The sequence below is a fragment of the Equus przewalskii genome, chromosome 23, assembly GCF_037783145.1.
Source record: "Equus przewalskii isolate Varuska chromosome 23, EquPr2, whole genome shotgun sequence".
NCBI lineage: Eukaryota > Metazoa > Chordata > Mammalia > Perissodactyla > Equidae > Equus > Equus przewalskii.
Window position 1 is genome coordinate 22,263,907 of NC_091853.1, and position 71,386 is coordinate 22,335,292.

At 45.6% G+C, this 71,386-nt stretch overlaps 2 protein-coding genes and 1 long non-coding RNA gene across 7 annotated transcripts; 1 reads left to right on the forward strand and 2 right to left on the reverse strand.

Moving 5' to 3' along the window:
• Positions 1–18,791: 18,791 nt before the first annotated feature.
• Positions 18,792–21,071, reverse strand: GARIN4 (golgi associated RAB2 interactor family member 4). The gene has a single exon (XM_070591374.1). It carries the CDS (start codon positions 20,663–20,665, stop codon positions 18,905–18,907), a length of 1,761 nt encoding a protein of 586 aa, XP_070447475.1. The 5' UTR covers positions 20,666–21,071; the 3' UTR covers positions 18,792–18,904.
• Positions 21,072–21,103: 32 nt separating this feature from the next.
• LOC139078951 (uncharacterized) lies at positions 21,104–21,904 on the forward strand. Its single transcript, XR_011532167.1, has 2 exons — positions 21,104–21,189; positions 21,462–21,904. It is a non-coding gene; the product is annotated as an uncharacterized lncRNA (long non-coding RNA).
• Positions 21,905–24,719: 2,815 nt separating this feature from the next.
• On the reverse strand, positions 24,720–39,842 carry ATF3 (activating transcription factor 3). Of its 5 annotated transcripts, none has more exons than XM_008525310.2 (4): positions 39,620–39,842; positions 31,624–31,867; positions 27,344–27,451; positions 24,720–26,153 (listed from the first exon to the last, which is right to left on the reverse strand). In XM_008525310.2, the coding sequence occupies exons 2-4, from the start codon at positions 31,861–31,863 to the stop codon at positions 25,956–25,958; spliced, it is 546 nt and encodes a 181-aa protein (XP_008523532.1). In that variant the 5' UTR covers positions 31,864–31,867; positions 39,620–39,842; the 3' UTR covers positions 24,720–25,955. The 5 variants fall into 5 exon arrangements, with proteins under 5 accessions (XP_008523532.1, XP_070447477.1, XP_070447478.1 ...); XM_070591376.1 differs by lacking the exon at positions 39,620–39,842 and adding an exon at positions 37,702–38,588; XM_070591377.1 differs by lacking the exon at positions 39,620–39,842 and adding an exon at positions 37,684–37,966.
• Between the last annotated feature and the right edge of the window lie 31,544 nt (positions 39,843–71,386).

Sequence of the window (71,386 nt, forward strand, 5' to 3'; positions counted from 1 at the left end):
GGTTAACTGTTCACAACTTCAAGGAGGAAGGATATGGTTAAAAACAAACAAACAGCAAACATTAGAAGGAACGTTGAAGGAGGAAGCCGGGCTGGGGGAGGAGTGTGATGTTAGGGCCATAACTGCAGCTGCTTCTCTCTGGAGTCTTCTCTGACAGCCCCCCAGGGAAGACAATGATGGGAGCAGAGTCTCCTCGAGGCACAGGTTACATCTCCAGCCATTTGGGGATGGGCTGAACTGGTTAGGCAGAGAGAAGCATGTGGTCCTGGATTTTGCAACTTCTGTTGTTTCGAACAAAACTTCTGGTCATCCGCACGACCTCCAATTAAAATGAGTTGAACATATATTCACAGAGCATCAGTTTTACCAACCCCGAGTCGAGATACCCAGGTCCGGGTTGGAGGGAAAGATGAGGAAAAAGAGCGAACGGCCAGCGACGCTCCCGCGCACACTTGCACATGCGCAGACGGCACAAACACCTGCGCATGCTCAATGTACCCTGTCAGGGGTAATGTCCTGACACGTGAGGTGAAACCCGAGCCTGGTGCCGGGTCAGTGAGCCTTGAGAGACCTGGGAAGCCTGCTCCCGGCTCTGGAGAGGGCAAAGTCAGGGGGTCTGTTGAGGTAATGGCCTGGATTTTACTGGTGCTAAGTGACCTCTTAGATGGAAGCTTCAGGGTAGAATTCATCCTTACACCTGGTGACAGAGGAGGCTCTCCTGCAGGGCCCACGGAGGCGATCATCATCCTAAGGCATGTCAAACGTCCTCTCCTACATCCACTACAGTTTACACATGTCAAATATTTAAATGCTGACTCCACATTGGCGAGGAAACTCAACAATGAGGGTTATTTCATCGTCTAAAAAGAAACATTCCCTTATCAATTAAACTCCTGGGTGGAAGATTCAAATCCAATCCCTATACAATTTTAATCATCTTCATTAAAACACTCCTCCCCACCTCCACCCCCTTTTCCCCCACCGATGATCAGACCCACTAAATAGCCTCCTGAAGGACCATCACAAAGTCTCTTGCCAGGACCTCCAGGGGAGGGATTGACCACTGGTGCTCAGATCACGAGGCTTGGCAGCTCTGGACGCTCTGGGCACAGCAAGGAGGAATGAGAGAAGAGGGAGAAGGGGAGCCCACCGTCCTTCTGCCATGTGGATTCCCCTGTGACTCATTCTCCTGTAGCTGAAGTTCTCCCACTGCCCTCACACACCTCATGCTCAGATTTCCCACTCAGAGCCTCTTTCCGCTCCCTGGCCAGGCTACAGGCTCTTCCTGCCCAGATGGAGCCACAGATGGGTGACAGCTCAGTTTCCATCTGCCCACCAAACCCAGCCTTCTCAATGACTCCTCAAAGGCCTTTTCTCCTCAAGACTCCTCTCCTGACTGTCCTGCCCCCATGAGACCTCGCACCCCAAACTCACTGTCTCACCCACCATCATTAAGACAAGGCTTTTGCTTCCCTCCAATCAAACACCAAGCTTCTTCCATTGGCAACTTCTTTTTACTAGCTTAAAGGCCACCCCTGGTGTTTGTTCAACATGATTTCGCTGGACTACAGATGTGATGTGTGTGGCAAATGGAGGGGGTAGGAGAATAAAGGTGGCTTACCCCATCCACGCGTGACATGCCTGCCAGTTTTCTTCCTTCCCAGTTCATTCATTCATTTATTTGTCAAATGTAGATTGCTCATTTCTCATGTGTCAGGTCTGTGAAGGATATTGGGCATAAAAGAATATGGAGAAGATGCCGTCCTTGCCCTCAAGAAATCTAGTAAGACGGGAGTTCGAGGTTCACAGGCAGATAGTTACAACGAGACATGGTGAGTGCAATGATAAACTATTATAGGAGCATTGAACCTGACCAAGGACGAAGCTTTGGCTGAGTGTTAAGGGATGAGTACTCATTAGCCAGGGAAGGTGGGGTGGGGGAAGGGAGACCAAGGGACAGTGGTATCCCAAGGAGAGGGGACTGCATGAGGAGACCAAAAGTCACCAAGTATATGCTGGGAACACATGGTTGTTTGGAGTTGCTGGAATTTAAGGCAAGGAGTGATGAGAGATGAGGCCAGAGCCACTACAGCTCCAGGGGGTGTCATCATACTGTCATCAGTGGGAATGGAGCTCCTGCTGTGCACAATTTTTGTGGCCTTAGACCATGGCCCTGAATGGAGCCCAGAGGCAGTTAAGGATGGAACTTGGTGGGCTTTACAATTTGATAAGGGCCGAAGAACTTGAACTTTAGCCTCATGCTACCACCAGCTCACTGGGCCACCACCAAGCCGTGTCCTTCCAAGCATCTACACTTTGGTCCTTCCCTCCCACTTAGGTCACAGGCTGTCAGAACTGGAAGACACCTCAAATGCCATCAAGGAAGATCCCCTCCTTTAACAAATAACCACATGGAAGCCCAGAAAAGGCATTGGTTTGGCAGAGGTTACACAGTGAGTCAGGCAAAATCTGTCACGTCTGTTCTTCCCTCAGACTCAGCTCCCTGTTGGCTAAGAATGGGCAGTATCCCCAACATCCACTCACTCCCCAACTTCTCTTGGTATTTCCTTCCAGGCTTTGTGGTGTGGCCAAGGCAAATTTACCTAATCCTCTGCCCAAAGCTCGGTTTGTGTTTGGTGGGGGTGGGTCCTGGCGGTTGAACAATGAGGCCCGAGGAGAGATTTGTCAGGGAGCTGCAGGAAATGCACTTCTTCACTCTCCTGAGGACACTTCTAGAAGTGCCCTCACTCTCCCTGGAAGTGGGGTTGGGGCTGCACACAGCGACAGGGTAGAAACTCTCAAAGGAAGTTTGGGAGAAGGCGGCCCTTGGGAGACAGACGCGAGTATAAGGGAGGAGAGGCCCCAGCTTAACATCCTGCCTCACCCCTCTGGGAAAGAATGTCAGATACACTTGTACAGCCTGGTGTGTGGTCTTGGGGAGACCACAGAGAAGGGACAGTAAACAGAAGGGAGTCGTGTCCTGTTGCCGTCCTCCTGGTCATGCCCACAGCGGGCAGGGGGCAGGGAGGGCAGCATATGTGGACTTTCAGGCAATGATCAGGTGCAGCGGCTCCCCGTGATGCTAGGAGCGAGGCCTGGAAGCCCTTGAGGAATGTGCTGCAGGAGGACTGGGTCACACACATATCACTTCTGTGTGCAACCACTGGCAGGTGTTCACTCTACCCCTTCCCCTCCCTTGATGTCGGGCTGTCCTGTGACTTGTTTGGGCCACTGGGAGACGAGTGTAACACTAGCAGAAGCTTTAAATGTGCTGGTGTGGTAGGGCTTCACCTGGGTGTCGACTAGTCCAGAATGCAGAGAAGTGTGGAGCAGAGGTGAACAGGACCCACAGTCTGAAGCAGAGCCGCCCCAGCTGACCTGCAGGCCTTTGAATAAGAAACAAATGGGATTGCCATCTGAGACTTTTGGGTTGTTTGTTATGAAGCAAGGTCAAGAGCAAATCCGAGAATACGAGTTCATTTGTGAATGATAGAAATTACATACAAATAGTGACTTAAATCAAAAAGGTTTTATTCTCTCACATAAAAAGTCCAGAGGTAGGCCAGTCAGGGAGTCACCCAGACCCAAGATCCTTCCGACTTTCTGATCGATCCTTTCCAAAGTGTGGTCCTCATCTTCGTGGTCCAGAGTGGGGTAGATGCTCAAGATCCAGCTATCATGTCCACATTCCAGCCAGCAGGAAGGAGGAAGGAGGGAGAGAGAAGAGCACACCCCATCCCTTTAAGGAGACTTCTTAGAAGTTTCACACCAGAAGTAATTTGCAAAATATTTAACAGCATGGATTTCAGTTAATCAGAATGGATGCCAGATGTAAACAACAGGTACATTTGTGCCTGTGCATATGGGTTAAATATCAACCCTGATCATACCTTTTTACTTACAAATCTCATTGGCCAGATCTTAGTCGCATGACCCCAACTAGCTGCAAGGAAGGCTGGGAAATAGAATCTTTATTCCAAACAGCTCTGGGCCCAAATACAAATTAGAGACTCCACTGCCCACTGAAGAGAGGACATGGACAGTGGGACAGCTAACATCTCTGCCACTCTGTGGAAAGCACTTAGCAGAGCTCTTGGTACAGGTCCACAAGCCCTTTCCGCAATTTGAAAAAGAATCTTCCAAATTTTTTCTAAAAACAAGTCTTTTTCATAAATCGTTAGTTGGCAAAATTTGACCTGAAGTGTCTATTTATCCCACCTATTAGGAATATTCATACATTTGCTGATCCCTCTAGGATATTTACGTGTGTGTGACACACACACATACACACACACTGTACAGTATTACCTATAAAATCTAAAAAAGTTTGAATTTGAAACACCTTTGGCCTCGGGATTTTGGGTAAATAGAGTGATCTTACATCCATCCCAGTTTGCTTGGAACACTGGTTTAAACTTGCGGTCCTGGTGAAATTATTAATAGCTCTCCCACCTTTTGCTTTCAGAATTGCCCAGTTTGGGTGATAAATTACGTGATCAACCTGTGGATAAGAGATTGTGAACCTATACAATCTAACCTCTAAATAAATGGCGGCAGTTCCTACTGCTCGCAGGGAGAGCCCCCGCAGTGCCTATTTATGAATAGAAATATGCTAAAATGTTTTTTCAAGTTCCTCATAGCCAAGCAGTACCCTCCTATCCATTTGGCTCCATTCTTCATGAATTGGGTTCTAGGATAGTGTGGCAGCTGGGTTCCCAACCAGCTGCCTTTCAGTGAGCACTAAATCAAGGCGGTTTTACTGAGTCAGAAAAATGACTAGCACATTCTGAACCCTGACAGTCCTTTCTTTCTTCATTTCTGGTGAATTTAAAAATAGGTCTGGAGGGGGCTGGCCCCGTGGCCGAGCGGTTAAGTTCGCGCGCTCCGCTGCAGGCGGCCCAGTGTTTCGTTGGTTCGAATCCTGGGCGCGGACATGACACTGCTCGTCAAACCACGCTGAGGCAGCATCCCACATGCCACAACTAGAAGGACCCACATCGAAGAATATACAACTATGTACCGGGGGGCTTTGGGGAGAAAAAGGAAAAAATAAAATCTTTAAAAAAAAAATAAAAAAAAAAAATAAAAATAGGTCTGGAGATGGCCCTTTGCAGCAGAATTCCACAGGCATGATATCTCCTTCCACAGTAGAGATGTAAGGAAAACAGCTGACTGCAGAGGCCTTTTCTTGATTTTATTAATTATCTTCCAAGATCTCAACTCCTACGTGACAGGTGCCGGAGTTTGTCTGAGCAGGGCCAGCCCTGGGCAATACTGTTGTCCTCTTCCTGCTTCGTTCCCTCAGCATCCCTGCTCCACTTACCCTCTCGGCTTTCCCGCTGCGAGGCACAGCCTTAGTGCATCCCAAACCTGGCTCATCTTCACTCGAATCTGGAGTGTGTGTGAAAACACAGATTGCTGAGTCCCGCCCTGGGATGGTGATTAGGAGTCTGGGTTCAGGCCCAGGAATCTGTATTTTTAACTCTTCCCTTGGCGATTCTGAAGAGCAGCCCAGTTTAACAAACACTAGCATAGCGCCATGAGCAAAGACTTTGGAAGCAGACAAAGCTGAGATCAAATTTAACTTCTGCCACTGTGGCCAGGGGCCGTTACTAAGCTTCTCTGAGTCTCAATTTGCCCATCTGTACGATGTGAAACAAATAAAATAATGTATTTTAAATTAAAATTTTTTCTCAGATCAAAATTCTTTATTCTTCTTCTCAAATCTAAAATCAGATAGTCTCCAGGCAGTTCATTAACCCAGGGGGAGAATCAAGGATAAGAACCACGTTGCTAAAAAGAACAAGCCCATACAAGCCTCCACCCTATCCTATCCTCCACTCTACTTGCTCCACCCCCATCACATCTGGGAGAGCAAAGGGCAGAGGTCATGACCTCAAGGCTCTCCAGCAGCTAGCTGAGGCCTGATACTGGGGCCCCGTATGAGTTGAGGGAATTCAGGGTGGATGAAGCCCTGACTGGCAGGCAGAAGATCCTGAGGTCTGTCAGTGGGCCATAGGTTCAGGGACACGAGGTGTCCCAGGGGTCTGAGTGAGGGTTGGTGGCCAGCTGCTGCTGTACCAGGAATGACTGGGCATGGGTGGGCACTTGTTGTACCCCAGCTCACTGCTACAGGGCTATGCTTATATTGAACCAGGCACTAATGATCTTTAAGATCCTAGAACTGTAATGGGCACATGATAAAAAACTCAATAAATTTTATCAGTTCCACCAAGACCTGCATTACAATAAGGTAGAATTGACTAATAGGACAGTTGTGGGTTACTTTTCCAAAGAGATCATCATTTTAACGGGGAAAGACAGAGTGTTAAGACTAAGAATACTTCTCTAGCATAGACCATCAGTGGAAACATTTGGAGGGAACAGGAGAGGTCTTCCAGCCCCTACAAACTATGCTTGCAAGAATTTCTTATCTCAATAGAAAATTTAAAAACCCTTCACTCCTCCCTTATCCCTCCTTGCAATAATCCTTTGCCCCCCCCATCTTTTAAAACTCAGATTGGACTGAGTCTGTCGTGCCAAAACTATGGGTTAATCATAGTTTACATGTGGTAGACTGACAGCCTGTGGAGGAGAGGCTGATTGGTTCGGTCTGTTTCTTTTTGCTGTGATCATAATGTGGTCCTTATATGATATTGACTCAACTGTCATTGGCTTGGGGCAGGGAGGATAGCATGCAGTGGTGAGCTGCAAATCATTGATACTGGCTTTGGGAGGCTTTCTCAATGGCTACAGCTGTACTCCGCATCCTCCAAAGTCCTTACCCCACACCCATGCCATGAAGCCTCAGGTGGAGGAGATGCTCGGGTGAAGGCGGTAGAAAGAGCACTTCTTGGCATGAATACTGAAAGGATTTCTCCAGACGTGTGGTAACAACAGAAGTAGTTTTGTCTATGCTCAGCAGGCAGTATGCAGTCAACAAGTATTTGTTGATTACTTGCTTGATTTTGTGTTTTCGTTTTCCCAATTTCCTCGAAAATCTTTAGGAATCTAGTTCTTGGTCGTGGAAGAGGTATGGCAGGGAAGAGGTGAGCTGCGGAATTAGATAATATTTTATAGTTTGACTTTTATATTTCTGCTATATTGTGTGGCAATATGGCTTCATGAGAGAGGATGGTCTTTAGAGTTTGATGGACTTGGCTTCAGACCTTCATGGTGCTGTTAGTCAGGATAAGCTAAACTCTCACCGGATTAACACAGGGAAGGTTTATTTCATCCAAGTCATAGTTCAGTGTAGGTGGCAGCGGGCAGGGTGAAGGGTGCTCTGCTCCATGTAATCATTCAGGGACCAAGCTCTCCCCATCTTCATCACATGGCTTCGTGGTGCCCTGGGTCATCCAGATAGGGATGATGGAAAAGGGGATGACGGATCGAGGTTTTTATGGATCAGGCCTGAAAGTGACAAAAATCACTTCTGTGCCCGTTTCATTGCCAGAACTCAGTGACATGGCCAGCCTCAAAGCAAGAGGGCTGGAAAATGTAGTTTAACATGTGCCTAGAAAGAAAATGAGAAAATGGACACTAATGAGTAATAGAAGGCTCTGTCACAACATTTATCAGCTGTGTAACCTTGGGCAAATGACTTAAACTCTCTCAACCTTAGTTTCCTCATCTGTACCATGGGAATGATACACATGTAGTGGGACTGTTGTAAGACTTAAAGGATGCAATATACATAACATGCTTGATTATGTTAGGACACAGTATGTCCTTCCGTTTTAGATATACAAATGAGCACTTTTTTCCTTCCTCTGGGAAACCCCAAATACTGACTAGCTGAAAGTTGGCCCTCTACAAACTTTCTGTCTAGTTAGGGGAACATGGATTAATATATATTGCTCCTTGTCACCTGGAGATGGAGGGTTCAGTTTGGGTGTTCTCCTCTCGGGCAAGTGGTGAGGTGGTCCCGGAATCCCTGGGAAGTTGGTCTTAAGGTCTTTTTTGGGGCACGTGTTAAGGGTTTGCTGGACTATGACCTTAATAGCCAGGAGCAGCTGTTCTCAAGTTACCTGGAGGAAAGAACCACAAGAACATGGCTTCCATAGGAGCTCCAAGTATTTGTGATGATATAGGTAAAAGTGTTCTGATCAAAGAGTAGACTGTTGAAAAGATTTTGGAAAAATCTTTTCTGCTCTTGAAATCTTTAAGGAAAGGTCAGTTTTTACCTTTTGCAGTTACTCAGCATATCTCAGTTTAGGGTCAGAAGAATAGGCTCTTGCTTCTGGGGCCGCCTTCCTCTCTCCTGTCCTCTCTCAGAGTGGTCCTTTTCTCCTTCCTCCTGGAAACAAGGTGTCTAAGGCTTTGTGCCTGAGTTGACCCACCCCAGAGCTATCCTTGGAGGCCTTCTTTAGAGGAACACCCACACCACCTAGTCTCCTGGCTAGGTTCCAGAACATTCTTGACCAGTCATACCCTCTTGACCAGACATACTCAATGAGGGACAAGAGGGTCAATGTACAAGGTGCAATGGAGGAGGAGAACAGCAGAGTGTAGTCATGGGAAGTGGGTTATAGATAAAATGCCCTTGTTTCTAAAGATGGAGTAAGGCCCCGGGTGCTCTGCCCTCCAGTGCTTCCACTGTAGGTGGTTTTGGCAGGGCATGGAGCTGTACCAGAGCTCGGAGCCAAGAGACGAGAAAGGGAGAAGGCTTGGCGGCCAGATGCTTTCTCTTCCTCTGACTTCTGTTGGCTCACTTAGAAGCAACATGGAACTTAGACTATGCTCCTTCCTCTGAATGGTTTCCAGTCACATCCCTCCCCAACCCCAACTGGAGGCCACTCTATTTTTAAATTTCTCTTGGGAAGTAGATTCCAAAGATTCCCTAAGTATTCCCATCAGGGCAGCCTCTGATTTCCAGTAAATCCAGGGTCACATAGTTTTCTATATTCTTTAGCATTCAGTTTGCATAAATTAGCATGCCACCAAATCCTGGACTCTGAGTCAAAGCAACCCAGGGACTTAATGCAAATGGGCTCCAGCTTTTGTGTCCCTGGGAGATGGCTGAGGAAGGCAGTCTCAGCCTTGGAGAGAGGCAGCCGTGACATGTGAGCAAGAGGTCCCATCATCTGCTTGGCTGGCAGATCCCCACCCTGGGCACAATGAGAACTCTATCGGGAGTCCTCTGTTTTCTGGAGCCTGAAGCTTCACCCTTGATGTGTTGGCACCTATGAGAGGGGATTTGAGTCATGTGGTGGGTGTGGGGGGTTGGGTTCAGTGGCACAGGAGCTGGATGAGGAGGGATCCTCAGACCTGAATAAAGGTCAGAAAGGAGCGAAGCTGGGAGCAGGGGTGGAAGGAGGGAGGACAAAGAGTTTCCCTGAAGACTGAGACAGCCCATGGAGAGGGCAGCCCTGGGGTAGGGAAAGGACAGAGGGGAGAGGTAAGAAGGAGCAAGAGTGGGCAGGAAGTACAGGCGAGTTGGTGGGCAAGCACTGAATGGCCAGTTAGAATGGAGAGTGGGCACGTGTTATCTAGGGAGCTAGTGACCAAAGTTAGAGAGTGTGTCACCAGGTGAGTCCCCGGGGGCCACTCCTTTCCTCTCTTGCCAGGTGTTAGGCTGGGGTTTCTTGCTGGGGCCTAGAAAGTCATCTCTTGGGCTGGCCCCGTGGCTGAGTGGTTAAGGTTGCGCGCTCCGCTGCAGGCGGCCCAGTGTTTCGTTGGTTCGGATCCTGGGCTCGGACATGGCACTGCTCGTCAAACCACGCTGAGGCGGCGTCCCACATACCACAACTAGAAGGACCCACAACGAAGAATACGCAACTATGTACCGGGGGAGCTTTGGGGAGAAAAAAGGAAAAGAATAAAATCTTTAAAAAAAAAAAAAAAAAGAAAGTCATCTCTTGGGTGTGTCCAGGGACTATCTGAGGTGTCACAGCCTGAAAGTGCAGATAGATTTTAAAGTGGGATGGGGCTTTGGGTTGTTTCTCCGAGAAGAAGGAACAGGCCACTCCGCCCACGCATGCAGCTCCTTCCTCCAATGGCCAGGCTCTCCTGAGCCTGAGTGAAAGGCGCTGCCTGTGGCAGAGGAGTAGAAGGAAATGGAGTGGTCCCCATAGCCGGGGGAGAGACGGTGCCCAGCATTCTAAGCCACAGTTTATTGACTGCTGGCTATAGGCTGGCTACTGGCCACAGTGGAGGGTCAGATAACTTCTAAGGCCATGCTCTCTGTGAAGTCAGCCCACGGTCAGGAATGTCGGCTCCAGCGTCAGAACCCTTGGGTTTTAATCCTGGCTCCATCACTGAGGGCCTTGGGTAAGTTATTTGAAGTCGTCTGTGCCTCAGTTTCTTCATCTGTAAAATGGGAATAATAATGCCTACTTCCTAGAGTTGTGGAGATAGAACTAAACACAATAACCTCTACAGAGTTGTTAGAACAGAGGCTGCCAGAGAGGAAGTACTGAATTGATACTACCATGATTGCATGTGGCAGCCCCAAATACAGTGCAATGGCAAGACTGGAGAACTTGGAGAGAAACACAGCGTGGGCTCCCAGTTTGTTGGCTCTGTGCTCAGTGTGGCAGCTGCTCTTAGAGTTTGAGCTGATGCAGCCACAGGGGCAGGCCGTGTGGACGAGGGCCAGACGTGGGCACTGGCCAACCACAGTCTGGGAAATGACACTGTTGGCTGATAATGTTTCCCTTTTTTTCTCCCCAGGAGGGGCGTACAAAGGAAAAGAAATTGCTCCCTTATTTGTTTGGCAGGAAGAAACACATGGGCTGGGGGGAGGGGCTCCAGCAAGAAGAAAGGCATAGGAGCCTTCATGATTTGTTTCTATCACACCCAATAGGGGGCCCTTGGGGAGGGTCTGTTAGTCTGGCATCTGTGGGCAAGGAGGGACTAAAAATCATTAGTGGTGTCTCTCCATGTCCTGGGCCTCCCCTCTGTTAGAGCTGGCGGAGGCTGCTGGAAGGAGGGGAGCAGGGGACGTTGGGAAGGATGGAGTGTGCCTGGATGCGAGGAATGACAGGTGGACGACTGCAGGTCTTTATAACAAGCATTTATGGAGCCCGTAGTATGTGCCAAGCTCTGCGCTACACCTGGGGACCCAGAAACAATAAGACATGGCTGTTCCGCTAAAGGAGGCTACAAGCTATACCAATTAAAACAATTATTTCAGTCCTCCACAGATGCCATTTCTCCCCCTGCCCCGGGCACACAGACGGCCTTGGGGTCTCTCACTCTTGGCTCAAGGTGACTTCCCTGACAGCAATCCCATGTCACACTCTCAGCTTATCACTGATTTGCAGAGCTGCTATCTTGTGGCTCAAAGCACTGAGCTGGTGGACCACAAAAAGTTCTGAGAGGCTTCTTAGCGGGGTGTTCTGTGCATCGTTAACTATTCAGAGCCCAGAGCCACGTGCCAGGTGCCTGCGTTTCCTCCAGCCCTTGGTCTTCCCTCAAGATCCAGCCCCTGATGCTGTGGGATGTCTGACGGCCCAGCCTGGGATCCGCACTCTGGGCCCTGGCCTCCTCCTGTTTGGAGTTGTTATCAGAGGAAACAGACTTTAACATAACAAAGTCCTTGTCTCTTGGGCCTGCCCATAGAGTTGTATCTTTTTGCCCTTTGTCACCTCAGATTCATCCTCAGCCTAACTTCCATCACCATTAGCCTAATTCACCATCCCAGGATGCCCAGAAAATTTCAAAACTGGCCCGTAGGCTGCTATTTGGCGTTAGAGTTCAGAGACATCTTCGACTTCAGGATCAAAAAGGAGCTACTTATGTCTGGGGCGCAGTAAGATGGTTGGAGGGGGGCTGGTTGCACTGATCCCAACCTGCTCCAGCCACAAGTCCCCTCATCCATCTCTAAGCCTGGGACCCAGGCCAGGGCTGGGCCAGGCCTCTCTGGGCACAGAAGCCTGCCAGCATTGGTTTCACTCCTTGACAGAGAGGCCAAAAGGACATTGCAATGTTGAGGCAATGAACATGAAAGACAAGCAAGTGGCTTTAGTGCCGGGAAGTCAGAAATGGAAGGTCAGTGATGGCATTCTTTGAGACTCACTGTAGACTATGTTCTGTGCTCTGCTAGCCAGAACTCTACTATTTACTTGAAGTAGGACCTTGGGAAAATCCCTCTCTTCTATAGACCTCAACTTCCTCATATGTAAAGTGCATCTGGGATTAGTCAAGAACCTTTGGGCCTGACATGCCATGATTCTGGATGTCCCAGTAATCTGTCGCCCAGAGGACAGAGAGCTTGAAGATATGTGGGGAGAGATGGGGAGGAAGAAAAGCCCAGTGGGAGTCCTGGTGAGTTTAGTTAACTGAAAGGGAGGAGGAAGAAAAGGGAATAAGAAAGTAAAGTGAAAAGAGGGAAGACCCTAAGCGGGGAAGATAAGGAGAGAGAAAGTGTGAAAGAGACGGGTGGCCACCACAATTACTTCAGGGCTCCTCAGATACATCCTAGCCATGTTTACTTTGTTAGGATGGGGGTGGGGGGTGGGGAATTTTCTTTTCCAAAGAGGGCCATGATAATGCTGCCACCCCATGCTCTTTCACAATGTGATCTTGCCATTTCCCTGTCAAGCCGTCGAGTCTAGTTCCTTTCCCTTTAAAGGTGGGCTGGCCTTATGACCTGCTTTTAACCATAGAATGTGGTAGAAGTTATACTGGGTGACTTCTGAGGCTCAGTCAGAAGCAGTTTCCACTCGGTTATGTTGGGATACTTGCTCTGAGAGAAGCCAATCTGACTCTCTGAGGCTCTCATGCTGGAGAGGCCACAAGTAGGCATTCCTGTTGATAATCCCAGCTGAATCCCCATTCTAGCCGTTTCCCTCAAGGCACCAGACATGTGAATCAGACTCCTGATCAACCTCACTTGTTACCACGAGGAGCAGAAGAATTGCCCAGCTGAGCCCTGTCCAAATTCCTGATTTAGAGGAATCTATGAGATATAAGAAAATGACTGCTTTTTTTTTTTTTTTTTTTTTTTTTTTGCTGAGGAAGATTTGCCCTGAGCTAACATCTGTGCCAATCTTCCTTTATTTTGTACGTGGGTCACATGGCTGACGAGTGGTGTAGGTCTGCACCTTGGATCTGAACCTGTGAACTTGGGCCACCAAAGCAGACCGTGTCGAACTTAATGACTATGCCACGGGGCTGCCCCCAAATGACTCTTCTGTTTTAAGTCATAAAGTTTTGGTTTGTTATAAAGCAAAAGGTACTGGAAGAGGGTGACAGGAAAGGTTTAAAAATATAAGCCCCCTTGCATGGAAAAATGCTTACAAATGTATAAACAAGACTTAAGATTTCAGAGATGTATGAGATTTCAAAATTAATTTGGAAGCCAACTTTTAATCTTGCCTATTAAGGACATTACAACAAAACTACCATTTTTCTATAGGGCACCATATTATATGTTTTAAAAGTCTATTTTACCATGAAAAGGAGAGAAAAGACACTACATCCCACCAGAATGGCTAAAATGAAAGAGATAAGCAATATCAAATGTTGACAATGACGTGGAACAGCTAGAACTCGCATACATTCCTGGTGGAAGTATAAAATAGCACAGCCACTCTGGAAAATAGCTTGACAGTATCATCTAAAGCTGAATATGTGCATATATTCAATTCCTTTCCTAAGTATGTGCCCAACAGAAATTTATGTCTATATTTACCAAAAGATCTGTATCTAAGTGTCCATAGCAGCACTATTCTTAATAGCCCCAAACTGGAAATGACCCAAAAGCCCAGCAGCAGCAGAATGAATAAATAAATTGTAGTATACTCACATAATGGAATACCACATAGCAATGAGAATGAATGAATTATTGCAGGAAAAATCATGGACAAGTCTCGTAAATACAATGTTGAGGGAAAGAAACCAGTCAAAGAATACATACTATGTGATTCCATTTACATAAAATTGAAAAGCAAGCAAAATTAATCTTTCGTGTTAGAAGTTAGGATAGCGGTTACCTTTTAGTAACTGAAAGGGGGACTTCTAGGGGTGGGGTGATGTTCTGATTCTTCGCCAGATGCTAGTTACACGGGGTTGCTCATTTTGGGAATGTCGTCGAGTGGTATCCTTACCACTTGTGAGCTTTTCTGTATGTATGTGATACTTCAAAATAAAACATTTAAAAACAGGAGGAAGGATGGGTCTTTAAGAGACAAATTTAGGGCTTCCCTTGCCCTTTTGCTCCTGGAGAACCCAGCTCTGCATACCTCTCATTCCTGGATTCCACGTCCCATTTGCAGTAACGAAGACCATGGGGCTCAGGGAGGTTATGCAGCATTCTGAGTCTCTCCTCTGTGTCGTGGCCTCATCTCTCCTTCCAGCCTCATTTCCCACCATACTCTCATCCCTCTCCCCACTTGCCACACCCCCTCTATCCCCTAGGCACATTATACCTGGGCACGCTGCACTTGTCCTCCAACTCATTCTCTTTCTCCATCATGCCACTCCCTCTGCCAGGAGTGCTCAACCTGTCATCTCTCTGCTCAGACCTCCCCTTCTCTAGGATGCCTCTTTCTATGTACAGCCAAGGCCACCACTACACTATGATTTGTCTTACTGGGGTGTGTGTGCCCGCGCATGTGGACGTCTTCATGGTCCTTGATCTCCTATCTTGCCCCTAGTAGGTGCTCAACAATTGTTTCTCAAGTGACTTTCAGGCTGCAGAGGGACCCTGACACTAACTCCACCCCACTCCTGTTCTCGGTGGTTACTCATTGTCCCCTTGAGTTAGAATCTCCAGCCTCCCAGGGGACCTTTCTTGCAGCCGCTCCCCATTCTGCGACTCCAGTGCAGGGGCATGGATCCATGCAGCTTGGATGAGGCACATTCTCGTTACCAAGACCCCCTCACCTCCTTCATCTCAGACCTCTGGCATTAGGCTAATTGTGGGGTGACAAAGGGTGACTGGGACATCCTCAGTCCTGGCTCCCCTCATTCAAGCGCCAACCTGCAGTACTAGGATGTGGCCACAAGGGGCTCTCCGGGGCGACTCTTTGCCCAGTAGAGGAGGGCTCTGTGGGAACTTGTCCTCCCCAGATGAACAGGGAAAAACTCAGGGGTCTCTCCTCTCCAAGATCTCCGAGTGCTGAAGCCCAACAGCCCCCCTTGGCTGCCTTATCCTGATTTTTTCCCCTTTAGTCATCTAGAAGCTGTCGTTTTATATCTTAACACATTCCTCCTTGCTTTCCCATGAGTCTCTCTTCTTGTCACCCCCATTACTGACCAACAGTCACCACAGGGGGAGGACATCTCCACTTTTATCAGTTCCACCTCTTTTAGATGAGTGCCAGGCGTAAATCACAAGCTCCTTGTCTTTCAGGATGTGGGATGGAAAATTTTCTGTTCCATCTCTTCAACATCTCTTGACTCGGCCACCTTCTGTCTCCCTACTGTCACCCAGGTTCGGGGCTCCCCATCTATGGCCAGGATTAATGCAACGGCTTTCTGGAGGATCCCCTTTCTCTAGACAGCCCCTGCCCATCAACTTTCCACCCTGAAGCCAAGGAGATCTTCCTCCCATCAGATGCTGGCCTTCAGTGGCTCCCCAAGTCCCAGACGTTCACAGAGTGCCCCACGCCCCCTAAGATCCAGTTGCCTGATTCTCCAGCCTCATGTCCCTCCTCTCCACTTGCCCTTCAAGCAGCAGTACTGAAATACTTGTAATTGCTCCACACACGTGATGTTTCAAGCCTTTGTACTTTGCACACGTTCTTTTCCGTGGCCTGATGCTTTCCCCACCCCTCCGTGGCACCTCCTCCACTTTACCCTTGTGCCCCATGCTTCCTCCACTCGGCAGAGCCCTGTTCATCCTTGAAACTGCCAATTCCTCCGTGAAGCCTTCCTTGACCCGCAACTCCATCCCGTGCCCCAGAACCCCTTGTCTGAATGGATCCTGTTCTCCGAACATGCGTCTCTCCTTGTATCTGTGACTCAGTGTTGTGATAATTACTCACACCTGTGCAGTTTCCTCCGCCTCTCTGCACCTCCGTGTGGGACCTGGGGCGGGTACGTGGTAGGCACTATGTGAAAGGTGTTGCACTGGGATTGCTCCCTTTTTGCACCACCAGCTCCCACCTTGAGCAAGTCCTTTCAACGCTCTGAACTCTCCCATTTGACGATCTGCAAAATGGAGAGGTGCAAGAATCAGAAGAGGGCACCTCCATGATAGAACTTTCTAAACAGCCAAGGGCTGTGCAAATGTTTTTATTGCACTTTCTTCTTCCAGACTCATGTTTACCTGCACTTGCCTGTGTGGAAATCATAAGATCAAAGGAATGTGATGTGATCTTTTTGTAATTTCCCCACCTTGGGTCCAGAGAAACGCTGGTCAACAGTAAACCATTAATTCTCTCTCCCTGCGGCCCCCAGACTTCTCTGAAGCTCTGGGTTAATGATTCTGAGGTTGTTTTCCTCACAGGGCCAATTTGTATCTAATCTTTGGCATGTTTCCTTCTTTCTTAAGAATAACTTGACTCACTCCAATAATTCCCCATGCTGGGGTCAGGAACCTCATTTTGCCAAAGGAAACAGTGGATGTGTGTAGGTCCTGGGCTGTCCTCCTCGACCAGTGCCCTACCCCATGCCCACTATTCGCTCTATTAACAGAAGGGAACTGTCCTCACCCGCCGTGATGAGGTCTGAGAAAGTCACAAACTGTGAAGGTACAAGCAACAAGGTTACTGTGACCCAACAGAAATAATCTCCCTCACGTGAGGCTTCAGGATTTGTTTTCAAAACCCCAGATGAAGAAAGTTCCTGAAGATTTGGTATGGAGTAACCATTCTGAGCCTGGATTTCAAAAGGTTAATTGGTGGCTGGGGGAGGATGGGCTGCAGAGAGAGGCATCCCCAGTCGGGAGTGGTCCCTGGAATTCTAGGCAGGAGGTCTGTTTATGGCTGCAGTGCAGGTCACACCAGAGGCTGGGGATAGAAGCCTGGGAGCCAGACACAGCTCAAGGGTGGTCTGGACGCTCTTGAGATAAGGCCAGCTCAGGGCTGTGAGCTCACTGGAGTTTGAAAACCAGCTCACAGTGGCTCACTACCAGGAGTCTCCCCAGCCCCCTCTCCCCCTCCCCTCAGTCCTGTAAATTTGCTCGTCTCTGTAGACTTTCGGAACACGGTGGTAAGAATGCTGATGTCTCAGGTTCTTGTGCTGGCCCTGTCTCCTTAGACTTGCTCACTTTGCCTCCTCCCCATGTCCCAGACAGGGCATTGCATAAAGTAGTGGGCTGGTGGCTCACTGTTCTGCAAAGGTCCCACTGTGTGACCCGAACAGTTACCTTCTCTGAGCCTCAGTGTTCTCATCTGTAAAATAAGGGTATAATTCCTTCCTTTCCTAATAGCCAAACAAAGGTTCATGTAATAATTTACTAAAATAAATGTAATTTAAGGAGACCAGGCCAGCCCTGGTGGTCTCGTGGTTGAGATTCGATGCTCTCTCTGCCACTGCCCAGGTTCATTTTCCAGTCAGGCAACCACGCAACTCATCTGTTGGCTGTCATACTGTGGCAGCTGCATGTTGCTATGATGCTGAAAGCTGTGCCATGGGTATTTCAAATACCAGCAGGGTCACCCATGGTGGACAGGTTTCAGCGGAGCTTCCAGACTAAGACAGGGCAAGAAGAAGCACATGGCCACTCACTTCTGAAAAATTGGCTGGGAAAACCCTATGAATACCATCGGAGCATTGTCTGATATAGCCCTGGAAGGTGAGAGGATGGCGCAAAAAGACCAGGCAGGGTTCTGCTCTGCTGTCCATGGGGTCGCTAGGAGTCAGAATCGACTCGACAACACTAACGACAACGACAAGACAGACTAGACTTTTCAGACATATGACTTATCACTTCTGTGCATATCTAAGAGTGGAAACATATGGGAAAGGCATTGGTTAAGGCATGTCTGAGGCAATAACTTCATCACAACTGCCACGGCAATTGTAGGACCATTCTGATTTCAGAGATATTAAAATGTGAAAAAAGTACAACACGTAAGTGCCCACCACCTTGCTTAAGAGAGAGAACAATTCCCAACAGCACTGAAAGGCTTCTGGTCACCTCCTTGATCTCGTGCCTCCCACCCTAGAGAAAACCACTGTCCTGAATTTAGTGTTGACTGTTGTTTATGTCGTACTCTATGCAATATACTGTTTTTGAACTGTTTTGTAAGTGGAATTCTATTCTATTCTGTGCCTGGTTTTTAAAAAGTGATGAGAAGTTTATCTATGCTAATGTGTGTAGCTGCCACTCATTTTTCACTATTGAATATTCCACTCTATTCATATCTTACTGTATTATCAATTCCGTTGATAGAAATTTGGGCTGTTTCCAGTGTTTTGCTATTAAATTATTTATGCTAGAAACATTCTCATGGTTGTCTCCTAGAACATGTGTTCCTCCAGGAATGAAGAACCTGGGAATGGAATTGCTAAGTCTGGACAAGAGTCTGCCCTCTTCTAATGGCCAACGAATGATCTTCCCTCCCCTGAATAGCCCAAGGGGATGTGAGGACCATTCTTGCTTTGCCTGTGGACCTTCAGGGGGAAGAAATGTTTATAAAAAGGACAGGGAGATGGCGCAGGTAGAGTTTCCCAGGCCATTGTCTGACTTTCAGCCACTTTTCTGGAACCAGCCAGAAAAAAGCTGCAACAAGATGGAGCAGTCCTGTTGGCTCTGCCGAGCAGAACGTGAGGTGAGGCTCCTCTTGACTGGACACTGGGGTCTCAGGCTGCAGCACAGTTGACATCACAAAATCCACTGTGTGGTCACCACTGGGCTGCGGGACATGGAAATTCAGACAAAATACAGCATGCCATTCTCAGATTGTATAGCTCTTTATTTAACCCGCAGTGAGGAAAGCTGAAATAGGCTCTCCAGGGGTGCTTCCCCGAACCCTGGTCCCTTCGCTGCTTGCAGCTCTGGGTCCTACTAATGGGCTTCAAATGTCACCGTCTCAACCATCTCAGATGTCACACTACCAATGATCTCCAGCCCCTGGCCACTCTCTGCTGTCTCTATGACGGTCTCCATGCTGTTCCTCTCCACGGTCTCAGTCAAGATGTTTACATCTTTGTCGGGTGGCGAGGCCACTGTTTTTGCAGTAAGATTGGCTTTGACATTCCTCAGGAAAGAGCTGATCCTGCTGGGTCTCTTGGTTGCGGAAACGGAACTAGCTGTAGATAAGCTCCTCCCTGATTTGTGAGACTCCTTTGTGATGGGAGCCCGGCTGATGCCTTTGTGCGGGGTGACACGCCTGCTGCGCCCCGGGCTGCTGCGGCCTTTTTCCATTCTGTCCTCTCTCGAGGCTCGACGGCTGGCTAAGGACCGGCTGGATGATTTTTGCGTTATCTTGTCCCCCGCTGCCTTGTGGCGGCTCTCAGCTGCCCTGCGGTGACGGGAATTCCTGGATGCTCTCTTCTCCCTTCTCTCCCTGTGTTCCCTTCTTCCCTGGAGGGCTTCATCACTGGCCTGGGATGCTGGCTGTTGACTTCCAGGCTGGTCACTCACAGGGTCTTCCCTTGGCAAGGTTGCGATGAGAGGTTCCTTGGCAGTCTTGCTGGTTGATTCTGCTCTTGCAATTGCCACCATGGTGCTGGCCTCTGGGGAGACGCCAGTGGACATGCTGGAAGTACCCTCAGAGGGCTTGTTTGCAGTACCTGCCGAGGCCATTTTAATGCTCTTTGGGGATATGTTGGTGGCGTCCGCCATGGCTATGCTGGTTTTGCTTCCCTCTGGACCCTTGGTGGCTGCCACTGCTGTGGCTGTGCCTAGCTGTTCTGGTGCAGCAGACTTAGTGACTGCCACGCTGAAATCGCCTGCTGTGGTGCCTGCTGCCATCTCTGCTGCTGCCGCTGCCTCTGTCATTGCCCCTGCTGCTGACTCTTTGTCAAGCTCCGTAGGTTTTGTGTTTGACGTGGCTACATCGGGCACGGTGGTGAGTCTGTGGGAGTCATGTTGGGTACTCTCTCCCCCAGCAAAAGCTGCAGAGGTGGCCCCAGCCACCTCCGAGACTACCTGGAGGCTCCTGATGCTGCTGCCCTGCTCCTCATCCCCTTTCCCTCGGAAATCCACCACTGCCGGGCTCCTGCTGTCCTCTTCCTCATGCATGCATATCATGTCCTCCCCTGGCATGACACAGGTAGGGCTGTTACTGTCCCCCGGTGGTCGCAGGAGCCCAATTAGCTTTTCCCAATAGGCAAAGAGTTCTTCCTGTGCATCCAGAGGGGGACACAGCTGCAGGTAGCAGGAACGGCCAGTGGCAAACTTCAGGCGCAGCTGTTGTTTCTCATGGTCGTGAATGGAGATCCTTACAAACTTCAAGGGAAGGAGCCTGGTGAGCTCTAAGGTCTTTGTAGCCTTGCGGCTTTTTCCCTTGGTGGCCTGGCCACGCCCGGCGTGCTCTTCACAGCCCGTGGCTGGTCGGGCCAGCAGCATGATGTCTGGTAGTGGGAGGGTGGGGCTGGTGGAGGCAATGCCCACAGTCACCATTCGGACACGGTTGTGCACATCGATCACTTCTCCCCTTCTGGTGATCTGAATAAAGTCGCTCTCAAATATGGGTGCGTACCTGAATATGTCATATTCTCCCTTGTGCAGTTGTCGCTGCAGTTTCCCCATGGCGGTATTGAACATGCCCACTCCGGAGTCACTCTGGGCCGTGTAATATGGTAGCAGTGACTCACTGGTCATGACTGTCTTTTATCATGACAGGCAGTGCTGGCGAGGCAGGTCTCTGGGCCTTTCCTTCCTTGGCCTCGTTGGCCGAAGAGGGACCAGCGGTGTTCTTGTGTCACAGAGGTGGCTCTACAGCAGGTCTCTCCACCCTACCCCACCCTTCTGGCCCCACCCTTTGCCTCAAAGCCTCCCAGAGGCAGGGGCTGGGGTGGGAGCTCAGATGATTGCTGTGGGGATGCCGTAGGGTGCCTGGACCCCAGACTGAATCTCTTCAGGTCTGTAGAGATGTACAGCCTCTGATTTTTTATCTCCCTAAGAGGCTGCTGTGAACTGCAGTCCTGGCGAGAGAAGTGACCACTTTCTTGGCCCAAACCCTCTGAGCAGCCATATTTATCCTCTGCTGCCCATTGTGACCTGTCACTGTCACATACCCCTTTGTTCTCATCCCCCAGGCACCTCCCTCAGGGCGGGGCCACCATCCTCCCCTCAAACACCCCATTGCCCCCATAGAGGACAGGCCCACCCTGCCAGGGACTCAGGTGGGTAGGAAGATAAAAATTCCTTCAAATGGGAAAATTTTGTGTGGGTGGCTTTTTTTCCTCCTCCAAATTCAAAAGTTTCAGCAACTGGACAGAATCTATAAGAATTTGATAAGTAAGATGATGGCATAAATTGAACCATTTGAGTTCATGGTTTAATTTTATTGAATAACCTGGAATTGGCAGTCTTAGTCCTTAGCCCGTCCTTTCATAAAATCTCAGTAAACATTGGTGATAATGATTTTTAAAAATTTAAAAATTGCTTCCCCTAGGTACCATGTGATGTTTTCCGCATGTGATCTTAAGAACCCATTGAGTTTGCTACATTGTTACCGTCCCCTATTACAGATGAAGAAATTGAGGTTGTATCACTCGCCTAAATTCACAGAAGTACTGGGAGGGGAGGCAGTGTTTGAATGCAGGTCTAGCTGGTTCCAAAGCCTTTGTTCTGAACCACTACAGCGCTTTGCCTCACAAAGAAAGCTTGGGCCAGCCAAATGTTTCCAAACTGGAGTGATTTAAGAACTTTCAAGAAGATCAATTGTGTATTATTATAATTTGCATCATTCTATATGCGTGCATTTGTTATGGGGAGAACCCAAGACAACTGCTTCAGACAGTGGCTGGGCTGAATTAGGGAGTAAATTACCCTGGGGGTCACCTCAGTGCTTCCCCTCTGTTATGTTTATGTAAACAATCTGTATGTGGAAACCTAGCTATTTTCTTTTAAGACCCTGTTTCCTTCCCTCCTCCCTCAGTGAAATGGGGAGGAGGTAAACCCAAGATGTAAGCTTCAATTCCAGGAGCATGTCAAATGCTCTCCTGTAGTAATCTCCCTACCATGCAGAAGTTGTTTGGAGGCATTGACACCTATGGGGAGCGTGTACAATACTATCTCTTGCCTTACTGCCACTCCCACAGAGCTAGCTACAGAATAAGTGATTTCTAGATGGTTACCTGAAAGTTCTGAGAAAGAACCCAGCTCCCACTGTCTTTTTCTCTCAGTTTGATGTTATGCCTGGAATCCCACCTTAGAGATCCATTCCTTGAGGGTAAAGGTTATCTTTCTGTTAAATACACACAAACATCCATCAATAGACAAATGGATAAACAAAATGTGGTCTATCCATACAGTGGAATATTATTCAGCCATAAAAAGGAGTGAGGTACTGACACATGCTACAACATGGATGAACCTTGAAAACATTATACTAAGTGAAAGAAGCCAGATGTGAAAGGCCACATGTTGTATGATTCCATTTACATGAAATGTCCAGCATAGGGAAATCCGTGGAGACAGATATTAGATTAGTGATTGCCTGAGGCTGGAGGGAGGTGAGAATGAAGAGTGACTGCTTAATAGATACAGGATTTTCTTGTGGAGTGATGAAAAATTCTAGAATTAGACAGTGGTGATGGTTATACAGTATGGTGAATGTACTGAATGCCACTGAGTTGTACATTCTAAAATGGTTACAATGATAAATTTTATGTTATGTGTATTTTATCACATGCACATACAAACATCCACTCCTGCTCGGAACACTTATAGTTAAAAAACATAGGTTTTAGCTTTAGAAGGATCAACTGTGACCTTGAGCAAGCTACTTAGCTCTCTATCTCCTCGTCTGCAAAATGGAGATATTAACAGTTGCTGTGAGGATTAAATGAGAGAATGCATGTAAAGTGTTCAGCATATTGTCTCACTCAATAAACATTAGCTATTATTAGCATTACTGCTCAACTGGCCCTTTAAGCCTCAGCGTGAATTCCTTCCTGAGAGCGGTTTTTGATCAAAGAAATAGAGAAGCTTCCGGGGTCAGAGCCACCATGAGAACACGGAAGGATGCTCAATGGCTGACTCGGCCGCTGTACCTCAGGCAGATCCATGAAAACACTGTTCACGCCACAGAGAGACTGCTTGAACACAACCAGAGAGTATGGGATCGGGAAGAGAGGAGCAAGTTTGGTGTGGGTTTCAAGGGTTTATTCAAAGCCCATCAGAAATTAGGATAAAAACGGAAAATAGAATTTTAAGCTCTTGGCAGAAAGTGAAGGGTTCAGTGTCAGAACCCCTGTCCTGGGCCAGCACACTTTAAAGCTCTTTGCTCTGAAACAGGTGTCAGGCCAGATCTCAGGGATAGACAAGGGGACAGGATGAGGGCAGGCGAGAAGAGGGAGAGAGGCCTTTCCATGCCCTGGCAGCGTGACCTCACCACCCCAGTAAGAGGCAGCCCAATGAAAACACATTGTCCAGCTGGGTGTCTGTCTGTGGCGGAGGTCCCATTCCAGTTTACCCTCTCAGACGCCCCCCCAACCTTCCCTTTCCATTGAATGTGAAACAAGATGAACTAAACGACTTAATGGTAAATACATATTCATCCTTTTTTTTTTAATTAAAGTATCAAAACATAAACTTGGCTATAGAAAACAAACCATATTTAATGCATTTGTTATAAGAACTTAGAGTTCCATATACAGTGCATTTTTCAGATCGATTTTTCTTGCCATAGCCACCACCCCCTTCCTTCCTCTCCAATCCATTGTCCACAGCAGCTTCAAAATTGTCTTGAATTTCATAATGGCTGATTGGTGGCAGCTACACCCACAACCAGAGGGTAAATGCAAGGAATTCTTTTCCCCTCCACCAAGATAAGGAAAATAGATTATCTCCTGAAAGAAGGGGTGAATGGTACTTCCACCAGATGGCTCTTTACAGATTGGGAACTAGCCCTGAGGGGCAATTAAAGCAGCAAAGTTAGGACACCTGTGTCACAGGTGATAGTTTAAAGGAACCGCACAAAGGAGCAGGCACACCATTTGAGTGCGTGAATCTAACATTTAATGAAGCCAGTAGCAGAGTAGCCAATTTTTATTTCCAGCCTGTGAATGTTACTTATGTGTGCAGACAAAGAGCAAGGGAACCTGCTTCTGTTCCAGACCTAAGGAATCATATGCCCTGGAGATTCCAGAAAATTAGGTGGAATACCTTTCTCTGAATGATCACACCTATCCCATCTAAAATTATTTTCTCTTCCTCCCCATCCTCTCTCCATTCTTTTCCAATATTTGAATACATATTTGCAATAATGAGATACACATTTGGACATTAAACAAATGTAATTCAAGTGAATAAGCAGAGCTCTGTGGCAGAATGTCAGATGTCCATGGCTCAAGTTGGACAACAGGTGTACATTTCAGGCATTTACACATGTGCAGAAACCTATAGCTGAGGTATTCAGCAATTCGGATTTTACATAAAAATTCTAAACACCAAACTGTCGGTCTAAAGGATATACTTGGTGCTGTGTTCCAGAGTTTGTCAGTGAGAAATTGAGCATCAGATGCCACAGATTGAGGAATAGGGTTGGAAGTCAACTATCCCACCAAGTGGCATCCCTAAGATCAAAGGATGTCACTTGGAGACTATTTAAAGCTAAACAACCTCCCTCCAGGGGGGAAGGATGGGGCAGGGAATAATTAGACCTTAAAACCAACCGATTTAAAAGAACAGAAACCAGCACAACATGTAAGTTTACCATGTCTTGGTTCCAATATTTATTATATTGACAGGTTAGGAATACTAGGATAAATAAGTAATATTTTCTCTTACAGAAAATTGAGTAGCATTAAACACTCTTGAAGATTTCACAGAAACATCAGAATTTAAACAGACAGCAGCCAGAGTCCTTGTGGCCAGTGTGAATGACCTCTCATAACTGTAAATGCTCTGGGCCAGATTTCTACAAACATCCGCATGACAAAAACAATGCCATTAACATCCACTAATGCTAAAGCCTAGGCATCGTCTGGCTTCAAACGTGTCTCTACTGAATGCAGTTTTCAACTGCAAGAAAAGGAAAATGGAATATTCTTTGGCTCTTCTGGCCTAGAAATAACTCCTGACCTAAGTCACTGAGCGACGGTCCTAACTCTTTGGAAGGTGGACTTTGCTTTCTGCTTTCTTCCTGGGACATTATAACTTAGTGTGCAGCAGAGGACCTGAATCATGCCCATGAATTTTGCGTTAATGCTTGAATGCCGACGGAAAGAAGACCTTCTCTGTGGACACAAAACTGCACTGCTGGTCGGCCGAATTCCTTTCTCCTGGGGCTGACAAGCTCTTCCGGCCACCTGAATGTTTCATAAGACACTGCACGTGCTCTCAGAAACCAGATCTGAGGAAAGTCACAAAAAAGTCACACCAATGTTGTGTGAAACAAACATCAGAAGAGCACAATGCCTAGTTTTGAAACAAATGCCTTGCACACAGTAATTCCTGTACATAACAGCATATTTGCTAGAAAGCACAACCCTGGCCATCGCACAACTTCGCTAAATGCCATTCTCACTCCACGTCCCCTATGAGTGGCAGTGGCAGTGGTGGCAGAGGAAGCAGCCCACCCCACCCACCCAAGGTACAGACACTTCTTCTGCATGAATCCTAATGGTGGGAGTCTTGGTTTTTGTAGAATCCAGACGAAAGGCGGGCAGGACCCTAGCCAGGGGCCACTGGGAGATGGCCAGGATGTTAAGGCCTAAATCCTGGAGTTGAGGCACAAGATGCCCTTGCCCTGGTCCAAAGTCCACTCTGGGGCAGAGCAGAAAGGCCCAGCTGAGTCACCGAGGGCCTTCCCACCTCCATGGTTCTTTGCTGCTGGGATTCGAGAGGTGCACAGGAAGTCAGATCTCCAATGGCTTCAGGGTTTTGTATATAAAAGGAGGATTCGATGAGGACTCCCCAGTTGCCCCCATACCATGGCTGCTTAGCTCTGCAGTGTTCCTTCTTTTATCTGTTGGATAAAAAGGTTTCTTTCATCTTCTGGAGTCCGCCCGTTTTGAGCCCGGACAATACATGTGGGCCGATGAAGGTTGAGCATGTATATCAAATGCTGCTTCTCATTCTTGAGCTCCTCAATTTGGGCCTTCAGTTCAGCATTCACACTCTCCAGCTTCTCCGACTCCTGGGGGACAAGCAACAGAGTTATTAGGAATGGAGCCAAGGTCCAGCGAGGAGGGGGTGGCCTAGAGGTGGCCCCGGGACACACTGGGGCTCTTCATGCTGGGAATTGCCTGCAGAGGGAATGCAGTTGGCTCCCTGCTACAGCACTCCCCAAAGCTGGGACAGCAGCGATAGGTTGGGGAGAATCCAGACCCTGGAGAAGCCTTTGAACTTGAAGGCTTCTACAGAGATGCCCTTGAGTCTCTACTCAAGGTTGAGGCAGGTTGTGACTCTAACGGTAAGGAAGCTGCAGTAGAGCCAATGGCCTAGAGATCTCCTCTGCATGAGTCCAGCAGCCCATGCACAGGTCTTGTGGACCCATAAGGGCCCTGGGGGCTGGGGAGAAATCCAGACTCGTGGTGCTTAGTCTTTTGTGAGTCACTGATTTCATTGGGAAGCTCATCTCCCAAGAAGGAATGTATCTGGCAACATACAAAATGTCTTAATTTTCACTGATTCCCTGAAGCAATCAACAGACCTTTGGGGACCCATGTGGGACCTAGGTAAAGACTCTGCCCTGGCCTGTCCACATGTGGGGGTGGGGACACAGCCCCTCGAAAGACACCATGGCCACCCACGGATGCTGTTCCCACCGATGTTTCTCCCTTCTGGAAGGGGAGCCCGCTGAACACAGCCAGGAGCTCAGACTATTGGGTAAGCCAAGGAGAAGGGCTGCAGAGTCAGAACTAGACTGGAACACAAAGAAAGTGTAACCGCTGATGGTGGATTAAGGAAATAACTTGTTTGAAGAGATTAATTAAAGGCTTTTCATAGTGAGCCAAATGCAAGCTGGCAGCTTCCTCTTCTCAGGAAAACGGGCAAGTGAAGCCTCTTTAACTGGGCTGACATATCCTGCAGTCTGGGAGCTGCTGGACGTGTATGGACTGGCCGAGGCTGCTGGGAATCTGTGCATCAGACGATCCTGTGGTTTTTAATTCACACACCTGCTTTTTATACATCCAGAGTCATGTTCATTGTTAACAGCTCTGTTACCTCCTCATTCAGCAACTGGCATTTCTGCTACCAGCTGCAATGCCCTTCTTGGGAAAGCGCTTCCAGGTAGCGGGCTTTTTAACTCTCCTTCTGAGAGTGACATGAGGTTGGTGGCCGACAGCATGAGAAGAGGCAGGGGTGCGGGGAGAAGGCACTCACTTTCTGCAGACACTCCGTCTTCTCCTTCTTCTTGTTTCGGCACTTGGCAGCTGCGATCTTATTTCTTTCCCGTCGCCTCTTTTTCCTTTCATCTTCTTCAGGAGCTACCTATAAAATTCAAGAGGCACATGCTTAACAGGAGGCAGGACATGCGATCCACCTCAAATACACTGCCTTTTATTGCCAGCAAAAACTGGCAAACCAGGGCAGCCGTAATGCTCAAAGACCCGGGAGAAGTAAAGCCCTAGACTTTTGCATGAAACCTCGCTACACACATACGCACTTCAGAATGAATAATGAAAATCAAAGAATTCTTGGTTAAAATTATATTGGCAATATTAGTAAATTCAAATTTAGCTTATTTCAAAAATGCATTTAGATTTTGAAATAAGAGTTTGACATTCAAATTGATAATGATTGGTAACAGCCGTAATTATTTAGAGAAAATAGATTCTGTTCAGTAACTATTACTCTTCTCTTAGAACCAGGAATGATCTCAGGAACATCCCCTACCCACCCTTTCCCCTGCCTCTTCTTTGATTCAAGACCCAAGGGCAGCCCCATTCATCTCTGTCTTCACCTGGACCATAATAGCACCTCCTTCCCGAATTCAGGAGAAGCCCATGGAGTTCCTTGAGAAGAGGAACTTAAGCCCAATCCCAACCAAAGTAGCATTATCAGCCCATGGCTTGGTGCCACAGGTGGGTGGTGAACCAGAACCATCCATTGATTCATCCACCAAATAAACACTGATCTCTTCCTCTGTGCCCCACCCTGAGCCAGCCCTGAGGATTCTTAGAGAACAAACCCCTCTCCTGTTTCAGGATCTGGTCCTTTCTGGAAGTTCACTCTGATCCTGATTCCACCTGAGGGCTGATGGAGAAACAGCAAAGTCTGGCCACTGGACTTGGCTTAGAGGCCACAGTCTAGCTGCGGTGAAGCACTCATGGTGGGCTGAATGGGTGATGGTTTAGACCACTAATGTCAGACCTTGTCATGTCACTTGTCACTGCTCTGGACAGCAGGAAAGGGCGTGGGAGCCACTCCTCAAACCAAAGAGATCCTAGGGCGCCATAATCACCTCACATCCAATTTACCACTAGTCCTCTGGCTTAGATGACACTAATTTTGTTTGGACTGAGATGGAAGGCCTTGTGATTCAGAGAAACAAAGCCTAAGGGGGAAATAAGGTGAGAGGCATTTCCGCCTTTTACGTCCTGGATCCCAGAACCACATAGGCAGACATTCGGGTTTAGACTGAACTGCCTTTGAATCCCAACTTAACCACCTATCAAATGTGAGACCGTGGGCAAGTTAGCATACTCTTCTGTGCCTCAGTTTCCTCATTGTAAAATGGGATCAATAATTTTACCTACCTAATAGGGCTGTGATGAGGGTCAAATTAGTTAATATATGTAAGATGCTTTCCATGGTGTTTAGCTTACAGTTAGCGCCATGTAAGCTTGAGTTATTATCATTCGCCTCACTATCAACGTCTTCATCAAGAACTCAGCAATTCTAGTACTTCCTTTGCAACCCTACAAATGGTTTCGGATATGTGGGAGAGAGTTCAGGGGTTTCTCATATGCAGAAGTACTTGAGAGCAGAGCAAATCTCAGTCACACACTGTCGGAGACGGAAAAGCTTTACTAAAGGCCATTTATTTCAATCTCTTCTATTTATTGATGTGGAAATGAGGGATTCAGCCAACAAATAGATACTGGTCTGTTCGTAACAGTAAGAGTGGCCAGTAGTAACTGCTCAGGGAGACCCAGGAATTACCAGCTCATGGTCTCCAGACCAAAAGGCTACAAAACCCAGATGTAAACCCAGGCCTTTCGCTTGTCATCCTGTGTCCTCTCCTGGACACAGCTGCCTCATTCCACCATGTTGCCTTCCCAGAGGTGACTGGGATCTGGGGTACAGGCTCATGCTGCCCAAGCTCAGTGTCTTATTTTAAGATGATAATTACAGAGACCAAGGGGACCGAAATATTCAGCTAGGTCAGTTTGTAAATTCTCTTCCCAGTAGGAAAATCTACTTCTTAAACTGGTGTAAGATTAGAAGGTCACTTGGTGCACAGAGAATCTCAGGAGGTGAGTTCGGTGGCTTTAAGGAGTACTTCCATAAAGCACACTGCCTGCTTCTTTCTCTGGAGAACTCTCCAAATATCCTTCCAAAATGCTTTCCTTCCTTCCATGGGGATCCCTCTACTGCTTCCATTGCATCCTGTTATCTCAAGATTTTTTTTTTTGCAAGCTTTTATTTTTCCTTTCTCTCCCCAAAGCACCCCCGGTACATAGTTGTATATTTTTAGTTGTGGGTCCTTCTAGTTGTGGCGTGTGGGATGCCACCTCAGCACAGCCTGATGAGCGGTGCCATGTCTGCACCCAGGATCCAAACCAGTGAAACCCTGAGCCACTGAAGCGGAGTGTGTGAACTTAACCACTTGGCCATGGGGCCAGCCCTCAAGATATTTCATTATAAAATTCTTAAAAATTTCCTTGAGTGTCCCATGGTTTACTTTGCACTGTTCAGTATTGGACTAGGCACTGATGACCTCTGCTGAGGTCAACTGGGGCACAGCCGACACCTCTAGTGATGGCTTATGGATACAGCATCACAGTAGACCCACTACCAGTCACCGAATGCTCGCTATCAGCCAGGCCATCTGCTAGATCCTCAACAAATATCATCTCATTGAACCCAAAGATCGATCCCATGCAGGAGTCATTATTACTTCCCCCCGCCCCTCTTTTATAGAATCATTAAGATTCTTAACCAACCTCCTTTTCAACTCAGTTCTTTTTTGGCCGGTTCCACCACCCTTTTCCCCAAGGCTGTGATCATACCAGTTAAGTAAGCTTGAAACACTCCTATGTTGCATCCAAGAGGGAAAGGACAGCAAAACAGCCAAGACTTTGGCTCTGAAGTCCTAGAGCCACCACAGCATTACTTGCAACAACATCTCAGGCATCTCACATGTCTGTTACTCCACGTGTCTTACAAAAGGTTGCCAAGAGGGGAGCGGTGCAAGCATCAGAGACAGAAGTGAACTGGGAGCAGACACCTGTACCAAGGCTGTGAGCATTACACACAGCTGTGAGCATGGCTGGCTAGTCCTCGCTCCACAGTCTGGCCACTTAGGTCCTTGCAGTGATGAAAATAATCACCACACTCCATGCTTCTTCTGAACAAATGGACACAGAAGGTGATCTCATACAGACTCACGGCTTTAAATACCATCCATATGCTGATGACTTCCAACTCAATTATCTCTAGCCCTGCTTCTCCTCTGAACTCCAGACCCACAGATCCAACTGCCTCCCCTACCCCTCCACCACGGGGGTGTCCAATAGGACAGACTCCTGCTCTTGCCCTACCCAACCTCCTACAGTCTCATCTCAGTAGCCAGTGGGCGCTCCATCCTTACAGCTGGTCAGGCCAGAAACTTTGGAGTCACCCCTGAGCCCTCACTTTCTCTCACACTCCACGTCCAATCAGTAAATCGGCTTTACCTTCAAGACACAGAAGCCGACCACTCCTCAGCACCTCACCGCTCCCACCCTGACACTCACCCTCCTTGGCTCACCTGGATTACTGCGACAGTCTTGTTTCTGTACACTGCTTCTGCCCTTGTCCCTACCGTCCATTCTCAACACGACAGCCAGGGTGAGCATTGAAAACTATAAGTCAGACCATGTCGCTCCTTGGCTCAAAAACTCTCCCATGGCTTCCCACCTCACTGAGTAAATGGCCGTATCTTTACAATAGTCTCTAAGATCCAGAATGATCTGCCCCCACACATTACCGCAGTTCCTACTTGTTCCCCACCCCACACTCCACCCCATCCACACGGCCACCTTGCTACTCCTCCGAGGCACCCACCACACTCCCCACTCAGTGACCTATTCTTGCTCACTTGCCAGATACCCATAGGGCCCCCACCTCCTCCTTGGATTCTCTGCTCAAAGGCTCTTCCATCAGTGAAGCCTTCCTTGACCACCCTGATTTAAAGCAGCAATCCCATCCCCACCCCACTCTCCCTGTCCACCTTCGCTGCCTTATTTTTCTCCTTTACCCCTGTCTCTCATATTGTGTATTTACTTATTTTGTGTATTGTCCGTCTCCTCCTGGTAGAAGGTAAGCCCCTGTGGGCAGTGGTTCTGTGTTTTATTCCCAATTGCAGCCCCCTGCCTAAAGCATGCCTGGCACGTGGTAGGTGAGCAGGTGTATGATAAAAAAGTGCTGAAAGAACAGGCACCTGTGGTAGAACCTACCTCGGCCTTCGTGACGGACATCTCGAGGGGTCTGCCGCTGACAGTGACGGACTCCAGCGCAGAGGACATCCGGTGGCAGAGGTGCTTGTTCTGGATGGCGAACCTCAGCTCTTCCTTGACAAAGGGTGTCAGGTTAGCAAAATCCTCAAACACCAGTGACCCAGGAGGGGACAGGCAGGGGACGATGGCAGAGGCACTGACTTCCGAGGCAGAGACCTGGCCTGGGTGTTGAAGCATCATTTTGCTGAAAGACACATTGAAACCCAAACTACTTCAGGGATTTGGGGGCATGGGATCAAGTGCCCCCACACCTACAACCCCCAACACCAGAGCCCCACCCCCAGAGGAAAGTCCCGTAAAGACTCGGGCTTCTGTTTTGTTTTCATTTCATGCCATCCTCATCGTGATTCAAACAGGTTCTTAAAGTACACAGCTCGGTGATGTGGACAAAATGCCTAACTGAAGTTTATAAGTGGTGGCGTTTCAGGCTATTCTGAATTCACAAGAGCTATTAGTTTTGGCTAGTGTGCATATAGGCAAATATAGCCTCAGACAGTTCTGAAAGAGGAAGAGCATTAAAAAAAAAATCAGTGAGACTATTATGTAAGCCCATTCTCAGTCTCCCTTTCAAAAGGAAACTTAGAAGGTATCTAAAATCGAACCGAATCAACCAGTGAGTGGCAGTCAAAGCAAGGAGTGGGGGACCCTTGAATTTAGCAGATAGATCTCTGAAGTGTCTCCCTCAGGAAGCGGGATCCGAGTCAATGAGAATGAGCATGGAACTGAGGCAGGTGTGTTTCTTTGCCCCAGTTTGGCTGGCGCTGGGGTTTGGGGATTCAGGTCACAAGGAACGAGGAGCCCCTTCTTCAGGTTAAGGTTGGTGAAGCAAAAGACCTTGGAGTAAAGAAAAGTGAGGAGCTAAGAATTTGGACCTCTTTTGGGGATGTTGTTCAGCCCTGTGGTGACTGGAGAGGCTTGGACGCGTGGAAAAGGGGCCTGGGACTGGCTCTGGCACTAAGGAGCAGTGACCTGAGCTCTCGGAATCTCAGTCTTCCTGTGGCAAACGGCCTGCAGCATGGGGACTGAGTCTCTGCCGTTGCTCTATACAGAGCCTGGCCCAGCGCCTGGCACCGCTGCTCCCAATGCCTGCTGATGGCTGGAGACTGCCCCACTGAATACAGGAAATGGGACAGGGGCGATGAAATCAAATGGCCTCTGAGGGCCCGTCTACCTCTATCATTCGACAGCCCAGGGAGCCCAAAGGGACAAGACAAGGAAAAGGACGGGTCGAAATAGTCATAGTTCCATGGTTCCCGTTTGGAATAGCCCCCCATAAATCAATCCCTGCCGGGTACTCCCTCCAGCAGCAGCCGTCCCCCCTCATCCCTCCAGTCAGTTCTCCAGAGGCGAGGAGTGTGGGGATTTCTGGGTGGCGGTCCCCTGGAGCATCCCTCTGGGGACCTGTGGTCCTCAGCCAAGTCTAGCCAGACAGGAAGCCCTTTGGCAAGCAGCTAACACCAGAACCTTATGTGCATTATCTCATTTAATCCTTGTGAGAACCCAGTGAGTTAGGTCCTAGCCCCTAAACTGAGGTTTAGACAAGTTAAATAATTTGTCCAAAGTCACAGAGTTAGCATGAGGCAGCGTCAGGATTTGGAATTAAGTTTGACTCCAGAACTCAAGCCTTTAATTTATAGAATATAGAACATTATTCTACATTGCAAAAACAGACAAAAAACCAGAGCAAATATTTCTTGGGGAGTTAGGGCAGGTGTGGGGGTGGGGGTGGGTCCTGGAACTGAAGCGATGGAGCAGAGACTGCGCAAAGAGCCATGGGGAAAGCCTGAACTTTCTGTAAGGCTTGCTGATCTTTCTCTGTCAGGGTGCACACTCAGGCTGCTGCCAGCATTCCGGGAGGATGTATAAGTGGGTCTTGTATCCACAAAATTCCCAGACTGGGGTCAGAGGATCAAGATTTGAGGCCCACTTACTCATGTGTCATCGTTATACCTCCCAGTGCCTTCTTTCTCCTCAGTAAAGGAAGGAGAATAACAATTGCCCTATTTTCCCATAGAGTTGTGCAAGGAGTTGAGGAAGTAACACATAAATATGCCCTGGAAAACACAATGCAACTAGGAGGTATGTTATTACCGGGCCTCCCAGGGATCTCTCCAGCCCAGGGCTGGCTTTCTTAGAGACACTCTGTGGGGTCCAGGTGGGAGGGTGGTTGGTCACTCTCTTGGGTGTCAAACTCTGCTGAATAGAACACTCCGACCTCTAACTCCTCCTTAAGATTTAAGATACCCTGATGGAGCCACCGTTGACTATTCAAAGAAACCCAGGAAATGTATGTAATTCTCTTCCCCAAACCCTGTGTCATGGGTCAGAACTGATGTTCTTCTATCAATTTAGTCCTATAATCTTAGGATGCTAGAAGGACACATCTCTGGCAGGTGATAAACTCTAAGAAACCAGCCTTCTAAAGCCAGAGGCTTAGGATTCTCCCATGCATTCATGTTTTCCCTCCCTTTCCTACTTTACTAAAAACCTAATAGTTCAGGGATGGAATTCAGAGCTACCACTGGGCTGGCCTTTGTTGGGAGGACAGGATGGCTCCCTTCTACATGGGTAGTTTGAATTCCACTGCAGCTGAGTGTAGTTCCATTTCACCACTCAACTAAGTTTATTAATGAGCTCTCAGGCCTTGGGGTCTGCTGTTTGGGATTGTTTTTCCTTCTTAGTGTAACGTCAGCGGTCCTAATGAAAGAAACCGAAGAATGTCAGTGGTATGGAAGGTTTTTATGAAAAGCATTGGGTGGGCTTACTTGGGGATGGAAAAGGGTTGTAAAACTGTTAAAAGTCTTTCGGAACTCAGCTAAAGCTTAGTTTCTTGAGACACTTTGTAGTTACTTCTTTACTCATTCTCTTAAGGTATACGATTCAGCCTGGACCTGGGCTGCGTCTCTACAGGGAAGAACGAAGTTAAGGAAAATGCAGTTAAATCTTCAGACAATGTTTCCAAAAGTTGAGACCCTCTAACATCCCCTTCATTGAAGAAAAAAATATGTTTGGGGATTTTCTGAGTTGACTTTCTACTTTGATCTTAAAATTGTCCAGGCTTGCCACAAAGAACGTGCATTTTGCTTCTGCTTCATTATCTCCAATCAGAAATCATGTCATATCACTGGTTTCATCATTTGCAAGAAAGTGAAACTTTACTCATGTATTTCTTTAACTGGAAATTCAGCTCCCAGATTTTATTTCCTAGCAGCTATGATGACACTGAATTTTCACTTTTAATTTTCATCTCTTTCCAGTAAGCACTGCTCATAAAACATCTTACGGTAGGAAGTCAACGTTGGTCTTTCACTAACTTCCTATCTTGGTCTTTCTCCCAGCCCACTTGAAGGTTGGAGGTGTAGGAGTCCAGGCCTCGGGACCAGAGACGATGCTCCCAGGCCCCGTCACTACCACTCACAAGCTGAGCACCCACTGACCAGCCACTCAAGCTTTCTGGGCTTCAGTCTCCCGTCTGCAAAATGAGACCAACACGGTCTACTCCAATTCCTTTATGGGGCTGTCAGGAAGATCGTATGAGATTTGTGAAGGTGGATTTACACACATACTGGTAGCCATTAGTACTGTAATCTCACTTTCTCCATTTCAGGGGGAACTCATAATGTTGTCAATGCCAGTTAGCCCATTAATCAGGAATTAACTTGAATCCTCAAAAAACTCAGGTCAGCCATAGCTTCTTTTGTACTTTGATTGAACCCTGGGCTCCTGACACACCAGGTCAATTCCACCCCACTAATTGCTGGCACCAGCTTTTCTCCACTGGTCTTACGTACTTGAGAAACAACCAGTTCTCACACATGAAATCATTTCTGGTTTCTGTGGTGTCCTGGCTATGTACTTCCTCTTCCCTATGCTGGGTAACACTTGGGACCACTGACTCCGTTCCATGCCCAGCCAACATGAAAAAACAAGAAATCATGGGCTCTGTGTAATGGGATAGAACACCCAATATTAGAGTCATCTAAATCAGATCTTCATTTTGTAACCGAGTAAAATGAGGTCCAGGAAGGCAGAGTGACTGGCGCAAGGCCATAAACCTGGTGAGTGGCCCAGTCCAAGTTATTGACCACACACTTGCTGCTCACTTTGCTCCATCACCAAGAGACCCAACACGGTGAGGATCAACCAATAAGGCAAAGGTAGATGAGAGGTCAATAGTCCTAGTAACCTGGTACCCACCACAGAGGAGGCTTTGAGAGGACTAAGACAGGGAGGGAGTATAGAAGAAAGAGAACAATGGAGAGAAGGGGCCAAGAGGGAGAGAGAGAGGGGTGGGGTTAAGACAGGAAGGTTCAGAAGACCCTGCTGCCATAGGTGCTGGGGGCTGTATCTTATCCACACTGTGGGCCTGGACTGCCACCTGTCATATTGTCTCTGAAACCATCCAGACAATAAAAACTGCAAAACCCACTGCCACCCCAGTCTTTGTCCAGGATGCCCTCCAAGCAAGAGCCTATGTGCTGTAGCATTAGTCTACAACAAATGCTAAATACAACACAAGAGGGACAGCAATACCAATTTCTCCTTCATTTATAGCTAGGGAGACAGAAGCCCCAAACAGATGTGACTGTCAGCCACACTTGGGAGAGCATCCAGATTTTCTAGCACCCCCAATTTTTTTTTCCAGCTCTGTCAAGGGTTTAGCAACTCCTTTATTTGTAAGGAGCATATGTGATGTCAGTAATGACATTAGGGAAAAGAAAACGGTTAGGAGGAAAAGAAGTAAGTAAACGAGATGAAAACGGGGTTTGGGGGTGGCAGAGAAGGAGAACCAATCCAATGGGAAGAAAGTTGGGAAAGGAGGACGTGCCCCATACAGAAGTCCCCTTTCCCCCACTGCCTCGGAAGCCGGGCAGCGACATTAGATAGAGGTCCTTCTCATTCAAGTCATTCAAGTCCCCTCACCGGCCCCTTTTCTTTCAATTACACCACTCCAGACTCTGAAACTCTTCAGCCAGAAAGGACCTTACTGGTTACCCAGTCCAACCACCACCTGGTGCTTGCAAACAAGCAAAGGGAGCCAGCGGTGCCAATGTGCCCACATCTCCCAGCTGGGGATACTGAGGCTCAAGGACACCAAGAGCAGTATACGCTCTCAGGGTCCTGGCTACTAGACCACAAACCCGTCCTCCCAATGATCGGAACTGGCCTTGCACCCTCGCTTCCCCCCACGGTGGGTCTCCATGGACGAAAAGCAGAGAAATCCGCGAACCTACCGGAGCGAAAGCCACAGCTAGAGTCCCAGGTACGAGAGAAAAGCGTGTGAGAGACTTGGGACAGGAAGCCTCTGGCCCAGAAGCCCAACAGCAGCTTGCGCCCGGAGCCTTCTCTGCCTTCCGCCCCAGGCCAGCGACAGGAGCGCTTGCCACCTCTAAACTTATGCCAACTAACTTTCGCTCCCGGCTCCTGAGAGGTCCTGAGCCAGCGCTCCGGGATGAGGAGGGCGACCCCCAGCGGCCGCCGCCGCGCCCGCGCCCCGGGCCGCCGGTCCCTTCTCCATTCATTCCGCTCGGCCCCTCCGCACCCTTCCGCGAGCTCCCGGCCTCGGCGCCTCTCCGCGGACCTCGGGGAGGCTGGCCTCGGGAGTGGCAGTGCCCGGATGCGAGGCGAGGGATGGAGCCTGATCGCGAGCCGACAGCCTCAGACCGCCCCGCGCGCCCACCTGCCCGCGCCCGCTCCCAGTGCGGTAAGTGCGCGCCGAGGCCTCCGGAGAGGAGCGGTGCTCCGAGGCCGGCTGAGCAGCGGGAGCCCGACCTTCCGGTTCACCAGAAACCTTTCGCGCCTCAAGTCAAAAGAGAAAGTTCTTTGCGAGAAACTTTCCCAAGGGCCGAGGAGCAGCCGTGGCTGGGAGAAGTTCAGCCAGAGTTCTTTCGAAGCCAGAGGCTGGGGGCGCGGGTCGGGGCCGGGCGCAGGGGTCGGGGACTGGTTACTAGAGGGTCGCGAAGGGGATGAAAGCGAGCCACCCTAGCAGCGCTCACTCACTCGGCTTCCAGCGCTCACCTCCTGTCTCCACTCGGGGCGGCCAGGGTCCAGAGGGCAGGCAGGGTCGGGGCGGATCGGGCTGTCTGTCTGTCTGTCTGTCTGTGGGGCCGGCGGGCGAACCCCGAGGACGCACGGGCTGGTGGGTCGGCTGGGCCAGCTGCGCGGGAGAGCACTGTGCTGTGCGCGCGTCGCTGCGTGCGACTGTGGCTTGGAGCGCGTTGCATCACCCCTTTTATAGCTCTCGGGCTGGCGACGCGCCCGTTTACTCCGGGTTACCAGACCCAGGCTGACGTAATGCTATTAATAGCTTCCCCAGAGAACCAGCCGAACTAGGCTGGGCAAAGGAGGGGGGGTGGAGGAGGGGCCAAAGTGGGGACTGGTGATGCAAGCTTGGGGAGGAGCCGGCCGGGGCGCGTTCTCCCGGCTTCGCACGCTCGGACACACACCCGCCCGCCCTCTCTCTCCATATCAGGACCGGAGCCGCCCGGGCTGGCCGCCAGATGTGCGTACTCGCCGCTGCGTGTTCCAGGCATGAGCCAATGGTGCCCAAGCCAGCGGCATGACTCCACCGCCCTGGCATCTCTCCCTCCGCTAGGTTTGGGGGGGAAGACGGAGGGGCGGGTCTTGGCCGCAGCCCAGACTAGGTGAGGCTGGGAAGCGGGCACGACCTTTTTCTAAAATGCGTGGTCATTTTCTGAAGCTTAAAGAAAATACCTCCCGCCGGGCCAAACGCGTTCTTCTCAAGTAAGGGGCGGGTAGGGACAGAAAAGTTGGTCTCCCGTGTGGGAGAGGTGCCCAAAGGCACCCTACTGTGAATCCACACCGTAACCCGCTGGGGGTGACCTCCGCGGCGGGGACCGCAAGAGGGCTGCCCGTTAACCCAATCGCCGAGGGCAGCGCCGGGCGGGCACCGTGCGCCCGCAGCCCGGCACACCCCACGCGAGCGCGCACGCGGCACCGCCTCCGGGCCGGTTGGGAACCCGACTCTGAGGCGAGGGCGAGTGGCAGGACGGTGTGGATTAGGATTTTTTTTTTTAAACAACCACAAAGTGTTTGAAATTGAGAGGGAGATTCTCAGTGAAACGAACAAGACCAAAAGACCAGAGACCTGGAGAGATCAGAGGCAAATCAGAGTGAGGCTGAAGCCGAGCGGCCAGGGAGAGAGGAAAGCGAAGGTGCTTCGGTCTCCGCGGGCCGGGCGGAGCGGGGGTCGCCTCGCTCTCAGGCAAGATTTAGGGAAAACCCCTCTCCGGCTTTCACTTGTTTTTATGCGCCCAGAACCCCCGATCTGGAGGCGCACTGACCGCAGCTGAAATGAGGCCGGGTAGCAGAAATCCCTTCCGTTCTCAAGCCCGGGTGGCGGGAAAGGCGGGGTCCTATGGCCCCGGCTTCCAGCCGAGGCTTCGGCAGAACTGGATTTGACCCTTAAAAAACAATTTCGCGGTTCCGATTCTCCGACCTCAGCTGTCTCGGCTTCTAAAGTGGCAGAGCCAGGGACCTTCTTAACTGCCCGAGGACACATATATGTGGACACGAGTGTTGCCTGCGACGTTTCGAACCTGCCTGGGAAGGAGACCTGCGCGCGCCCGTGGGGTGTGGAGGCACGGCCGGGGACAGAGACACCTGCTTCCACCTGCCTCTTGGGAGAGAGGCGATTGATGGTCGTGGTTTAACAATTTGGCGTAAGAGCTAGAAGGGTCTCGGAGCCCGGCTCTAGCCCACAGCCCCACTCCAGCGCACCTGCAGCCCTCGGCCGATCGTGATGGAGGGGTCTCTCTCCCCCCAGTTAAACACACAGTCCCGCCCCCGCGGGAAATCTCTGTCCCTCTGCCCAGCCCCTCCGATTGCCCAGCAGTCTGGGGCAGAGACCCTCAGAGCTGCAGGTCAAATTGAGACCCCCACACCCGCGATCCTCTCCCCCAAGCCCCAGCCTCACCTAGAGCACCCCTCCCCTCGCCAGCCAAGGTCCCAGGACAACGAGGAGGATGGCCTCGGAAGTGCCCCCGCCTCCGGCTCGCCCCGGAACCTCGGGCTTCCGCGCAGGATCGTCGGGGTTGTTGCCCTGGACCTGACCAGGTTTCCAGCAACGTCGCGCGGGAAGCGTGGGACAGTTGTTTTTGCTTTACTTTTCGCCGTGGTAACTGCTGTCCCGGCCCCACCCTCCAGCTCCCACGCCCACAGCGCCTCACACCTCTCTCCTCTCTCCGGGTCCCCGCCCTCCCGCCGTCCAGCAGGCAGGTAAACCTCCGGCACGTAGGCACAACCCCTAGAACGCCGCGAGACCAGAAGGAAGGGCGTTTTGCAGATTTAAATGAAAGTTTTTGGGATTCTCTACTTGTCTATTATATCTGCTTATCTGCTGCCTTTGAATAAATTGAGCCATCATAAAGTGAAACAAGGAGAAGGGGGGAGAACACGTGAAAGCTTTCTTCGTTTTTTCCCCCTCTGTGAAATGCCTACAGAAATCTTTAATCAGTTTGCATTTTAAATTATTATTCCATTAATACACCCAAGCCATATTTGTGGAGGCTTCCTCCCGTCCTTAAGGGGAAATTCAGTTTAGGGCAGAGGGTAAACAAACAGACCAGCCTCTGCATAACAATGCAAGAGAAAGGTGATTAAGACAGAGAAGTCCACAACGCCTGTCAGCTTACTTTTATTACCATCCTGCCTCCTCTTCCTCTTAGTAGTCTTGTTTCATTCTAATAAAATTCTCGAGTTTGAATCTCCAAGTCACACCTGGATGGAAATGCTGTCAGCTGTTCGCAGAAGTCTGAGCCTGGTGTTCTTTGCCTGCTTTCCCGCTGAAACTCCGAAAGCCATAAGAATCGTGATGGAGGAGTAAACCCACCCCCCTGCGAATGAAACTCTTATCCAAGGAAAACAAAACTACTCCAGCCTGCCTCCCTGCGCCAGCCCCCAGGAGAATTGTGAAATGCCTGGAGAGAGACTGGGGAAGAGCAGTGGAAGGGAAGATCCCCAAGGTCTGTGCCACCAGAGGGGTGATCAGTATCTGAGTCCTGTGCCTCCTCATTTTGCCCTGACTTTAGTTAATGCCACCAGTGGCCAGTGTGCACACTCTGTACCATCCAGAGGAGGGGCAAGAAAATTTCCCCACACCAAAAAGCTTCTTCACACAAAGCCAAAGAATGCCTCTCCCCCCTGAGAAGGAAGCCCTGGCTTGGTTTGTTTCAGGGGTTAATCCTCGATGAAAGAGGGTTAAGCCAAGACTTGAATATTGCTGAGCTTTCACACCGCCTGGGGAATCCACATTCAGCCCAGCCTTGGTATATTTTGTTGAGTGAGATAAGAACTGGAAACTTCATGCTGGGGCATGTGCAAAAGGAAGGGAAAGAAGTTAAAAGGGGAGGGGAAGGAACTAGGCAGCTAAAAACAGCCCCCTCGTGGCAACCAAGTCTAAACACCAAAACATTGCAGGGAGCCAAAAGGAAAAAAAAAGTTCCAGAGATATTTAAAGGTTTTAGCAGTTTCTGAGTCCAAGGAACAGTTCCCTCCCACTCCCATCTCTAGTCTCTACCCCTGTTACACTTCTTCAAACCCGGAGATCCTGTTTGCTCACAGAGCTCACAGGGGCGCATTAAACACACGGTAGCATCATTCCGGGAAGCAGCAGGGTACTAGCAGCCTTGTCCTCCTGGCTCAACCCACTTCCTCACCTGAGAAAGGGAGTGCGGTGGATTTTTTCTTCCCTGTTCTGTTTTCCAAGTCCCACACCTTCTATAAAGTCAGTTTGAATGTGTGGATTACTAATTTAAGGGTCCCCAAAATGCACCTCCTCCGCAAACTTGGGGACGCATTGCACTGTGGGCTCTGAAGCGTGGAAGGTGGCTCTTTGAGTCTGGATTCAGCACTCAGTGGCTGTGTCACCTTGGATAAGTCGTTTCACTCTGCGCTCGTTTCCTCCACTGAAAAATGGCGCGAATAATAGCAGCTAACACATAAAGTTGTTGGGAGGATGCAGTCCTCAGTAGTGGTATCATTAATTGTGAATTAAGGAGGGCATTCTGGGGATACCCCTGAATGTCTCCCGGAGCCCAATCTGTTGCCTGAGTCAGTGGCAAACAGTTGTAGATGAAGTCAAGCTGTATCCAGGAATAACCATCTTCAGGGGATCTGAGACAAGACTCCACACAGAAAACAATGAGAACGATCCCTATTGCCCGTGGGACTCTGGTACACACCCCGGGCTCTCCTCAGTGCAGGGTAGACCAGTGCTTCAGGCTCTCAATGACACACTGCAGGTGTCCTTGCATGGGAGCAGGGCGTTTGGTTTCTGGTCTGTTTTTGTCTTTAACGGCTTTGAACAAGGCACTCCCCCTTGTGAAGTGAAGGGCCACCGGCTGAGCTCTGAGGCTCTTGAATGGAGACCTTCTGATGAAGCGGTCCTGCTTCAGGAGCCCCTGGCAACCTCTCCTAAGAAAGCTGGAGGGAGAGAAGGCAGCAGGGGGAAGACATTGCATAGCACAAGGACAGACTCATTTCAGTGATCTCTCTTCCCCTCCAAAGACTAGAGTTGAGAAATGTTGTCCAGCTTGATTTTCAAACACAGCCTCTGGTCCTGACAACATGTCTTCAAGCTCTCTCTCTCTCTCAATATTTCCAGGGAATTTTACCCATGGACTTGGTGCCTCGATAGAAAGGAGGGGGTATGGGTGCACCCCAGGCATGGATTGCATCTTTGGGTCCTGCTTGTGTGTAGTCCATCTTCTACTACCATAGACACCCACCTTGGACCATTGGACCAAAGCCCAGGTAGCAGCTATTCCCATTTAAGAATAGGGATTTAAGAGGTAGGGAGAAGACATCAAATACATTTCAGGCTTGGGATGGGCCATCGAAAGTTATACTCCTAGGACACTGGGGGCATTAGTTTGCTCTCTTCTGCCTTTTGGTGTAAAATAATATCAGTAAATGCTGTTAGATAGCACTCACTGTGTTCCAGACTGTGTGCTAAGCCCTTTACATATAGTTAATGCCTTTAATTCTCGTAACGCTTAATAGGAGTGGGGAGCCCCAGGCGTTCAAGATGAAGTCCCAGCGGCCAGGGCATTATCAGGACTCAGGAGACCTGGGATCCACTCAAAGGTTTCCCTACCACCAACTGAGTGACTTAGCGCTTCATCTGTGTTTCAGTTTATAAAGTAGAACTAATTAATGTTGACTCCCCCAAAGCATTGTCCTAAGAATCAAGGAGATAACAGATGTGAGAGTGATTTGAAAACAATTAAAAGAATCGCCCTTTAGGGGAAATTTTCTTAGTGTAACTTTTTTTCTTAACGTTATGAAAAGTTGGGAAATGAACAAAAGAAAAAAATTACCCATAATCTCAACACTATTAGCATTTTGGCATGTTTCTCTCCAGTCTTTTTCCTCATGCATATGGTTTTTAAAAACCATATGATTTTGATTTTGTGATTGAGATCGCATGCAACTGTGAAATTTGCTCTTTTGCTTATCACTCTGAATTGTATGTTGTCTTTATTACCATAATTTTTTCTTCTCAGAAATACGTTCATTTTATTGTGAAATGTAGCATAGATGATTGTATAGAACATATATATTCATTTTAATAATAAAACAAACATCTAGAACCTAACACCCGAGTTAAGATGTAAACCAGCACCTCCAGTACTTCGAAGCCCCATATGACCATTCCTGGTGGTCCACCTCCTAGAGGTAACCACTATCCTGACTTTTAGCACCGTGATTTTTAACAGCCAATGGCTATGATATGATTTACTCAGTCATTTCCCTACTTTTAGCATTTAGATGTTGTCAATATTTTGCTATAGTGCTACACAAATTTAAATCCTTATTATGGAGGAGGGGGCATCAAATTCTATCATTGCCTAGGTTGCTTACATGGGGTTAGAGAAGGGGTCTTGATTTCTATCTTTGAGTGCTACACAGGACATAGTGGAAGATGGAAGGACTCCCAATGACTATGGCTACCTGTGCATTCTCCTTGCTTCCCAATATCCAAACAAAAATGTCCTGCAGGCACTTCTCCGCATGGAGCATCGCCTTTAATCCGTTCCCTCTCTACTTTCCCATCCCCCTTTGTGTTTTGTTTGTCCACCTTAGAACAGAAAATCCAGTCTGCGGCGTGGGTGATTGGTACAGAGGCAGAACAACTGGAGCAACGCTTCTGCCCGTGCCTGCAGACAGAATGCTGACTGTGGCTCAGGTGGTGCCTCAGCTCTGGCATCTCTATGTCTGCTTGGCAGCATGGGTGGCATGGGTGATACCAGGTAGGCAGCCACCGGTGCAGGTTTCTGGTGTCTGATGGTGCTGATCCTCTGAACTACAAGACACGAGAGCCAAAAGGAGGCTGAAAACCATCTACTTCCATCAAACTGGGCATGAGCATGCACGTGTGTATGCCATTGTGCACCAGAGCCAGGAGGTAAACAGAGGGGATCTTGCTGAAGTGCCTGTCTTAATAAGTGCTTTAAGTGTTGTTTTATATTAAATAAACAGGGATATGTTGAGTTTAAATATGTCACACAAGAATTTTTAAGGAAAGGGAGAAGGGATCAAATACATTTTGGGCAAACGTTATACTCCTAGGACCCTGGGGGGATTAGTTGGCTCTCTTCTGCCTTTCCGTGTAAATTCATATCAGCGGATGCTGTTATGTAGCACTCACTGTGTTCCAGACTGTGCACTAAGCCCTTTACATATAGTTAATGCCTTTAATTCTCATAACGACTCTATGAAGTAAGCACTGTGAACATCTCCATTTTAGAGATGAGGAAACTGAGGCACAAAGAGGGTAAATAATTGCCAGAAGTTACACAACCAGTGAGCAGTAGAGCAGGATTCAAGCCTAGGCAATCTGGCTCCCGAGTCTGGGTGCTTAACCACGACACAAACTGCCTCTCAGCAAGTGCTCATGGGAAAACTTGGGAAGCTGATGCAGTTCAGTGTCCTCATTTGATGAGCGGGATTCAGTGTCCTCAGTTGAGCACACAGAGGAAAAGCGGCTCTCCATGGTCTCAGAATCATAAAATCTCACACGGGAAAGAACCTTAGCACCATCTGGGCTACCGAACCCCGCGTTTGGCCCCTGCCATGGGTGATGCTCCATTTGCCAAGACTGGGGCCAACGTGAAGATCAACTGATTCTAAGAAGAGTGACCAACGACAGTTCAGGGGCATCCTGCACCATGCGTAGCATCCTTGGAGCTGAAAAGGGGAGTGGCGGAGGAGTAGGAGCCAGGAATGGTAGAAAGAACCTTGGACCTGCACTCAGAGAACTGAGTTCAAGACCCCACATTGCCACCTCCTACTCTGCTGTAGGTGGGTCCTGAAATCTCAGTTTCTCCTGTAAAATGAGGATAATATCTATCTTACAAGGTGATATTGAGGATCAAAGAACAATGCACCCTCAAGGCTTCCACACAGTAGGCATTCAATAAATGTTACTTTTTTCCCCTCTTCATGCCTTACTCTTGGAGCTAACAAGTCACATAAGACCCTGAGACATCCAAAGTGTCTAGACTCCAATGAAAAACTCTATCTCTCAGGCTGACTTCCTGACTGATTTTATAGCAAATTAAAAAAAGAAATCAATGTGAAGCCGGTCATATTTAGTAGCTACTATTTACTGAGCACACACTATACACCAGGCACAATGGTAAGCACTTTAAAAAACACCGAGTATCTTATTTCATCCTGATAATAACTCTGTGAGGTAGGTATTATTATTTCAGTTTTACAGCTGAGGACACCAAAGCTCAGAAAGGTTCAGAAAATTGCTCATAGGCACTTGATTCGAACACAGGTCTGACTTACTTCACAACTTCTATTAAGGGATCCTATCCCCCCAGTTTTAGAGAGCTTTACATGTGCTTATTAATCTTTAACCTTGGCTCTCTTGTTGAAAACAGGCACCCCTCCTTACCCAAAGTTTTGTTGAATGTACGGAACCTTCTAGACTTGACCTTGCCATACTCCTGAAGTCCCAGAAGATTCCCACTTGACAAATTCCAGATCCCCTTGCCCTCTGTGATACTATGCCGTCTGCCAAATTTGCAATTATTCCATAATTTGCTTGAACCACAAACATAAGCCCTGCTATTGACTGAGTAAACTGAGTAGGGCTTTTTGGACTTTTATTCTATTTCCCAAAATACGATGAACTGAAATCATCTGATGATGAACTTGTGCTTGAAACTAGAGCGGCTGAGGGAGTGAGTCACTGTGGGGATTTCATACCTGTCAGCCAGTTCTTCAGATTGTGTCCTATAGCCTGTGCAGACACCTTGGAGTTATAAGGGCAATAGCAGAGCATCTCTCGCCCTTGAGGAGTTTAACATCTTGTTTAGGTGGCAAATTACCCATGCATGAAACAGTATCCAGCACACAGCAGATATATATATATATACACACACACATTTATTCAGCAAGCATTTAATAAGCACCTACCATGTGCCAGGTACTGTGTCAGGAGCTGCAGGTACATAGTGAGGCTGCCCTGTCCTGCAGGTGCTCACAGTTCATGGGGAGACAGACTTTGACAACAGGTAGTTACAGGCTGATGTCATAAGGGCTAAAGTGGGGAAGGAAGGCTTTGCCCAAGAGAGCTGGCAAAGGCTGATGGACGAAGTGACTTTTAAGCTGGATGCTGAAGGCTGAGTATTTTCTGGGCAGGAGAGGAAGGAAGGCATTCCAGGCATAGAGAGAAGCATATGCAGAGGCTATGGGTGCCAGGAAGATAGGGGCTGTGCCCTGCTCATTTCTATGCTCATTCCCAGCATCTTGCGCTGTTCCAGGCACAGTAAATATGCATGCAATGGATGAACATATAGAATTGTGAAAACCTGTGGCATGTCTGGAGAACGGTGAGGCAGCTGTTGAGCAGGAGTATGCATGGAGGGCAGGGGGAGCTGGGGAGCAAGGGTGAGGGGGACAGACTGTGATAGGCCTTGAAGGTTGTAATAATCAGTTTGGGTTGTGTCCCAGGGACAGAGGGGAGAGGCGGGTCACAGGGTCTTTTGGCAGTGGATGGACACAGGCAGATGTTGTTCAGGAAGATTGCTGGCACAGGGCTGAGGTGGACTAGACAGGAGAGGAAGATGCCGGTGGAGGCGTCAGGAAGAGGCAGCACTGGTCAGGTGAGGCGATCGAAGGCCAGATGGACTGAGAAGAGGGTGGTATCCCCCCTCTCATATGTTGTTCATTCAAAATAAAAATTATCCGCAAAACATGGTACTCTTATTGTGCTGAAAGTAGAAAGCTTTTGTTCCTCCTAGATCTTTTCATTGCGAAGTTCAAGATTCCTTCACTAAAGCTGAGCTTCTCTCATTTTGGGGGGCTTCCCCTCACTTTACCAGTGCCCTAAGCAGGTACCTGGTAGGCACTGAGGGTGAAAGGAGACAGGGCCAGTGAGGTGAATAGGAGAGATGATTTGGGGAAATTTCTAGGCAGCTGCCTTTGGATTTGGGTACCAGCTTGGTTTTAGGACAGATGGAGAGGGGAGGAGCCCCCTACCTTAGGTGTTATAGAGCAGAGAGTTGAGGGTGGAGTGGGGAGGGGGCTGATTGGTATTATAGAGACTAGGAGCAGAGAAGAGACTAATGTGCTCATTTAGGGACAAAAACAGTTTTAGCAGTAGGATGTCAAAGAAGGGAGTGGCCCCTGGGCATCAACATGTTGGAGACATCAAAGCAGCAGAAAGGCTGAGAGGAGAGAAGGAGGAAGGGTAGCAAGGCTGGACCCTATGGTTCAATGTAGGGTCAATATAGCCTGTTTTGGCTTATTGGAAATTTACTGTTAATTGACTGGAAGACACTAACAGCAACAAACTGTTAACTACCGAGTACCATGTAAATATGCCCCCACTGGTTCACAGCTTCTATCTGTGTTTTCCCTCAGACTTTGACAATAATATTGACTCCAACTCAACAATAAGAAAACGAATAACCGATTAAAAAAATGAGCCGAAGACCTTAACAGACACCTCCCCAAAGAACATACAGATGGTACATAAGCATATGAAAAGATGTTCCCCATGATATGCTATCAGAGAAATGCAAATTAAAACAACAATGAGGTACAACTAAACACCTATTAGAATGGCCAAAACCCAAAACAGTGACACCACCAAATGCTGGTGAGAATATGAAGCAACAGGAAAGAACTCTCATTCGTTACTGGTGGGATGGTACAACCACTTTGAAAGACAGTTGGATGGTTTCTTATAACACTAAACATACTCTTAGAATCCAGCAATCACACTCTTTGGTATTTACCCAGATAAGTTGAAAACATGTCCACACAAAAACCTGCACATGAATGTTTATAGCAACTTTCTTCGTAATTGCCAGAAGTTGGAAGCAACAAAGATGTCCTTCAGTAGATGAATAGAAAATAATCTGTGGTCCATCCAGACAATGGAATATTATTCAGTGATAAACAGAAATGAGCAATAAGCCATGAAAACACATGGAGAACCTTAAATACATATCACTAAGAGAAAGAAGCCTATCTGAAAAGGCTGCATACTGTATGACTCCAACTATATGACATTCTGGAAAAGGCAAAACTGTGGAGACAGTAAAAAGATTAGTAATGCCCAGCGGTTGGGTGTGTGTGGGGGCAGAGAGTTGGATAGGCAGAGAAGTTTTAGGGCAGTCAAAATACTCTGTATGATACTGTAATGATAGATACATGTAATTATAAGTTTGTCCAAACCCACAGAATATTCAACACCAAGAGTGAATCGTAATGTAAACTATGGACTTTGGGTGATTATGATGTGTCAATGTGAGTTCCTCAGTTGTAACAAATGTACCACTCTGATGGGGGATGTTGATAATGGAGGAGGGTATGCATGTGTTGGGGGGAGGGATGATATGGGAAATCTCTGTATCCTCCTCTCAATTTTGCTATGAACCTAAAATGGCTATAAAAAATGAAGTCTTAGTTTAAAAAAAAAAATAGTGTTGATCCCAGCTAGTTTTCTGATAAAGTGTTTAATGAGCAATGGAGTGGTCACCAAGGAACCAGGAGAAGTTAGTGGTCCTCAGCCTGGCATAATTGAGAATTGACAAAGTAGACATTCGTTTAAGAGAGAGTATTTTTTTTAATGCCAAGGCTCTATTTAAAAAGATGTTTACAAAGAGCTTATAACTTAGGGAATGCTGTAGGGACAATCTTAAATTTTAAAAATCAAGATACATATATTGGAAACACAGAACAGTCACAACCTCAATAAAAACTGTAAATAAACAACATGCATAAATAGAGAAAAAAATAATAAATTGCCATAAGATATTAAAAGTACTTTATTCTAGTTGGTGGAAATATGAGTGGGTGATTTTTTTCTCCTCTATTTATGTATATCTGAATTTTCCAACTTTTCCATAATGGCAGCATATTAATTCTTAAAAGATGGAAGCATAAACTTTATATTATAATGAAAGTAAAAACTAGTATCCTTCTGTGCCTTTCAAAAGGTACAGTTGCCTACTTTTTTCCAGTCCTGCCGTTGCAGGGTAGCAAAGGCTGAGATTCCATTCAAATCAAATCCTGGCTTAATTAAGCGTATCAAGCACTTACAGAGCGCCTACCATGTGCCAGGGACTGAGACAGGATACAGGAAAGAGTAAAATAGTTTCTAAGGTAGGAAATGGAATGACTAATCCTCAATAAACTCAGATAGTTTCTGTTATGCTAAACCTAGTGTTGGCTGACAACAAAACAGAAAGAAGTCCAAACTGTACTCATCTCGAATTGAGAACACTGGGTAAGTGGAAATGACGTAGGTCTCGGGTTCAAGTCATGATTCTGTACTAACTGAATAATCTTGGGTACTTTTCTGAGAGTCTTTCTTTCTATGTTCTATTCTTCCTATGTTAATCAAGGAACCTGTGCTAAGGTAATGGCTCCAGGAGGCAACAAGACTCCCAGCTCTGACACTTGCTGGCCTGGGACATTCAAAATGGAGCTAGTAGGATCTACCTTGCAGGGTTGATAAGGGGGTTGATATATACATATATAGCTATAACTATAGTTATAGTTATACAGTTATAGTAATATAGTGTAACTTCATACTGGAATATAACAAATGATCCATAAACGGGAACTTCTAGTATTATAAATTCTGAAATTCCTTACAGTTCTTCGATTCCTGATTTAAGCTCTGTGTCTATAGTCAATGATAATGATGAAGATGATGATCATGACAGGGATGTTGCCCTTTAAGAGTCCTGTTTCTCCTGTCATGATTCCCTATTGACCAAGGCTTCCACAGAAGAGACATGTACCTGGTCACATAAAAGTTAGTCACTGAGGAAGCCCCATGTTGTCTCTGTCTGCCTCAGACATACCTGCCTGGACATAGCATCTCTTTCCCTCAATTTCTAGCATATAGTCTTAGTCTCCGTTTCTTGATCTGAAAAGTTGCCACAGCCACATAGGCTTACTGAGAGGAATAAATTCATTCACTCATTCATCAAATATTTATCGAGTGCCTGCTACATGCCAGGCGTTGTTCAAGGTGCCAGGAATACAAGAATGAACAAGGAAGACAAAGTCTCCACCCTCAGCGCTTACCATATACCCAAATATTAGTTTTTCCTCTGAAGTTTAATTTAAATTGAAATAAGTCTGTGGTGGAAACCCAAAAAGATCCCCAATTCAGAAGAAGCAGTGTTGTCTCTTTAACATTCCTTTAAAGAATTTGGGAACAAAATATTGATGTTACCAGCTCATCATCCATGTGCTAGAGGGAAGCCGCCATCTTTTTTTCCCCCCTTTCATGTTGGCCTTGCAAAGGGAGAGGCTGGGTGAATGGGGACCACGTACTTTCGTTCTGGCATAGAAAGCCTTAGTTTTAACTTTCAGGTTCCCCACAGGACACTTCTGCACTGGTTCTGCATGTCCTGACATGTAGATCCAAAGGAAACACGAAATGAAAATGAAACAATGTTCCACCTGAGTCACTGTCTGTGTTTCTCTTCATCACCAAAGCAATGAACACCCACACAATTGAGGCTTGTTCTATTTAGGTTTTAAAACGTCATCTTTGTAATTAAAGCACACTATTATTGTTATAAAGTAAACAATCGGAAAACACGTTCTTAGAAACATCTCCGTGATTCATAAATATTTGGATGGTGAAGTCACAGAGGTGGAATGCTAACCTTGCTAACATACTGTTGATAAAGATCAGTAGACGCTGGTGTCACATGCTGAAAAGTTAGCCTTAGCCTGCAGTGGAAAAGTGAGGTGGAAAACTGGGCAGTTATTTGTAATGGTCATTTGGAATAATACAGGTTTAAAAAATAAATACTTTTCCTAATGTTGTAAATCACACGACTTGTATTTATTAATTCATTCAGGAGATATTTATTGAGTGTCAGCCTCCTGGCTTGACACACCAGGTCCTTCTCTGGCCCTGTCTTCCCAGCTCAGTGGGGCCACTCCCTACCAGCCCTTTAAGCCCCAACCACTTGAGGCGCTAGTGGTTTCAGTTTCTTCCTGAGTCTTTCATTCACGTGGCTATGTTGTTGCTTATGCTGCCTGGAATTTCCTCCTCCTACCCACCACCCAGTCCTCTCCACTTGGAAAATTGCTATTTGATTTTATCTTTCAAAATTCACTTCCAAACCCATTTCCCTGTGTATGTAATGTAATGTTAGTCACATCCAAGAGCAGCTATGTAATCTGTAATTTAAATGAAAATGTAGATCCCCTTATTCAAAAATTATTAAGAGCTCAAGCTGGTGACACCAGAGCATTAAACCAAAGGTGGGACCTTTTAAGAACGGGACTGTACAGATCACACACTCACGAAGCCAGCCTTGGTCAAACCTTTTCTGTGTTGCATAATTCTTAGTTGATATTGTTGTTTGTTGGCTGTTCAAAATCTATCCACTACAATTCAAGTAACCGATTCCCAGTTTTCCTCTGGGAAAGCCATTCCCTTCAAATTCTTGGTCCATGTGCATTCGGTGGCCAGTCAGAGCAAACTACGCTAGGGGCCATGGTGACTGGTCCAGGAATGGGTTCGGGACCCATTCAGAGCCAATGAGCTGCTGCGAGCATTTGGCTGGGGCTGCTGGAGACAGGCTCCCTGGCTTTCCTGCTGGACTTGAATGTGGGGAGCTGTGAACTGGACTCGAATGTGTTGGTTGCTGGGGTTGCCTCATGGGGCCGAAGATAAAGGGCAGAGCCAAGAGGTGAGAGGCTGTGCATCAAGGTGGGCCTGCGGCCACGTTTATCTGTATAGTTTTCAGTTGTATGAGCCAGTAAATTTCCCCTTTTTGCTTAAGCCATTTTGAGCTGGGTTTTCTAACACTTGCAGACAAGAGTCCTAGGATACACATCTATTAGGTTCTCGTATACACTTTTCTATGTATGTGTTCCTCCTCTGTTCTATGTGTTACCCCTTCGTACAAGGAAGCAAGCAGGTTGTTTTTCTCATCTTACCATCTTTGGTGATTGGAATAGTATTAAAATATCCTTTCATCTTTTAAATAAATAGAATGATTGTGGTAGTAGATAGCAAAACAACAGCTAACAATCTCATGTCCATTACACCGATTTTTGTTGTGAAATTTAACTGTTCTGTAAAATCGAGGATCTCTGAGCCCCTGCCACACTTCCTTTCCGTTCAATACACACTAAGTCCAGGTGACCAGGCGATAGATTGACGGGTTAATTCTGCTTGGGTTAATTGAGTGCTGGCAATGCTCTCTTCTTTCTCCTGAGGTGAGGGCCTGTGAGGGGCCCAATAGCTTTAGCTTACAAAGCGCATTCCTATCCACTGGCTCCTATGCATGCCACAGAACCCTAAAAAGGGGTCAGGACAGGGAGAATTATCTCCATTTTACAGACTGGAAGCTGAGAGAAGAGTCTGAGCAGTTTCGTCAAGATCTAGGGCAATGCTGTCCACTACAATGGCTACCCACTACATGTGGCCATGAGCACTTGAATGTGGCTAATCCAAATTGAGATGTACTGTCAGTGTAAAATATACACTAGATTTCAAAGACTCAGTCCAAAAAAAGAATGTTAAATAATAATTTTTATATTAATTACATGTTGAAATATTTTAAATATATTGGGGTAAAGAAAATATATTATTGAAATGACTGTCACTTGTTTAATTTTACTTTTATTGATGTGGCTACTAGAAAATTAAAAATTGTATACGCGGCTCACATTTGTGCTTGTATTGCATTTCTATTGGATAGCTGATCTAGAGGCTAGCATCCTGGCTCAGGCTCTGTTTCTATCTATAGACTCAAGCTCTCCTCTTCCCTCCTGCCACCCTCATCCGAGGCTCTTCTGCCCCACTGTCCCTGCTCTGGCTTCTCCCTTCTCATCCTCCATCCTTCCTCCCTAATAAGGCAGAACGTGCAAGAAGTAGACTGGCTTTTCAAGTCTGGCGCTTCTTGGCCTCTGCTAATTTATAAGGGCACAAAATAACCACAACGTCAACTCTGAACTTTGGAATATTGTCAGTTTTTTTTAAGTTCATGTTCTCTGAATATTTACTTTTTAAAAATAACTTATCTGTATTTAATTTTAAAAGAAAAATAACAAACCCCGGCTGGGAAGTTACAATAAAACATATTCTAGTCCTTGCCAAGCTTTTGTTAAGTTCGTGAAGTATGTACTCTACCTGGGATGTGTCTCAGCCTCGTGCATCCTTTCCCCAGCCCCCGTCTGCAAGGTCTGCTGGCCAGCTGCTCCTCAGCCCCAGCGAGCCCCAGATGAGAGGAAATAGAATTCAATTCCAGGAAGCGGGCCTAACTAGACAGAAGCAAGACTGACTGTCATGAGAGCTTAGCCATTAGAACAGACTATCAAGGCAGGTGCGAGACGATTCCTTTCAGGTAGAGCTCTGTGGCTCTAAATGGGTACCCATGTGTAGGCAACCCAAGGACTAACTGGAAATAGTTGTCAGGTGAAATCTGAGAGCTGGAGAATTCCAAGGGTGGCTATTCAGCATCACAGTTTGAGCAGAGACAGCGGGGAGTTTTAAGGATCTAAAGAACAAATGGAAGACAGTCCTAGGGCTGAGCATGGTGACCAATATAAATACAGACACAGGTGCATGCGTATGCTTAAGATCACCTACAAAGACTTAAGAACACTTATTTTTAAATGCCATATTATCTATGGGTGGGTCAGGCTGGCAGCACCCGAATTCACTGATCCATCTTAATATCCGTAAAAGTGAGACCACCAACACCAGGGACCTCTTTCTGTGATGTAATAAGAGGCACCCGCCCACCAAAGGAATTGAACCTGAATCTAATAAAGTCCCTAGATCTGACCATTGGTTTTCAGGAAATTTAGGGAACAGAGGAAACAATTAAACAACGCTATGAGGATGCAATCAGCCAAATCCAGGATGGCGGAAATTCTATGAGACAAATTACCTTGTTTCTTCAACAAATAAATAGCATGGAACAGCAAAGGAGGAGGAATTATCATAGATTAAAAGAGACTTCAGAGGTACATCAACCAAATGCAACACATGGACCTTGTCTGGCTCCTGTTTCAGTCAAACTGACTGTAAAATGACATTTAAAGAGATAATTTTGGAAACGTGAACATAAGCTAGCTAATTAGATAATATTAGCAAATTATTGTTAATTTTGTTAGGTATGTTGCGATTGTTATTTATAGAGTCCTCAGTTTTAAAAAGGAATGAAATTCTGATACATGCTTCAGCACGGATGAACCTTGAAAACATTATGCTAAATGAAATAAGGCAGACACAAAAGGACATTGTATGATTCCACTTATATGAGGTATCTAGAATAGGTAAATTCATAGAAACGGAAAGTAGAGTAGAAGTTGGCAGTGTCTATGGTGGAGGGAGAAAGAAGAGTCATTGTTAATGGATAGAGTTTCAGTTTAGGGCGAGGATAATGTTCTGGAGATAGATGAGGATGATGGTTGCACAACAATGTGAATGTGCTTAATGCCACTGAATTATACACTTAAAAATAGATAAAATGGTAAAATATATGTTATATATACTTTACAACAATTTTGAAAAAATACTTATCTGTTAGCGATTTACCCTGAGATGCCTATGCTTTAAAATATTCCTCCTCTCCCCTCCCCTGTGAAAAGGTATGTGGAAGGATAGATAAAATAAGACTGGAGAAATATCAGTCATTGTTAAAGCTGGTTATGGGTATATGAGGATTTATATGTGCCTGTTTGGAATTTTCCATAATTAAGAAGTTTTTAAAGGACTACACAATGCCTGAGTCTCAAGGGTAAATGAATACAGTGCGAATCTGTCGGCAAACGGAACTGAGCCCAGCCGACCAGAAAGGCACATGCAGAGGACCTCTCCCTCTGCATTCCCCATGACTAAACCATAGGCCATCGCTGTCTAAAGAGTGCTTGCTTTTTCAAAGCAGCATCCCTCAGTGGCAGTTTTCCTGACCTCTGCCCTTGCTGGAACACTTAATGCCTTTCTCAACCAGTCTGATGAGCTTCTGGATTATATTTTTCCCACAGGTATAAGCCAAGGTATCACATTAGATTTTTCCTTGCAATAGGGGCCTGGGGACAATTGTTGAGTTTAGGTAAGGAACCTCTCTTGAGCAAGAGGATGGTACAGCCTGCTGGGAACACTTCAGAGGGGTCCTTTCTGCCTAAGTAGCTTGAGGAGGCTGCAGTGGGGAAGGCTCCGTTAAAGAAGGTGGGTCTCGAAGACATCCCCTTAAGATGGTGGGGAAAGGCATTCCAGGGAACGGAATCAGGATGTTACAAAGGCGTGGGGGCACAAAGGAGTGTGTCTCCTGGTGCAGGGATGCAGAAGTGAAGAAGAGTCTGGAAAAGCTAGCTGGGGTCCGATTGTGAATGCTCTTATATGTCTCGCTATGAATTTCATTCTTTCAACAAATTGAGAGACTTTTAAGGGGCACGGTTTTTGTACAGATGGACACAGCCCCTTTCCTAACTAACTAAGGCGTTTGACCATGAGGAAGGGAAATGCATTGTCCACTGCACAATCTGGGACACCTGGCAATGGGGTCCAAAGTTATTTGCTACACCTTGAATCTCCAATCCTCCTTTAAACCCAGCTTTGCAGATGTGCATGGGACCAGGGCAAGCAAGAGAGCCCTGCTTAGGTAATAAAAGATTCCAGACTATAAATAGGGCTTGGTACAAGAAACCAGGTCTATCATAAAGAGAGATTTCTCACTTCTGTGCAGTCTCCCCTCATTATCTAAATGGTCACCTCACTTACCTTGTAGCCAACAATAACAGTGATGGAAATACATTATTCTGCTCCCCAGTGTTGCCCATATCCAATGCTAACCTCGTAAGTTCTCTCAACAAGAGACCCACTAATCTTATATTATCTATTAAAGAAGTGCCTGGAAGATGTGTGATTTTTGAAGGAATAATAATACAGATTGCCATTGCAAAATGAACATCTGCAGTCATAGCTCCTTTGTTCACATTAAATTCAACTTTTGCTTTTAAAATGCATTTCCTTCTTTTACATTTTTTAAATTGAAGTAATATATGCACAAGATTTTTAAAAATCCAATAGTTTGAGAGTATATGCAAAGAAAACCAATAGTGCTTACTCAAAACTCATGCCACTTTCCAGAGACCACCACTTTCAACTGTCTCTTAAAAATTATTCTTAAAAGTTATTGACTATTTTTTTTCTTATTGCAGGGGAAGATTCACCCTAAGCCAGCATCTGTTGTCAGTCTTCCTCCTTTTTCTTCCTGTCCCTCCCCCAAAGCTCCAGTGCATAGTTGTGTATAGTTGTAAATTCTTCCAGCTCTATGTGAGCTGCCACCACAGCATGGCTACTGTCAGACGAGTGGGTGGTTCTGCACCCTGGGAACCAAACCCTGGCCACTGAAGCGGAGCGTGCTGAACTTTAACCACTAGGTCATCAGGGCTGGCTCCAGACTGTTTCTAAACACAATTTCTTGGTCAGTTTAAGACACTGTCTATTGACTCATCTCCGTGAAATATGAAGATTTAGCTTCCTGCTTCCCTGCCCTCAGCTTTCTGATTTATAATTCAGTTCTTCTATTGGTTGCCTCTGTACACTTATATGATTTACTTAATCCTCTCTTTCTTCTTCCAACTATGCAGTACCTTTTGACTCCCCACTATGTTAGCCCAGGACATTAGCCCAGTTCACTTCTTTCCATCTCTCCCCTCTACTTCCCATTATCTGCTATTTCTACCTTTACTTTTACGTGAAGAATGAAAACATCTATAATCAACTCCGTCACCGTAGTTACGCCTTCCTTCCTTTGTGGGTAGTTCGATTTCAAGAGTGGAAAGCAAATAGACAGGGTTTGCATTATTGTGACTATGTAAATTTGGATTACTGTGATGCCCAGGGGCATGCCAGGATCATATTTCCTTCCCTGCCAGGTCTGTCACCACCTCTCTGCCACTTAAAGGAGAACATGCCCAGGGAAACCAGTCACATGGATTCTCTCTTATGTTCAAAATGATGCTACGTTATAGTAGCTTAAAATTGGGACAATAATTTTCTTTTTAAAAATATAACCATGTCTACATAGCCACAGAAAAAAAATCATACACATGTATTACCTTTATTTTTGAAAAGGAAGTTATTGACCCAATATGAAGACAACTAATATGTGGCATTATTTTGAGCACTCGAAGGAGGGATTATGCAGATGGTGGAGGAAAAGAGCTGAATCCAAAATAGGCAAAGCTAGAAGTTCATAGATAATGTCCAAAATGGAAAAATCAGGAAATTTAACAGGATAAACACATTATTTATAAACACGGAGAAGAAACAGCTAAAAGAATGGAAAGCAATTGCCTTCAGGGAGCAGAAGTCAGAGGTGGATTTGCCTGGACTGTGAGACCGTCGTATTTCTCATTATGGAGGCCTGTAGCATTGTTGGACTTTGAAAACTCCGCACATGTATTACTTTGATACAAATCAAAATTAAATTTAAAAAGAGAGTAACTGGCTCTTTCATCCCACTCCCAAGATAACCACTGCTGACCTAATCTAGCAGCTGAGAGTAAGACACTAAAAAGAGGATCAGGGCTCTTTGAAGGGGGCGATCCTTGTCGCCTGGTGGTGATGCCCTAAGGTGTTGAGATGTGATTCTTCATTGGAAGACCTCAATGTTGAGACCCTAAGGTTTTTCTCTAACTTTCCTCTGACAGAGGCTGGTGATAAGAGGCCCAGTTGGGGGCTGTGTGTGAGCAGGTGGGAAGTTGCCCAGAGTTCCAAAGTTCAGAATGTGCAGTCTCACTTAATCCCTTCGTTTTCATCCAAGTCCACACCGTGCCTGGCATCTTTGTGTCCTGAGCCTCTCCAGTTTCAATTTCTCCTTAAAAAAAGCTTTTCAAGGTGGAGAGGGTAGTCACCTGGCTAGTGGGGGTAGGGGAGCTACTTAGGGGTCACCCTCTTGATTCAGATTTATAAGTAGTCTCCTTGGTTTCAGCCTCTCCCCTTGCCCTCACCTCCAGCAGTCACTGGTGCCCTTTGATGCTGAGCCTTGCTGGGCTCTGCAGAGAGACCACCACGCGCCCACCAGGACTCCTGCTTTGCTAAATTAATTACATGTGCCCCATCCCACCTCCACTTTCCATCTTCCACAATTCTGTTGACGTCTTTTGTCTGCTGTTATCTATCCTCCTGTCCTTTCTGTCCTTATTGAGTTAATACACTTTTTTTTATTATCCCTTTGGTGTTATTTTCAAAGGGCTTATAGGGAGAGAGAATGGAGATACACATGTATTTTTGAATGAATGAACGAATGAATGAATGGTTAATGCTCCATTTTAACTGATGTTGCAACTGACTTTAAAACAGAAAGGCTGGATTTTATTTGCCATTTTCTGCCCTCTGTTGTGAGTTCACATTCCAGGGTATTTCCCTGTTAGCAATACTTTGTCCCTTGGCCAATGGTTGCTTCCCTGAGCCCAGCCTGTAGGCTTCCAAATGTGTGGGTTGATCACAAGAGGCCCTGGCTAGAGACTGTGGCTTGCGTCACCCACCCCCAGCAACCCCAACTTCTGCAACTCAATTGTTTGGACTGCACAACATATCTTTCTATGGAAACAGTGTAATAAAGGAATATTTTAGTTCCCAGGCCAGCTTTCAAGGGTCTACTTAAAGCTCATAGGTGTGAATATTCTTATTTATTAATGTACTCATTCTCCAAATTTATTGAACACCAATTATGTGCATTTTGAGCCTTGTATTATCGTAAGATCCTATCAAACACAATCTTTTAAATACATCACTTTGTTCAATTTTTAGCTTCCATTGTTTTTAATTTCCAAATGGTCATCTCTTTTCCAAACATAACCCCCTTCTCTCCTTCTGCCAACTTACCCACCCCACCTTAAGAGAAAAAAGCGAAGCTTATGTCAGAGTCAGTGCAAATGTTTGTCAGAGACAGAAAGCTCCCGATGCTGCTTGCTGCGCCCAGAGGCCTCCTCTGCCCAATGGAGGGCCAGCCTAGAAAGTCGCCCATTGAGCTTTCTCCAGGGCACCACAGTGACTTGGGTGAGATTAGCAATGAGCTCTTCACCCACGATCCTGGGAATTCCTAAGGCTGTAGCACTGACTAGAACAAAAACCCACTTCTTAAGGCATAACGCTCATCGCTGTTGGTTATTTTTTGCCTTCCCAAAAAATTCAAAGGTGCTTGGAGCATGTCGCCAGGGCAGCACTGTGTGTGTTTTTTTATTTTCTTGTACGCCAATTCACTGTTGGCTTGCAGAGAGCGATGCTTTCACTCATGAGGAGAGGGGACAACTACTTTGCAGTGGACATTTGAAACTGTCACCAAATTAAGTTCTTTGGCACCTTCTCCAAGGTTATTCTGGGCAGGAGTATCATCCAAGATGGCAAACTCATAGTGACACGGTCAGGTTTGTTCTTTCTTTCCTTCACCAGATACTTGCTGAAGGCTTACTGTGTGCTGGGCACCGTGCTCAGGGCTGAGGATGCCTCCAGGAGCTACCTCTGTGCCATCAACACTGCACTTCGAGCTGCACAGAGGGAGAAAGCACCGCTGCCCAAGAAGAGTATTCCCTCCCACTCACCTCCCCCTCCCCCCCAAATAAAGTGCTACCAGTTTGGGGGAGGAGGGAGAGTCAGCACAGGGAGAAATCAGGGGAGCTGCCTTTGTGGGTCTCCCTCCATCGCTAGTCAAGCTCTGGGGTCAGAAAGTAGTAGAAACTCCATGAAAAATTGGGGAACCTCAGAAGAGAGGACACTTGCACCCTCTTCCCCAGTAACTTCCTGGAGAAGCCTGTGTGCGAGGGTAGAAGAGGCGCGGCTGGGGGAGGTGTGGCACCGAAAGAGTACTCAAGACCTCCCCTGCCCAGAGACAGGACCCAGGAGAGTTGGGAAAGGCTGGATGACCCAGCGAGTTTGGGAAATGGAGGATGCAGAGGGCACTGGAGGGCACAACAGGACCTGGGTCATTGAGGAGGAAGCCAGGGATGCCAATGACCAAAGTCTAAGGGGAACCTACACTTTAGCAAAACCATCATTTTGGGAAAGAGACCCAAGGGCAGAATGTTGAATTTGACTGAGCTGGCAACCTGAAATGACACTGTAGTCATTAATCTGGCTGAGTTTATCCAAAGAAGACTAGGTTATGTTTCCTGTGACAGAGAAATTAAAAATTACAAAATATAATCTATTACATTTTACACTTACAAGGATGAGGTCTCTGCAATTTGCTCCTGCTTCACGAACAAACAAGTTTTAAAAATCACACATCTTCATAAATTCTCTGGAGAAACAGGTGTTGGAAGAGGCTGAGAGGGAGGACTACATTGGATGGGGTGGCTTGAGGAGAGCTCCTTAAAGAGGGCTCTCTTTAAGCTGAAACCTGAAGGATGAGAAGGAGCCAGGCATGCAAAGAGTTATAAGAAGGCTCTAGGCAGAGGGAACAGCACTAGCCAAGGTACTGAGGCAGGAAAGAACTTGGCTGTTTGCGGAACTGCAGGAAGTTCAGTGTGACTGAGCAGAGTGAGCAAAGGTGAGCTTAGAGAAGCAGATAAACAGGCAGATCCAGCAGGGCCTGTGGGTCCTTCAGTAGTTAGCAGCCCAAAGCTGCCACACGCAGAAGTCCTTCTTACACCCCTGGCTTCATTCATAAGCCTTCCTCTTTTATCACTATGCTTGTAGTTATGCCTCGCTATGGAGGCCCCTCTCCCCTGTGCCTTTGGAGCCCTCCTGGCCCTCAGAACAGACCTCCCCTTGTAGAGTTTCTCTTCTCCTCCTCCTGTTGATATCCAGCAGGTTGAAGAGGGGGCACCATTAGAGGATGAAAGGGCTTCGAAAAGGGCAGACTCCTCAGTCTCCCTCCCACGCACTCTCACGCAGCAGGCCTGGGTGGGGCCCTGCAATCTGCATGGCTGACAAGCTGCCACAAGAGTTTGACGCAGGGGGCCTAGGAGCCACACTAGGAGAAGCTCCAGGTGAAAGAGAGAGGTCATATTTAAACAGGAGGGAGAAAGAGGGGTAATTTAATAAAGAATTTTGACTCTAGGATAGTGGGATGCTTAATTTTAGGCATCAACTTGACTGGGCCACAAGTTGCCCAGATATTTGGTCAAACATTCGGATGTTTTTTAGATGAGTTCAACATTTAAATCGATAGGCTGAGTAAAGCAGATTGCCCTCCCTAATGTGGGCCTTATCCCATCAGTTGAAGGCTTGAGAAGAACAAAAAGCTGACCCTCTTTCAAGGCAGAGGGGTCTCCTCCTTCCTGACTGCCCTCCAGCTGGGACATTGTTTCCTTCCTACCCTTGGACTCGAACTGAAACATCAGCTCTTCCTGGGTGTCCAGCCTGCTGACTGCAGATCTTAGGACTTGCCAGCCTCCATAGTTGCATGAGCCAGTTCCTTATAATCTATCTATTACCTGTCTATCTATCATCTATCTATCTATCATCTATCATCTCTCCTATGGGTTCTGTTTCTCTGGAGAACTGTGACTAACACAGGTAGTAACAGCTGCTTTCTCTCTTCAGAAGATTGTTAATAAATATTGATATAAGAAATCGAGAAGAGCTATGTCACATGAGTCTCATCGTGAGACTTTAAACAATAACTATAGCTGCTATTTATGAGTACCCTCTGGTGATATTTTACCTCCTCCCCCTTTTACATACTTATGTAACAGCTGGCTTTTTTGTAGCTATAATCTCCTTAAGGGTATAGTGATACTGTCTCTTTGGGTCACCACAGTGACCCCTCTGTGGGAGAGAGCCTGGCACACAGTGGGTTCTTGGTAAATCCTTGTTGAATGAGTCAGTCAATTTATTTCTAATCTTCACAACAATGCCACATGGTAGGTACTGTGATTCCCATTTTAAAAAAAGCAAACTGATGCTCAGCTTGAGTGCTGCTGTTCTCTGGTTACACTGCCCCACCCTCACCTTCCATCCATGTCTGCCCTGCTCTGGGCTCTGGGAGGCTGACCTCTGCAGACATATAACCTGGGCTCCTGGCCAGGGAAAGAGAGGTCAAGGTTAGGACCTCTGTTCTAGGGTATGGTTCTGACAGTGGCTGTGTTCCTGGCGGGCTACAGCTCCTGTCAAGCGGCTCCTCTTTCATGGCACCAGTTTTCAACAGGATCCAATAAGATATTTCCTCCCCTTGCCCTTCAAGCCTGGGGTGGTAATGGCTTCCTGCTACTACCAGTGTCTCAGTACTTCACCATCGCTTGTTGGCTCCCTTAATGCTGCCAAAGCCTCAGTTATTAGTCCCTCCGTTAAACTCTGCTCAGTTAAACCCTCGTGTGTGCCACCATTTTCCTGCTGGGATTCTGACTGATAAAGAGAAATTAGGTCACAAATTTACAAAGTTAAAAGATGGTAGAGGCAGGATTGGAACCCAGGTATGTCTAGCTCTGAAGCCCATTTTCACTTTTTTATCCATCATGACCTCTTCTCTTCTCTCAGAAATTGGTTAGGAATGAACCTACCCCATGACATCCTATGATCTCTTCTAGAACATTCTACAACCCTGGCATTCTTTAGCACTTCACTCTTCCCAGAAAGGAAATGTAGTGCCATGCAAATAGGGCTCAGCCTTCTGTGGCCCCAGAGACCCAAATTTGAATCCGAGCTCTGGCACTAGCTATGTGACTCTGAGCAAGGGGCTTGACTTCTCTGAGCCTCTGTTTCTTGGTTTGTAAACTGGGACCACACCACAGCAGGTGGGAGTGAGGAGTAAATAAATCAATATATTTATATCACCAGCTCAGTAAAGTTTAGTATTTCCTCCTGTTTCTCCTAGGTTCAGGTCTCATGGCATTGCCGGAATATGTGCCTGAAATCACTTGGTCTCCTTTTTAGCTTAAAAAAATGCTGCTCAATCTCTGTGTAGGGAGAGATGTCAGGCATTTTGACTGCTCAAAAAATACGGTCCTGTTTCAGAAGGAAGCTTCCAGAGTCCTCAGCCCAGGAGACAGATCTTTTCTCCCAAGAGCTCTTTCAGGCACTTAGTTTTACCGAGTCTCTTGTGACATGGCAAAAGGTGGATCTCATGACCAGTGTGTTTCTTCTCCAGCGCTAATGACTGTGACTAAAATAGGGCATTATGGGGGAGAGTCCACACAGCCCCCCCCGTGGAGAAGTCCTAAAGGCTGCCTGCTGTACAAGGGCACGGTGGGTTTGAGAGCCGTTGGTTGGTGAAGCTAGTCTCTTTCTAAGCCTCACAGTGTGTAAGTGGAAACACATGAATGCAAGCTTACTCACACAGAATTTATGGAGTTTGGGACAGAGGCTGGTGAGGCTCCTTCCAGAGGATAGTGCAAAATGAGGGTTAAAAAAAGTGAGGAGGGTAAGGCTGCCAGAGGAAACAGGATGCCCAGGCAAATCTGAATTTCAGATGAACAAATAATTTTTTGTATAAGTATGCCCCATGCAATACCTGGGATATACTTGTACTAAAAAGTCTTTGTTTTTATCTCAAATTCCCCTTTACTTGGGCACTGTGTATTTTTATTTGCTAAATCTGGCAGCCCTGTAGGTGAGGGCAAGAGAGATGTTTCACCGGCCTAAGAGGATATTGTTTTCAGGCTCCTCTCACACATTTTAGAAGCTATCTTTTACTCAGAAACCAATAGGCTTTTTATAAAGTGCTTTTTTATATTCATTAAAAGAGGACTCTACGTAACATTCTATTAGCTGAGTTCTAATTTCATGTCCTTGAAAATAACAAACTGTATTTCCTTAAGAATGTGTAACCTTATTCCTTATCTAGAGGCCATGTGTCATTGCCAAGCTTTTTTGTATATATGTGTGAGATATTTCGTGTATATATTAATTATTCCTTGAGATACTGAGTAATTGTTTTATGCTCTTAATTTCCATGGTTTGCATTTTCATATTATAGGCCATATTTTGTTTATGTTATTTATTTCTCTTAAACCATTAATAATTATATCAAAAAGTATAACATTTGTAGCAGAGCAAACGTCTATGGAACCACAAATTTATTTGCATTTTAAATTCAGTAAAGCATGCTTCCATTGGTGAAAACAGCAACAGTAAAATAAAACGCCACAACACCCATGAGAGGCCATGGGATTTACGCACTTTCCTCAGGGCACTGCCGAACTTTTTGTAGATATCTACTCAAAACTGAATTTTCTAGTCATTGTTTCTCTGAGTTCTTGGTTTTCATTTTTTCCATCTTGAGGGAGTGTGGGTAGCAAAGGAGGGGGGCTGGGCTTTCCACTGGAGGAATGCACACCAAGAGCCGAAAGCAGTGAAAGAGCAGAAGCCCTATGGAAACACGGGACCAAGAACTCAAAGAGCATCACAGTGAAGGGGCATTTCCTTTTGGGGCCAGCAGACCCATACATTGTGTTGGCCCCTGTTGGCATCACTGAGTCACTAAGGCATATAATAATATTGCATGTCATCATGCAAAAATTAAATTACGTTCTGGTCAAAAGTTTTGTCTTTCCATCTCCAGAAAGGGCACTATGACACTTTTTAAAGTATTATTATAGTTCCGAGGATTCTAGGCAATGTCACAATTTTCTCAGAAAATTGGAATACTGCAAATATGGGATAATTACTGGTTTCTAATATTTGTCCTTAGTGGTGAAAATAGAGTAAAGAATGATGATCATATTTACGTACTAAACTGGAAATTGGGAAATAGTAGTGAGAAAAAGAGGATCCTTCCCCCAGCCAAGCTCAAAATCTGTGGAGAAGAGGGATATTGGTAAGTGATTGTATCTGTCAGGATACCCTAGGTTATGCTGTGGTAAGAAACAACTCTAAATTTCTCAGTGCCTTAAAACAATGAATTTGTTTCTTGTTCACACTACATATTCATTATGGGTCAACCAGGCTCTGCTCTATTATTCTCGGTCTGGAACCCAGGCCGATAGAGCAGACACCATCTGGATAGTGTTGCCATCCAACTACAGGATGTTCACTTCATAGAAGAGGAATTCTGGGTTTAGGATGATTAGGTGACTTAATCAGGTAAGGGGCAGAGCCATCCTCAAACCAAGGTCTCTGAACTCTTTCACCGGTGTTTCTTCCTTTCTATAGATACAAGTTCTCCTCTGTATTAAGCTGACCTCTCTCCAGGGGGACTAGGAGTAAACAAAGCTCCATGTGCAACTCCAAAAGTGTAGTCCTTCAGTTTTCAACGTTAACCATCATTCATTCATTTAGCTTACTGTGCATTGGCACTATTTAATGCATTGGGTAGACAGTGATCAAAATATATACAGTCTGTCTCCTTATGGAGCTTATAATTTCATGGCAGGGGAGGTACATGGAATTGACCTTCCAAAGCTTGGGAAGAGAGGCTGAAAAACTGCTCCAGAGAGTTGCCTGGGCTCTAGCTGCTAGAATTTGCAGGCCTAGGGGTGTAGGAGGACGCAGACATAGCCTAGTGACTGAGAATGAGTCAGTAACTGGATCTGCTGTGTCCCTATCATCACTATGCAGTAGTAACCCTGAAATACCACCAGAAACTCTGGTTAGGGGTTGGGAAGCTGGAGGGCCAGGTGGGACAACTGCGTTAGTGGGGAAAAAAATGAGGGATGAGGGCAGAGTGAGGAAAAGAGAGAAAGAAAACAAAACAAAACAAGCATGACTTCCATCTGAAATGTGCCTGCAAATCCAAATTCCAAAATACACGAAGAAATCTAATGCTCAGAAAGACAGCCAACAAAGTCAATGATCAGGATAGGATTTCACTCCACATCGAAACTAATTTTATAGACCAGCCTCACAAAAATTTTCAAAGAAGTACATTTGAGGTGTCAAAAGAGATGGAAAAAAGAAATTATAAAACAAACTAGGTTTATTTTAAAAAAGAGTTAACTAAAGATCTCAGAAATAAATAATATAATCATTGAAATTTAAAATGCCCTGGATGAGAAAATTTCTGGACTGAATAAAGTTGAAGAACACAATAATGAAGTGGAAATGGGTGTGAGCAACACTCCAGAGTCTAGGCAGAGAAGAGAAAGTATGAAGAGACATGGAGGATCAATTGAGAGATACTGACCATCACCTAATGGGAACTCTGAAAGAAGAGAACGAAAGGAAAGACAGTCAAGCAGTATTTAAAGAGATCATTGCTGAGAATTGTTCAGGATGAAAGACTTCAAATTAAAAGTATATTTGAGTACTGAGCATGGAAATAAGAGTAAATGTGCACCCAAACACATGGTAGCAAAATTGCAGAATATTAAGGATAAAGATAACCAAGAGTTTACAGAGATAAAAGATGGATTACCCACCAAGGAATGAAAATGGGCTTGATGGCAGCCTTCTCACAGACAACAACAGATTCTAGAAGACACCAAGGGTACTATGTTCAAAATGCAGGGGGAAAATAATTGTCAATCTAGAATTCTATACCCGATAAATAAAGACATTTCAGCCATAACAAAGACCAAGAGTGTTTATCTACCACAGACTGTCACTAAAAGAACTATTAAAGGATATTATAAATATAATTAACTATTAATTATAAAAAATAACTATTTTTTATATTTAAAAGGATGAAACTACAACTCTGGAACAAAAATAAGATGGAGATCAGAGTTCAGTGGGTCCTTAAAAAGCGCTGGGGCCCTTGTCGTGGCCAAGAGAACAACAAATACTTAATACCTTAGAAAACATATTCTGTAAAACAAAATGAAAAACCAAACAGAAACAGATCAATAAATCAAAAAAGTGATCAACTTAAGAAACTAAGAAAAGAACAATAGTAAAACCTAAACTAGAAATAAGAAAATGATAAATGTAAGAGAAAAAATGAAAGAAATAGTATTTAGGGAAGATGAGTATAACCAAAAGTTGTTTTTTTAAAACAACTTAAGAAATAGACAAACCCTGAGCAAAATTGATCAAGAAAAAGGAAAAAAACACAAACAGAAAATAGGAATAAAAATGAGTTAGACATAGATACAATGGAGGTGTAAAAATACTTTAAAAAATACTATTAACAACTTCACGCCAATAAATATGGGAACTTGGAAGAAATGGGTAATTTTTGAGAAAAACTAAAATTTTTGTAATTTATTCAGGTGAAACCAGAATAAAGCCCCAGCCATCAGAAAAATTAAATTGTTAATCAAAATGTCACCCACCTTCAAAGACCCTAGGCCCAAATGGTTTTACCAGATCTTCAAAAATTAGATAAACAGTTTAAAAACAAAAAACTGTTTTGGAGAATGGGGAGAGAAAAAGGAAGAGGATTACCCAACCTATTTTTTGAGATACTAAAGCCAGACAAGGAAAGTACAAGTAAGGAAAATTATAACTTAATTTCACTTTTTACATGAGAAAAGCATTTTAGATACAAAATCTTAAGGAAACTATCATGACCAGATAGGATTTAATCTCAAATTGAAAGTCTAAATCAAGATTAGAAAACCTACTGAAGTTAATAGATTAAAAGAGGAAAAGCTATTTCCTTTTTTATTTTTTTAGTAACATCTTGATAAATGCAGAAAACACATTGCATGGAATGCAGCATGCATTCATGGTTTAAAAAAAATCCTTGGAAACTGGGTATAGAAGGCAATTTTCTTTACCCGACAAAGGCCATTTATCAAAATTCTAGAAGCAAATGTTGTACTAACTGGTGATATTTTACAGACATTTCCATTAAAGTCAGGAATAACATAAGGATACCACTTAGAAGCTTCTGTTCAGCCTTGTGTTGAAGGTCTTAACAGATGCATGCAATAGAAAAGAAAGGCAAAAGAGAGAGTTTGGAAAGAGAAAGAATACTGTTCTTGTTTGCAGGAAATGTGATCGTCTACATAAAGAATTCAAGAAAATTCACAGAGAAACTCTTAGAGCTAAAACGTATTCAGCAAGGATGCTAGATACAAAAAATCACACAAAAATCAATAGCATTCCTAATAGTAGTAACTAATTAGAAAAAATAATAGAAAAAAAAGAATTCTATTCACAATAACAGCAGAAATTATGTGGCACCTAGGGATAAATTTGTTTAAATATGTGCAAGAACTTAATGAAGAAAACCATGAAAGTATTATTGAACAATGCAAAAAAAGACCTAAATAAATGAAGAGTAATACCAGGTTCATTGATTAGAGTACTCCATAACATAAAAATGTTCATTTTCTCCATATCGCTCTATAGACCTGATGCCATTTTAATTTTTAAAATCCCCAAAGTGTGTGTGTGTGTGTGTGTGTTTTGTGTGTGATTCTTAATAAGCTAATTCTGAAATTCATGTGACAGGGGCAAGCAGAGTCAAGACAATTTTGAAGAAGAGGGTGGTGAGACTTGTCTTATTAGCTGTTTAGATATTAAAAAGACCGTGATGGTATTGGCCCAAGGGTTAGACGTATAGATGAATGGAACAGAACAAAAGCCTAGAAATAACCTAGACACATGAGGAAACTCTATATGTGACTAAGGGAGCATCACAAACAATGGGGAAAATGGTGAGACTGGGATAACAGGTTATCCATGTGGGAGAAAAGAGAAATTAGATCCCTACTCACATCAGCCATAAAGATTAAAGACCTGAATGTGAAGAGCAAAAGTTTGCAACTTTTAGAAGAAAATACAGGAAAATTCATTTATTATCACCAAGTAGGGAAAGATTTCTTACGTAAGATACAAACATACAAACAATCAAATGAGGGATATATTTAATTACATTATGACAAAAAACTTAGGCACACAAGAAGACAGGAGAAACAAAATGGAAAAAAATTATAGAATGAGAGAAGGTATTTGCAATGGCTATAACCAAAAATAGGAGATATTTTAAGAAACAGTAATTATACAAGCTTAATTCTTTGATCACAGGGCAATAAAACTCTTAATAATAGAAATTAAAACAAAATAACAATTAAAGCATAAGGACAGAACAAAAATTAAACAAAACTAAAATTAAAGTATAAGAACATAGCAGTTAGAAGATAATTAAAGTAAGAACACATAATATTAAAAGTTATGAAATGTAATTAACATGTCCTGAAAGGTGAAATTACAGTCTTTATGGTTTCACTATTTTCAAGGAAAGGAAAAGTGAAAGTATTCAGCTCAAGGATTTGTAAAAACAACAATAAAATCTCTAAAAAGTCAAGAGAAAGAAAAAAATAAAGGCAAAAGCAAAACTAAATGAAGTAGAATATAGGAAAATTTATAGAATTAATTCAAGAGCTTCTTTTTTAAAACAACAATAAAATAGACAAAACTTTATAGAAAGTAAAGAAGGAAAAACTCCTGTGGATAATAACATCAGAAATAAAAAGAAGGGATTTAACATCAAATAAGGAAGACATTTTAAACATAAGACAATACTTAGCAAAATTCTAAGTTATAAATTTGAAAACCTAGATGAAATGGATAGGCTTCTGGAAATACATACATTACCAAAATTTAGAATTATTACCCAAATACACTAATCACAGCTGAAGAAACTGAAAAAAGAAAAGAGAGAAAAAATTTCCTCCAGAAAAAAAAGGTCTAGGCCTAGACAACTTTAAAGGGAAAATCTTTTAATTCTTAAGGAATAGATAATTACTATGCTTCAATAATTTCTTTGAAACATTGAAAAATTTGGAAAGTATATCTAATTTACTTTACAGAGATAACCTTGATGTGAAAACCTGAAAAAAACAGCTCAGAAAAGAATATAATAAACCTGTCTAAATTATGAGCATAGAGAAGAAAATCTATAGCTAACAGAGTATCAAAAGGATAATCCCAGTAGGGTTTAGCTGAGAACAAAAAGGGTTTATGTTTTAATAGTTGAAAAATCCAATAGTATAATATATCATATCCACTAATTAAAAAGAAAATCCAAATGAGATTCTCAACAGATGCAGAGAAGACATTAAAATTCACCATCTAGTTCTTATTAAAAAATGATTACAAACTTAAGAAGTCCTTCTTAATATAACAAAATATTTACTTCAAATAGTCAAAACCATCCTTTATTATTGTTAGGCAACATTATTAATTCAGGAATATAACAGGGATATAGTTCACTGACATTTTTATTTAATTTGTATCTGGAAGTTCTGACCAATAAATAGTATTCATATAAAAATAAAATGCATAAATATTAGAAGGGAGAAAACAGATTTATAATTATTTGTAGATGATATAATTACACTCCTGGAAACTCAAAAGAATAGTTCAACTAAAAATTACTAGAATTCATATGAGAGTTCAAGAAAACTGATAAATATACAAAGAAGACACAAAAGCCAATAGCTTTTCTACGTAGAAATACTATCCAGTTGGAAAATATAACGAACAAATTAACTTGCAATAGTAAAAATTAACAATGATGACATTGAAAACCTCTATTAAATGCCTTGGAATAGCTTTAATGAGAATGTGAAGGATCCATATAATAAAAACTACAAAATGTTACTGACAAATACAGAAGAAAATTTGAACATTAAGTTCTATTTCAACAATGTCAGCATTTTTCAAATTAGTTTATATGCTCAATATACTTTCAATAAAAATCTCAGTAATATTCTTTTCAGAATTTGACATTATCATTCTAATATTTACTGAAAGAATAATTAGGTATGAACAGCAAAGAAAATGCTGAACACGAAAAGGAATGATGAGACAGTGGCCCTTCCAGGTATTAAATCATTTTGAAAGCAAGTATTAATAAAACTGTGTGGAACTGACGAAAGAACAAATATATAAATGTACAAATCAATTGCACAGAATAGATACACTGAAACCACATTATAAGTAAGAACTTAATCTATGATAAAGAAAGCATCACAAAACAGTAGGGAATTAAATTACTATTTAATAAATGTGTTGGGTTAATGGAGTATTTAGAAAAAAATAAATTTAGAGATTTACTTCAAATCATATTCAAAATGACTTTAGATGGATAAACAGATATAATTAGTTGTAAATACAGAACTATTAAAAAAACTAGCAGCACGTGAAAAACTATTCAATAATTTTAATCATCAAGGAAATGTAAATTAAAGCTATAATAAGCTACCACTGGACACCCAATAGAATGGCTAAAATAAAGAAAACTGACAACATCAAATGCTGGCAAGGATATGGAGCATCTGGAACTCTCATGCCTTGTTGGTGGCACTGTAAAATGGTGGAACCACTTTGGGAAAAATCGGTGGTTTCTTATAAATCTAAGCACACATCTATTCTATGACCCAGCAA

Bases quoted from the DNA above. Each gene is read 5' to 3' on its own strand.
- ATF3 (XM_070591376.1), bottom strand. From the start codon at position 37,907: ATGCAACGCGCTCCAAGCCACAGTCGCACGCAGCGACGCGCGCACAGC. The intron at 27,452-31,623 runs GTAGGTTCTACC...TGAATTTTATAG, and splicing joins TGTCCGTCACGAAGGCCGAG to GTAGCTCCTGAAGAAGATGA. The intron at 26,154-27,343 runs GTGAGTGCCTTC...CTTGTCCCCCAG, and splicing joins AGACGGAGTGTCTGCAGAAA to GAGTCGGAGAAGCTGGAGAG.
- GARIN4 (XM_070591374.1), bottom strand. From the start codon at position 20,665: ATGACCAGTGAGTCACTGCTACCATATTACACGGCCCAGAGTGACTCC.